This window comes from Ostrinia furnacalis, unplaced genomic scaffold (genome assembly GCF_004193835.3).
Source record: "Ostrinia furnacalis isolate ACB-3 unplaced genomic scaffold, ASM419383v2 OfSCF5553, whole genome shotgun sequence".
NCBI lineage: Eukaryota > Metazoa > Arthropoda > Insecta > Lepidoptera > Crambidae > Ostrinia > Ostrinia furnacalis.
In genome coordinates this window covers 4,811-76,899 of record NW_021135792.1, presented here as the reverse complement: position 1 = coordinate 76,899, position 72,089 = coordinate 4,811, and the positions used below count along the sequence as shown (strand labels likewise).

General features: G+C 39.0%; 5 protein-coding genes across 5 annotated transcripts in view; 4 read left to right on the top strand and 1 right to left on the bottom strand.

Moving 5' to 3' along the window:
• The first annotated feature begins 19,935 nt into the window (after positions 1 to 19,935).
• On the top strand, positions 19,936 to 23,943 carry LOC114361307 (uncharacterized). The gene is made up of 3 exons (XM_028316300.1): positions 19,936 to 19,972; positions 20,179 to 21,115; positions 22,939 to 23,943. The coding sequence occupies exons 1-2, from the start codon at positions 19,936 to 19,938 to the stop codon at positions 21,087 to 21,089; spliced, it is 948 nt and encodes a 315-aa protein (XP_028172101.1). The 3' UTR covers positions 21,090 to 21,115; positions 22,939 to 23,943.
• Positions 23,944 to 24,683: 740 nt separating this feature from the next.
• LOC114361311 (tau-tubulin kinase homolog Asator-like) lies at positions 24,684 to 30,545 on the top strand. Its single transcript, XM_028316305.1, has 6 exons — positions 24,684 to 24,768; positions 26,025 to 26,126; positions 26,522 to 26,552; positions 27,470 to 27,591; positions 28,703 to 28,853; positions 30,235 to 30,545. Exons 1-6 carry the CDS (start codon positions 24,736 to 24,738, stop codon positions 30,411 to 30,413), a joined length of 618 nt encoding a protein of 205 aa, XP_028172106.1. The 5' UTR covers positions 24,684 to 24,735; the 3' UTR covers positions 30,414 to 30,545.
• A 455-nt stretch (positions 30,546 to 31,000) lies between these two features.
• On the top strand, positions 31,001 to 41,593 carry LOC114361306 (serine/arginine repetitive matrix protein 1-like). The gene is made up of 8 exons (XM_028316299.1): positions 31,001 to 31,144; positions 34,470 to 34,602; positions 35,725 to 35,815; positions 36,729 to 36,803; positions 37,176 to 37,245; positions 38,441 to 38,588; positions 40,492 to 40,615; positions 41,434 to 41,593. The coding sequence occupies exons 1-8, from the start codon at positions 31,076 to 31,078 to the stop codon at positions 41,591 to 41,593; spliced, it is 870 nt and encodes a 289-aa protein (XP_028172100.1). The 5' UTR covers positions 31,001 to 31,075.
• Positions 41,594 to 62,591: 20,998 nt separating this feature from the next.
• Positions 62,592 to 66,790, bottom strand: LOC114361312 (zinc finger protein 761). The gene is made up of 4 exons (XM_028316306.1): positions 66,676 to 66,790; positions 65,844 to 66,048; positions 64,015 to 65,434; positions 62,592 to 62,758 (listed from the first exon to the last, which is right to left on the bottom strand). Exons 2-4 carry the CDS (start codon positions 66,041 to 66,043, stop codon positions 62,729 to 62,731), a joined length of 1,650 nt encoding a protein of 549 aa, XP_028172107.1. The 5' UTR covers positions 66,044 to 66,048; positions 66,676 to 66,790; the 3' UTR covers positions 62,592 to 62,728.
• A 389-nt stretch (positions 66,791 to 67,179) lies between these two features.
• Positions 67,180 to 72,089, top strand: part of LOC114361310 (acidic fibroblast growth factor intracellular-binding protein-like) — a 6,536-nt gene continuing 1,626 nt past the window's right edge. The window contains exons 1-5 of the mRNA XM_028316304.1: positions 67,180 to 67,320; positions 67,852 to 67,948; positions 68,850 to 68,951; positions 69,373 to 69,454; positions 71,884 to 72,029. Coding sequence (XP_028172105.1) covers positions 67,236 to 67,320; positions 67,852 to 67,948; positions 68,850 to 68,951; positions 69,373 to 69,454; positions 71,884 to 72,029 — 512 coding nt within the window. The 5' untranslated portion in view covers positions 67,180 to 67,235. The remainder of the gene's footprint in view (positions 67,321 to 67,851; positions 67,949 to 68,849; positions 68,952 to 69,372; positions 69,455 to 71,883; positions 72,030 to 72,089) is intronic.

Here is a 72,089-nt window from a genome sequence, read left to right as displayed (position 1 = left end):
AGCATTGTGATAAGGTCTTCCAACGGTTCTGCCTTAGTACGCAAAACAGACGGACGATGAGGCAGCAAGGTTCTGAAGTGGAGGCCACGTACTGGAAAGCGCAGCGTAGGACTCATAACCACAAGGTGTACCGACGACCTCATAAAGGTAGCAGGAAGGCGCTGGATGCAGGCCGCCACCAACCGGCCTTTGTAAAAATCATTATCGGAGCCTGTGTTCAGCAGTGGACGTCCTATGGCTGACATGATGATGATGATGGCCCGTGGTTTTATAAGTTGTACATCGATAATCAAAAGGGAACAAATTACAAGCATATTCAGGTTTTTTACCACTCTCTACAATTTTTGTAGCACGTGATTTGAATGACTCTAAAATTCGTTCCGCCAACATAAAACAGGGTAATATAATGAAGGAGTAAAAGTTTGTTTGATACCTGTGATTTTACAAAAACATTTTAATTATTTGCTAGTCCATATAAGCTCATTATCAGTAACCATTCATTATCAGGTGATCCGTCTGCTCGTTTGCCTCTAGTCACATAAAAAACCAAATGAAATTTTTATTTTTATTTTATTTTATTGTTAGTAAAACAAACAGCATTCTATAACACATATAGAGTTACCAATTAAACTTCACATTTGCCAAAATAGTTTTCACAAATAGTTTATACATACCGAAATATTACATACAGAAATGGATACCCATGACGTAAAAATGGTTTTAAAACTTCAATTTTATGAAGTGCTGTTTTGTACCAAATTAAAGATTTTGATTACAATCATTATTTTATTGTAAACAATCCAGAATTCTTACGAATATAACCAAATATTAATTTTATAGCACATGAACTCAATTCCGATATTAATATCGGAATTCCGATATTGAGATCTAATATCGGAATTCAATATCGGAATTGAAAACCTTCCGATATTACATGCCCTAGTTATAATGTAATAAAACATAGCGGCATATAATTATGCCTAATATAAATTATAATAATTATTATTATAAAGAGTTTTATTAATATGGATTATTTACATAATTCGTACGCACCATATTCTTTTAAGGCCTTCTTCGTACGCGTTCCCGTTTTACCCCCTTAGGGACGGAGTTTCGTAAAATCCTTTCTTAGCGGATGCCTACGTCATAACATCTACCTGCATGCCTTCAGCCCGATCCGTCCAGTGGTTTGGGCTGTGCGTTGATAGATCACTATGTCAATCAGTCACCTTTGAGTTTTATATATTTAGATCTACATTTACGATACGTTTAATGTATGGGTTAGTAGACTAAATAATGGAAATAAAGTTACACTCGGAAAGTAAAATACAAATACTTCTTTCTTATTCTGATTAATCTTAATCTTCCATTAGATTTCAATCCCTAAAATTCCAGGATTAAGGCACGTCCAGCTTAACCCTGTGGATTCCTCTTCAAAGTGTTATTTTGCTCCACTAATACATCTCCTATAGCCGTATCTTCATCATCCTACTAATAGTATAAATGCGAAAGTTTGGATGTCTGGATGTTTGTTACTCTTTCACGCAAAAACCACTGAACGGATTTTGATAAAACTTTACAGTATTATTGTTTATAACCTAGAATAACATATAGGCTATAATTTATGACGATCTGTGACAAACTAAATTTCACGCGGGTGAAGCCGCGGGCAAAAGCTACAGGATATTACACGCTCAGTTATTAAATACAGCTTCAGCAATTCTCTTTCTTCAAAAAAAAAATAAAACCGACTCCAAAAAACCTACACTAAAACGTCGAAAAATAATTACTAATTACCTACTTATTTATTAGGACGAATTATTAATATTTATGTAGGTATACCATGATTGATACTTTTGGAGTCGGTGCAGGCAAACTTTACATGTTTCATAATCTTGGCACCGACTCCAGAAGTATCAATCATGGTATACCTACATAAATATTAATAATTCGTCCTAATAAATAAGTAGGTAATTAGTAATTATTTTTCTACGTTTTAGTGTAGGTTTTTTGGAGTCGGTTTTATTTTTTTTTATAAAATTTTACTTATTTCTTGCTTTTTAGTTAACTAATTATTACCTTGATGTTACCACTGAAGGTAGGCAGTACACTGAGACCAAAAAAAATTGGTTCATAATCGGCGGAGATATTGCGTATAAAAAAGTTCATCCCCAATTTTCCACCCTTGGGGGTGAAATATTTTCTTCAAATTCGCATGAAACCACCCTTTTGATAATACCTATTCAACAAAAAAATAATCGTTCAAATTGGTTTATAATCGGCGGAGATATTGCGTAAAAAAAAGTACATCCCCAATTTTCCACCCTTGGGGGTTGTTTTTTTTATTATTAAATTTAAATGGGACCACCCTTGAGGTATTACCTATACGCCGAAAAAAGATTTGTTCAAATCGGTTCATAATTGGCGGAGTTATCGCGTAACAAACATAGAAAAAAAAAAAAACATACGGGTCGAATTGAGAACCTCCTCCTTTTTTGAAGTCGGTTGAAAATACCGCCTCGTCGGATTACACCATACATTTTTAAGGAGGCAGTTAGAATAAACACTATAATAATGTATTAAAGGCACATCTTAGCGCGGTGTAGGCAATTTTCGTGGTAAATTATTAATTTCCAAGAGTTAGGAACGGTTAGAGTCGGTTAATTTACGCCCGTATTCACAAACATTACTATGAGGTCGCACAGTGCGCGTGGACGCACAGGGTGACACACGAACCAATCACAGAGCTCTATTCAACGCTGTGCGTTCGATTGGCTGCTTCACTTAAGCAAGCATCGTTTGTGAACACGGGTGGTAATTTCGCAGAGTTGGGAACAATTAGAGCTGTTACAGGATATTCTAAGGACAAGGGACTATTCCCACCTCTCGTTCCCACCGCTGCAACTCCTGTGTAGCCAGGATCTACAGCTTGACCGCCAACAACCCAACCAGTGAAGGCCAAGTTTGTCCCGGGGGAAAGTTAAACTGTCCTTGGACCCGCAACGATATTCCCAAATTTGCAAAGTAGACAGTTACTAAAGTAAGGCTCCGCTTAAGTAGGCTAATGGAAAAGATGTCAAAAAATACGCCGTTGTGGTACTGGTACAGTAGAATAGGACCACCCATTCTGCCCGTGGATGTCGCAAGAGGCGACTAAGGGACGAATACGCGAACATCAGGCCTCCCCAACCCGTCTGGCCAGCGTGGGGAGTGTAGGACAAATCCTCCATTTGCCTCTGGTAAATTAGAGGGTCATGCTCCTGCAATGGAGAGTAAATGACCTGTATAACGTTTTATTCTCATTGAAATCTTTGACTATACCGTTCCTTATTTATATTTTTCAACCGACTTCAAAAAAGGAGGAGGTTCTCAATTCGACCCGTATGTTTTTTTTTTGTCACGACAGGTCATAAGAGTACCTACCTACCTATTAATTAATTATTGTTTACGAGTAAATCGGAATTAGAAGGGATACTTTTACTAATGATATCCTAAGGGTATTTTTCTCGTTATCATCACAAAAACAACGTTATTTTTTACCGATAATGAGCGACTTCGTTTTTGTGATACTGAACTGAAGTAACATTTATTACGAAATAACTTACATGATGTTCTATTAACGTAACAACAAATGATATAATTGGTACCAGATTATAGAACATTATTGGTTTTTTCAGTAAAGATAATCCCATCAAAAACAATACTTGTCAAAAAAACCAAGTCTCGCAACTCAGTTGTTCTACGGTAAAAAGTTGTGAGATCCATGTAATACCAAGTCCAGGCCAGGAAATCTTTAACGTTTAACATAAATTATTGACTTGGCCATCGCATGAAAACACGTGTAAATTAAATTATTTAGTGCGATGGCCAAGTCAATAATTTATGTAAAACGTTAAAGATTTCCTGGCCTGGACTTGGTATTACATGGATCTCACAACTTTTTACCGTAGAACAACTGAGTTGCGAGACTTGGTTTTTTTGACAAGTATTGTTTTTGATGGGATCTCATTTCTTTTTGTATTTTGTAGACAGCAGTTATGTATCTAGAAAACTGGACCGAAATTGAAAAATTTTACTCGACTTGGCGGTTGCACTACCGTGCCCCCAAATATTTTAGTTTTTCCTTGATTCATACACCAAACACTACTTATATTCCAAATTTGAAGCTTCTAGGTCTGCTAGAAGTGCCTTAGAGTTTTGATGATCGGTGAGTCAGTGAGTGAGTCAGTGAGTCAGTGAGTCAGTCAGTGAGTGACAAAATTAAGTAACTTTGACCCGTTATAATTCTTAAACTACTGGTTCAAATTGAATGAAATATTAAATATACCGTGTCTTTACAATGCCTGCATAGCTAATGAAAATTCAGCCTTCTAGTTTTATCCACAACGAAGTTACAGGCGGTCGAAAATGGCCTGAATTGCTTCGAGAAAAGGATGGTACGGCCGTGACGCTTTTTTGCTCGACTTGGTGGGGGCACTGCCGTGCCCCCAGATAGTGTCAAAATGTTTTTAGCTTTTTATTCGTCTCAAAAAATACAAGGTGACGTCTTGCAACGAGTGAACATCCTTGTAAGGGATTTATAGTACAGATCATTTGTTTGCAACCAATTTAATTACGTATACAGTAGAACGCCGATTATCCGAATTAATTGGAACCGGGGTCGATTCGGATAATCGAAAATTCGGATAATCGGACATAGACTGGTAATAAAGAAAAAACGTGTTAAAAACGAACTGACACAAATAGAATAAACTTTATTAACTGTGTTTAGAGTTCTACAATAACGCTTAGTTGAAAAATATCTAGACTCCTGTGAGTTCCAACTTGTTACAATACAATAAAACAAAAATTCCTAGGTTTTAATTTTTTATATTACCCTTAGAACCGATTCGGATAATTGGCGATTCGGTTAATCGGCGTTCGGATAATCGGCGTTCTACTGTACCTAGAAAAAAGTCCACTATTTATGCGATATTTTAATTTTCAACCGACTTCAAAAAAGGAGGAGGTTCTCAATTCGACCCGTATGTTTTTTTTTTTTTTTTTTTCTATGTTTGTTACGCGATAACTCCGCCAATTATGAACCGATTTGAACAAATCTTTTTTCGGCGTATAGGTAATACCTCAAGGGTGGTCCCATTTAAATTTAATAATAGAAAAAACAATCCCCAAGGGTGGAAAATTGGGGATGAACTTTTTTATACGCAATATCTCCGCCGATTATAAACCAATTTGGACGATTATTTTTTTGTTGAATAGGTATGATCAAAAGGGTGGTTTCATGCGAATTTGAAGAAAATATTTCACCCCCAAGGGTGGAAAATTGGGGATGAACTTTTTTATACGCAATATTTTCAATTTTTAGTTTTTTTTTGTGTTCACGCATTTGAAGTCGGTTTTATTTTTTTAAAAAGTTAATTATGTAAAATCATAAGAATTCCTAGAGTATGTTTCGGACCGACTTTAGTTCACCACCGCACCGTCCGAATCGACCCACGAACGTTTTTCAGTAACAAAATTACAGACAAGCGAGACATCTGTCATGACTTGACAATGTATTTTGAGTAAACTTAGCGCTAACTTTGAACTATTGATAACTCTCTATCTGAAGCGGCAACTCCGTAAACCAGTTTGGTCTAGTTAAAACTAGCTGGAGGCAATTAAAACTGGTAACTAACTCGGGTTTGCGACGGTTTGTTGCTGTTTCTCCTACACCTTTTGTTGTTATGGCACTTTGTTTCGGATTTGAATGGCAGTTTTCAGAATTTTCATGAGTGGAGTTAATTTTTGAGCGAAAACAAGCCTTATAATTAGGACAATAAAACAGATAATTACTGGTAACTAGTGGTGACTGAGTTTGTTCCGGCGTTTCTTCTCAGCACTTGCCATTATGTTTGTCTCGAAGCGCTGGTAGGGCCCAAAAGATAAAGAGACGTCATGTTAAGTGCCCCATAAGGGCTACCTTTTTTATTTACTATATTTTGACGTTCATAAGCATCACTGGTGGTCTAAATTGAATAAAATATTTTTGTTTTGAGTCAACAAAAATGAGAAATGTAAAATTTATTAGCAAACGCTTTTCGCTTGGATACATTGAATAACTTTGTCTGTACATTATTCTAATTATTGTAATAAAAAGGTTTATGTTTCAATTAAGGAGTTCATTAAATTCAAATTAGTATATTATCAAAATTAAATTGTCAATGAGTAAAATGATTACCTCAATTTCACTTTTACTGGGAGATTTCAAGAATGATCGTTTCCCTTGTTTTATTAAAGCTGAAGAGTTTGTTTGCTTGAACGCGTTAATATTAGGAACTACACTGGTCCGATTTGAAAAAAATAATTATTGTGTTGGATAGCCCATTTATCGAGGAAGGCTTTGGGCTATACAATATCACCCTACAGTCAATAGGGGCAGAGCAGTAAAGAAAAATGTTGCAAAAACGGGAAATACTATTCAAACTATTTTCACGCGGACGAAGTCGCGGGCATAGCTAGTGTTTATACTATCATAAAATACGTATCCCTTTCTATCGGTTCCGAGCTCTATGGATTTCGTACGTCTTGGTATCTCTTAAAGAATTTTTAATGATTCTCAAATAATACTATGCCTGATAAGTTATTATACCGCTGGTATCTGCACAAAAGATATAGGTAAAGTAAGTTCGTCATTTAGTATTATACTAGCTTTCCGTGGAATTTTGTCTGTCACAGAAAAACTTTAACACAAAAACCGGGATAAAAACTATCATATGTCCTTTCCCGGGACTCAAACTACCTCTATGCCAAATTCCATCAAAATCGCTTCAGTAGTTTAGGCGTGAAAGAGAGACAGATAGAGTTACTTTCATAGATAGTATAGATTTAGTTTTAAGTTATTAAAGAACGAAGCTAAATATATGTAACTCTGTTCAGTTTCATTAGAGCAATATAGATCTATGGGCTTTTGATTGATTGGTTGAATTTCAATATTTAACCCTAGAACAGAAGCTGAGAAGTGTGAATACAAACCTAATGATTTGTACCATGTATTATTTGAATGAGACTTCAAACACTTAATTCCATAAGTCCGTCCTTGAACACAGAATTCTTGAATTTTTGAATGAAATCTATACTAATATTATAAAGCTGAAGAATTTGTTCGTTTGCTTTTTTTCTCCGGAACTACTGGTCCGATTTGAAAAATTATTTCAGTGTTAGATAGCTCATTTATCGAGGAAGGCTATAGGCTATACAACATCACGCTACGATCAATAGGAGCAGAGCAACAATGAAAAATGTTGCGAAAACGGGTTTTCACGCGTATAAAGTCGCGGGCACAGCTAGTGGATACATATTTGATGAGCTGTATGTATTATGCGAAACTCCCAGACGTGACGTCACTTCCATGCTAATTCAATCGATTATTGCTTCCAAGCAACTAAACTTTCAAAAGTAGAAAAGAGAAGTTACATAATTGGCTTATTATTTACTAGTTAAATGTCAACTGCTAAATAGCAAGTCTACTGTTCAAATCATATGTTGTGCCAGTTTCCATGGATTATATCGTCAGAATTGCTTATTAGGGGGAAATGAGCAGGATATCCTGGGATCTTGACGGCATCTATTGGGCTAATAATTTAACGTGTACGGATTAAGACATTGTAACTGTAACACTTGGGTACTGGGTGTTACTTAACGGGACTATTCCCACCTCTCGTTCCCACCGCTGCAACTCCTGTGTAGCCAGGATCTACAGCTTGACCGTCAATAACCCAACCAGTGTTACTTGACCCTACAGAAGGATACGGAATGAAAATCTGAAGGGCTGAAATATAATCTTGACTAAGCGACTCGCCCCGGCTTCGCTCTGGTGCAATGCTGTTACTAAATTTACTACAGAACCTTCCTCTCGAATCACTCAATTTATTAAAAAAAAACCGCATCAAAACCCGTTGCGTAGTTTTGAAGATCTAAGCAATCTTTGGGGGAGGCCTTTGTCCAGCAGTGGACGTCTTTCGGCTGAAACGAACGAAGCATACATAGGGGCAGACAGCGGAAATTACTATGTAGTGATGATTTTACAATACAATCACGAGTGGGGAACGAGTGGCGATTCGCCTCTGAATGCGACTCGCATGAAATACAATATGCAAACTTACTAGCGCTTATACGAGTACACGATAATAGCCTTTTACAAGCCTATTTACTCAAAACAAATGACTTTTACACAAACTGACATCAAAAAAACAATATTGTTTCTGACAGTTCATACTTCTTAAGATACCTAAATGGGTCTTCAAAACGTGATCGCTCAGACATTTTTTACTTGCGGCCCTCCAGATTTATAAGCCAATGGAGTGCCCAAATGCCTAATCGAACGGAACGTATAAAACCTCCAGACTGAAAAATGTTTGACTGGCTGGTAAAAATTGAACAAAATGGCCGCCGCATTAAGAGACGTCAGCGTTCGCGCCAAAATTGACTTTTTTTCAGCGCCTGAGAAATGGGCGAAGGAAAATATGGTCTTACAGCCACAACTGTCCTTTTTTTTTGGTAATTAGCTTCGGAAATTATTTAGATAAATTCATTCAATTGATCTATTTTTCAAAGGAAGTAATATTAAATAAGGCATTTGTATGGCTTTATGAAACGGACTAATTGGTTAAATTTTATCTGAAGACTTATATTAAAGGCAATCAGAGAGCAATACGATTACTCAGAAAACCTTTTTAAGTATGCGAAAGTAATTTGGTATCAGAAGACAGTTTCAAAGAACTGTATTTTGCTCGCTATCTGTAATTTCTAAGATTTCGCTAATGTAAGAGTCCATTTAACCGTTAACATTCATATCTTGTTAATAATAGTTACTCTTAAAGGAAAAGTCCTTAGATTAATAAAACCTAGATAGATAGTCAGTGCACGAAAGGTGAGGCAGATTTTAGTAAGCCAGAATGGCTTACTCGTAAACGTCACATGAACTGTCAAAGTGAAAAATTGGTAAACACGTCCGACGACTTTTAATTAATTAAGACGGTTTGTGCTGTGAAAGGGTGTCTAAATACATCAGAAAAACTAAAGAAAGTGACCAGTGTTACATTTCATAAGTAAGTACTACGATTCGACGCGTATTTTGCCTGAATTTGGCTTTCAAAAATTAAATACGGGAATGATACCAGTAACAAGAAAATTTATTTCTCAATTGTTCGCCGTACAAATAAATACACTTCCTTTTTTATGAAATCGAGACTTTTCAGTCGATTTATCTTATTGTAATTAGGTAGGTACTTTGAATTCAATAAATAAGTAAGTACATGATGCGTTTTGTTTTTGTTAGTTATAAAATAATTAAAAACGTATTAAAAATTTCCCTACTTTCGGGAAAATCGCCTTCACTGTCTACACTCCCCAACAAAATTGACACTAATGACATAAGATTTTTGCCTCACTCTTGACGAAGCGTTTGTATGAAGACTATCCATCTAGGTTTTATTAATCTAAGGAAAAGTCATATAATATTTATTCAAATTTTTTATGCTAAACGGGACTATTCCAAATTTTCGTTTCCACCGCTGCAACTCCTGTGTAGCCAGGATCTACAGCTTGACCGCCAATAAAAACCCAACCAGTGAAGGTCAAGTTTGCCCCGGGGGAAAGTTAAACTGTCCGCTGCAAATTAATCAGAAAAACATAGGAGGAGGAGAAGTTTTTATGCTACTAAAATCAATGAGTCCTTCAAATCACAATCTATGAATTGTATTGTATTTTCTAATTTAAATACTCACATCTAGGCCATCAAAACCGCGATCCCTTCGCGCCGTCTCGTGAAAAAGGAGAAGTGTCATGGCGGCACTTATTTTTGCGCGGTAATTTGCCGAGACGTGAACCGTCATTATTCAGGCCGCATACGCCGATGCAGACGCTCAGGCGTCTTATTTTAGCGTTGTTACGATTTAGATCTAATTTCTACATCGACAGTTGACATTAATTAACGGTTTTGTTTTGACAAATAGCTTAAGTACTTTAGTACATCTTCCCACCGCTGCAACTCCTGTGTAACCAGGATCTACAGCTTGACCGCCAATCAAAACCCAACTATAGTCCGGTCGCCGAGTGCATTGGACGAAATTCTACGTGCTCGGCGACCGGGCTTTTAGTGAAGGTCAAGTAGGTACTTTAGTACTGGTGTACGTACACAGGACGTCCACTGCTGAACATAGGTTTACCCCAATGATTTCTATAATGACCGGTTGGTAGCGGCCTGCATCCAGCGCCATTTGGATCATAAAATGCACTATCTTCTTTATTCATAGGTAAAAAAATACAGAACTTACGCACACATAATCTGGGCCAAGTCACACAACATTAAATATAATAATAAAGAAATCGCAGTAAGGAACCATAGACTTGGCACGACTTTGTCTAGATTTCATTACTTTTTAGAGATAAACAGGCAGCTCCATCGAGACTTGGCTAATTTTTTACAGAATGTTTTTGGTGGGATTGATCTTTTCGCTTACTAAGATGACTGTTTACTGAGTTCTACTGAGCCATATCGACATTATTTGAGTGTTTAATAGTATGAACGTATGTATTAAGTAAGACCTTAATCTCTGCTATAGTTTTAACTGAGACTTAAAGGTAACTTGAAATATTGATAGCGAGTTTTCTTGATATTTAAAAATGTTTCAAACATGAAACTTTTTATAATTTAAAACACTATTCGCAAAGAATAAAATAAACTAAAAAATGTATCGGTCAAACGGTTCTAGTAAATTTAACTGTAACCCCAATTTTCAGACAGTAGCCTGTAGAGGTGGCAGACAAAATAAAAAATTATACAAAATGTGAATTCTTAAAATCTAGGTTATAGTAAAGCCAGCACTAATTTAGAATGCTAAGTGGATTTAAATATTTATAACATCATTAGCATAATGATATTCCAACAATATTCGTTCAGATTATAAATGTTGTTAACGATTATATTATAATTATTTCATGGAATATTGAAAAATTCATGGCTAAGACCGTGTTTGACAACATCGCTAAATACAAGGTTTATTTAAATTATTTAGATTTAACGCCTCCGCAAAATGAACAGAAACTAGCTGACTTCGTACTGTCTATAAAATATGTTCATAATGGCAGATATATTAACTACCTAGCTAGCTCATAAGATAGGTCCCCTTAATTGATGTTTATTATCCGTGGTACAATCTTTTCTTAAAGTTTACTTATACTAAACCTTTGTTTGTCACCTGTCATCCGCTTAGCAATGGAGGGAAGTCGAACCTTAGCTTCGAACTCCTATGTTCTTCTGATTAATTTCGTTGCGGGTCCAAGCTGTAGATCCTGGCTTCACAGGAGTTGTAGCGGTAGGAACGAGAGGTGGGAATAGTTCCGTGCCTATGTTCATCAGAAATAATGTAGGATTCTAATGAAAGAATGTTTTAAATCGGTCCAGTAGTTTCGGAGCCTATTCAAAACAAACAAATCTTTCCTCTTTATAATATTAGTGCAGATGTAGATATCATTGAATGTGTTTGTATCAACAATAAATATCTAGGAAAGTAATATTTTTTCTTTTAATAAGTTTACATGTCAAACTGGGGTTTTAAAAGCAAATACATCAGGCAAATCCTGTAAAAATAAGCAAAGCTAATCTCTTCGGGAACTCCACGTATAAATCAAGGGTAAGCTAAGTTATTAAGTTCAAGTTATTTACCTTAAGCTGTCTCCGTAAGGAAGTGACGTAGTTAAAATAGAACGGCCAGAGCGCGTCAAAAATGACATTAAATGTATGACGGATTGTACAACGCCCCTAGCGGGAAACGTTCAAAAACTAAAATTTTCATACATTTTTTAAACGCGCTCACTATAGAACACGTTTGATGTAAACTCACACTCAGCCCACTGTTTTCTTGTGTAACCTTTGACTTTAAAAGTTTATTTGGGAACTGTACAAAAGGGAAAATTTCTATTGAAGTCACTATAATCAGGCCATTTAGCCTCTGCTACAAGAGGACAATACGATTTACCAGAGAAAAAATCATTTTCCTGCGAACCCTGACGGCTGTTATACATTTATTACATATTTGACATTGAGGGAAACACTCATTAACTCATTTTGGCCTTCTTGTTAATTAACCTTTGTCATTCATCTCCTCTTCAAAGTTTTTATTTGCAACCCTTTTACCCCCTTAAGGGTGGAGTTTCATAAAATCCGTTCTTAGCGGTTGTCTACACTCTATAAAGAACCTACCTGCCAAATTTTAAGTTTGTAGGTTTTATAGTTTCTGAGATTTCGTGATAAATATTTAAGAAAATTATCTGTTCTATTTGTGCTATGCCAAGGGCTCCCGATTGTCATAAATTCGACGGAACCACGCCCTCAGTAATGTATCAATGGAACAAGAACGTCTTAAGAGTTGTCTGAAATTATTTTATATTTAAATTGTTTTAAACTGCTGCTCCACCTTTTTAAAAAGTTGTTAAAATGTTGTATGAAATTTTGGTAGCGTCAATCAAAAAAAAATCCCAAATTCATGATGTGGAATGAACAAATTCAGACAAAATTACATGTATTAATTGCTACCATGTCTAGTTTATTGTGCTATTCTATTCTATTGAGCTCGAAAATCCAGCAAAAATAACACCCACTAGTGCTGCTTCGGCGAACTTCGTACCGCCTATATTCAATAATATTCAGTCAGAAATAATATAGGTTTGTGATGGAGAAAGAATTTTTCAAATCGTTCCAGTAGTTTCTGACCCTATTCAATACAAACATACAAATCTTTCTTCTTCATAACATTAGTGAGCGACTCTATACCTTTTTCGTCCCTTAAACTGCATTTTAACTCCATAGGATTTATTTTAAACTTATTTCCATAAACGTAGGGCCCCATCATTAATGGATGCACATAATTCACTCGATTTCACAACTTAATTCATCGGGATAAAGTTTTAAATGCAATGTAGAGGTTCTGCATAGCAATTTAAGTTCGCGTTTTTTGGAATCGTGGATATTTTAAAAGTTAAAAGCATTAGTTTTAGAAACATTTTAACTTTTTGTTTTAATAGGCTCGAGTAAGTAGTGTAAGTTGGCAAACTATTAAATTATTTTGTAGTTTGAAAATTGAAACATAGTATCGATTCTAGGAATATTTGGTTTTTACGGCTCTTTGTAATAATAAATAATAGGTAACTAGGTACTTCTGGCCAAAGGTTCTTTTAGCAAAAACCCAAAAATACAGAAATGTAACGCGTAATTGCCTACTCGTTTTTTTTAAGCATTTTTAAGAAACTAATAAAAATACTACTTTTTGCGACTACCGCCGGCTTTCGATGTTTTTTTTTTATATTTTTATTACATTGTGTAAAAGTGCATCGAAAATTATGGATATTTGATCGAAAACAGATTGAAATTAACGGTTGAAGCTCTTCTTCTTCTTCTCTGGATTGGGATTAATTATAGTTAAACAACACCATTTTGTGGCCATTAACATAATCTAAAATAGTTTTTAGTAGAAGCAATTTATTACAACTTAAATCCATGGACCTATAAAAAAAGTCGGACGGATTCTCATCAACAAAATACTGTGACATTAGGATACACCAGCTTGCCTGTACGTACAGGCCGGCACGCACACATTCACACCCTGTTACACCACTTCGAGTGCAAACTTCACACAGTTGACACATTTAAGCAGCGAAAAAACAACACGAATACGACATGTCTTGTGTGAAGAAATTGTGTAAAAACCGTTCTGTTCGAACAAACAAAAATTAAGGAATCACATTTCACAGGCAAAATAATAATCCAATCACTTATTTCCCGACATTAAAATATTGAAATTAATTGAAATCAAACGTCATTCACTCGAAAAAATAATACGTCAAAGACCAGTGTTCTCAGTTATTTACGTGGGAAAATTACCCGAAATATGGGAAATTAATAATGATTTTAGGACTTTTTAGTTATGTATTACGCATACTATGGAAATAAAATAATTTATCATAATAATTGTGTTTTAATGGGATATATTTTCATAGGCAAATTTGATCCTTCCCAAAAATGTGGAACTGCGAAATTCAAATTTTCTTACATTGATTGCAAGTCAGTGTCAGGTTGTATGTTAAAAAAAATCTATCAGAGATAATAATAATATATTGATGATGCATAAGATTATGATTATAATGTACACAAGATTCGTAATTTGTAACTGCGTGAATCATTTTTGATCAACATTATGTACATACCCTGACACACTGACTTGCAAACAATGTAAGAAAATTTGAACATTGAAAATTTCGCGCCTACCTCAACGCATACACCTTTCATCCTTTTAAAATGGCACGGAATAATTCTGTCTACATTTCCAAGTAACATCTGCCGATCTATGTTTTTCTTAAAATAAATGGGTAAAATGTTTTGGCTAACATGGCATCCCTAAATTCACTCACACAATAGACAAACGCCAAAATTGTGCGTCACAGTTTTGTTGTAGCGCGAGTTCCGTCCGCCTTTTTTTATAGGTCCATGCTTAAATCACGACGCCTATCCATCCATTGACATAATAAAGGTAACATCAGAGGAAAGGCCAGTGCCACTGCCTTATTTGATGTATTGACATTTTGAGTTTTCAAAGGAAACTCAATATCGTAACTTCTTATTCAGTATTCCCCTTTTCCATTTACGAGTGTATCGTTTGATTTTTGATGTTTTTTCTGTTCTATGCATCTACAGAATAGGTGTTTAAAAAATATCGTTTTTTTTAGTTGGCACCAATAAAAAATAAGGGCTGGGTTGCACCATCTTACTTTAATTTTAACAAACGTCTAAAATCTGTCAAACTCCATACAAAAAGCATCGGTTATCGTTATAGTTACGGTCAAAGTTAGGTGGTGCAACTCAGCCTAAAGTTAGAATAAATCCGTAACAAAAACAAAATACGATTTTAAAATAATAACAGTTAAAAAACAAACAAACGGTCGTGTTCCACGTTTAAAATTGTAACACTTCCCGGTTAATAGCCGAAACGTGCCTCCTTACTCGATTTCGAATATAGAACCGGCCAAAATGGCGGCTTTTTCACAAATCCCGCCTTATCCCGCGGCTTGCAGTTAGCGCCATCTGTCATCGAGTTTGACAGTTGACAGTGAAACGCGTCAAAAATAGATTTCAGATGAACAGGGTCGATTTACTTTTAAATGGATATAAAACTATTTTTGGAAATTGAATGTTAGTTCATTCAGATTGGTTACTTTTGCCTCAATTTAATTTGTTGCACTTAGGGCGCTTTTTCCCATGAAGCATCCCGTTTAGTAGATACGTGGTATAATATTAACGTTCACACAAACATCCGGTCTGCAGTGTCCCGTAAAAAACCGACCCGTTAGAATTTGTCATTCGAATTTCAAACACATAATGTGACACGACAGTCCAGTTTTGCGGGATCCTGCAATACTGGACGGTCATTCCAAATTGGAACGCGATATTCGTTATTAACGCCCGTATTAACAAACGATGCTTGCTTAAGTGAAGCAGCAAATCGAACGCACAGCGTTGAATAGAGCTCTGTGATTGGTTCTTGTGTCACCCTGTGCGACCACGCGCACTGTGAGACCTCATAGTAATGTTTGTGAATACGGGCGGTAAACTAAATGGGTCCCTGCAAAAAACGGGTTGGTCCGGGGAAAGAGCCCCAACTTGGCAACCTAGAAGCAATTTCTAAACGGATGGCCCTTTAGTACGATTCTTCTTATTCAAATGTTCATTGAATTTACAATCCAAAACACATGACCATCTTCTGTGCCTAAATTGTTCATCTAATTAAAATCCAGACTAGTGTTGTCACGTTCTATGAACAATTATTGTCCCGGATTATCTGGGACAGCCTCGTTTTCTTCTTCTGTGATGTATAACAAGTAACAACAGACTTTCTATTGGGTGGGAGACGATTGCTTTTTGGCGGTCAAGCTGTAGATCCTGGCTACACAGGAGAACGAGAGATGTGAATAGTTTGGTATTCTTAAAAACCTAACATTATCTATTTGCAATTTTCTTTAATTGTCCAACCAGTGACACTGTAACGTGTAATAACAATCAATCGTTAGTAGGACATCTGTTTACTTATCTTCCGAACCGGTCACATTGTAACCGGTATTTTTTAACCAGAAGTATTTGATTAGTTTTGATTTTTAACTATTTTGTATAATTGTTTATTTTTAACGAAGAGCAGATAATACCCATGCATTCTACACATTTAGATTTTTGAGCTATCATGTCCCGCACAATAATAATAAACTCTTATCAATCCGGGACTTCCCCGCACCGGGACGCGACACTAATCAATCAAAAAATCAAAATCAAAAATATTTTATCATTTTATCATTCTACACATTTTGATTTTTGAGCTATCATGTCCCGCACAATAATAATAAACTCTTATCAATCCGGGACTTCCCCGCACCGGGACGCGACACTAATCCCAACCCTATCTACCGCAGTTATCTGTAATTAACCCGTGGTGGGCCGAGCCAAATTTCGCGGGTCGCTTAGACCCGTGGAACGCGTGGAATGCACGTACGATTGATTGCTAATGTTATGTTGGTAGCATTGATTTGCGTTGACCAACTTGGTTGTTGTCTGAGGTATTATTTTTGAAAAACAAACAAGGTAAATTGTATATTTGTCGTACACTGAACCATCCCAGCTATGACATTGTCAGGAGGGCGTTACTATCATCATCATCATCATCATTATCATCATCTCAGCCATAGGACGTCCACTGCTGAGTCTGCTGAACATAGGCCTCCATGCTTTCCATGCTGCCCGGTTGTTAGCGGCCTGCGTCCAGCGCCTTCCTGCTACCTTAAAGATGTTGTCGGTCCACCTTGTAGGTGGACATCCCACGCTGCGTTTTCCGGTACTTGGTCTCCACTCCAGAACCTTGCTGCCCGGCCGTCAGTTCTGCATACTATGTGCCCTGCCCATTGCCACTTCAGCTTGCTAATCCGTCGGGCTATGTCAGCGGCTTTCGTTCGTTTACGTTACTATCAATACTGGATTATTAGTTGCGATTTTTGTCACGTTGGACAATCATTAAATTAATTATGTACAGGAGGGCGCTACTTCAATACTGAGTCACATCCGATTTTTGCCACTTGTCGTTTCAGAATCGTTTGACACTAAGTACTGACCTAGCTTTAGGAAACAAAACCTACTAGTTTATGCAGTCTTCATTTCAAAAGCTAGGTCTGTTAATTTTGAAGAATTTGTAACATTTTTCTTTGCGGTCCATTGTAAATTGCTATTTCGTGCTTCAGAATTTTAAGTCTCAATTATAAACACAAATAAATTAATTATCATAATGAGATGAGACTAGCTAATTTATCACCTAATGCAGCCATTGACAAAAGTGCCAAATAAAACATGGCGTCGTTTACAAATTTAAATTTGGAACGTAACGACCGACGGGCTAATAAATTAACCGTTCAAACGCTTGCCGGCTATTCCCGGGCCTAAAGACCGGCCGACTCACGCTTGTCTGGGGTAGGGTTGACTAAATAATTACCCGACTGTGCCAGAAGAAGACTTATGTTTAGATAAGCCTTTAAAAACAGTGCAACCACCAACTTCTCTCGGTAGAGCAGTTTTGCAAGGAAAATATAATGTATACACCTAGAAGTATCAGCGAATGAATCGAGACACCATAGAAATCAATTGAAGGAGTGAGTGGACAAATGTGTTATCTGACAAAACTGAAGAATCGACTTTTTTGCATGAACATAGGTTTTATGTGACAAGCATTCATACATTTCAGGATTCAAATGTAGTATTATGAGCATATTAACATTTTCAAACACTCATAACTCATTTTGTTAGTTCTGCCATCTTCGGCCTGATCATCACTTTCCATCAGGCGAGATGCAGGCCAAGAACTTATTCATTGCGGATAAAAAAGTAACTTTTTTTAAATAAAAAAATAACATTAACCAAAACTATTTCCCGCCCTTTTCCCTAACGCTCATTACGAAACGGATGGAACGATTCAAAATTTCAAATGTGACACCGTCAAACTAAATCCGACATCCCTATATCCTAACCCTTCTATTTTCGAATTCCGAACCCGCGCGATGACAGATGGCGTTCGCGTGGCACGTCGCCGCCTTTGTCGCGTCGAATTTAAAAAGTTTGTTGACATTGACGTTTCGTTTTTTTTTCTGACGAAGATGAAGTTGCGAGGGAGGTGATTAGGGTTCTTTTTGGGGTAATTAATTGTCTGTGGCTACTTTAGGGCAGGGTAGATTATGTAGTAAAGTACATGTAGCAAAATTAGATACTTACTCGTAGTAGAGTTTTTCAGTGTTACCTACCTTAGATAAATAATATCACTACAATCTTTTACTTCAAACTTTCGCGGTTTTCTTAGAGAGAAAAAACCACATAACAGGTCTAATGCGTTCTTTTGAAAAAAAAAAACGAACCTACTCATTTAAAACGCATTATCAAGTGACCATAGAGTTGTGACAGCACCTTACCATATACCTTACTCTACAGTGGTAACCACTGGCACAGTGGTGGCCAACTGGTGACCACTTAAACGACATTCCTCATTGCCCTAAATAGCTTGAAAATGTGTCACTGCGCTTAAATTATTGGCAACAATAAATCAAGATTGAAACAGTTTTTATATTACTTTGCAAAACACGCGAGGTTGCGATTTGTACCTAATAGTTAATAACTACATGAATAATAAATAATAATGAGAGAAACATAGTGTGCAAAATGTGGTCGTAATTGAAAAGCAAGACTTTGTTTACTAAATACCTCAATAGAACTATAGGTCTAGTCTAGGCATAGAGATATAAAGAGATAACATCTAATACGCTGAGTTCGAAACTCAGTGTCGCATTAGAAATTCACACGCACAAAGTAATCAAAATATGTGCTCATTATCCACTGCGGTATCAGTACTCAACGTTCGAATAATCTTTAGTACTACGCAAGCAATATAAACTGTTTAGATTATGACGTCGCTGCTGTCATCATTGCTGTCGCGAGCAATGTGTTCTGCTTTTGGGCATATTGCTGCGATACCGGCCACGCCCCCTTGTCACATCTCCCTTTAGTTTCTGTGATCTGTGAGTCTAGGGCATTACTCAGTGATCAGTCAGTGCCTGAGGTATGGGAGCTGCTTGACTTACTTGACTTATGGTCCTATGTCCCCTAGATGGGGTAGAGGGCGTCCACAACAGTCCTCCATCTCGTTCGGTCTTAACCCATTTAGACCGATAATTATTTTTGTAAATAAATATCGTTTTTTCAGCAAAAACTTACAAAGGGAAGCCTAAAAATCATGAAAAAAATATAAAAAAAAATAATCCATAAATAGGGGGCCGTGGGGAGCCCGTACCATATAGGGTACAGTAGGTCTATAAGCAAGCAAAACATAGTCGTTGTTCAAAGAAGATTTTTATTTATTTTTGTATGATATAAAATTAAAATAAAATCACATGATCACTAGTATCACACTTGGCATATCTTGTAAGACGTTCTCTGTGATACTAACCACATTTGGTTCTTTTTTCCTACCTTCTCCTAAGTTAGTGAGGATAGCTGAAGAAGACCTGGCTTCTTCTGATTTGTTACGTTTAGTGCTATCCATAATCGCATTTAGCAACACGATGATGGAAATTTAGCAAATCCATCGAAGAAAACTCTGAGGGTTATTATTTATATTGACACTATCTTTATCGCCTAAATCTTCGTAAATCTGATCATCATTAGCGGTCATCTGATAAGACAGCAGTAGAAAAATAGTGAGACGCGATAAAGCGATTGAAGCTCGACAGACGGAGATCGCTGCCGCTATTTCGTGTCTAAGTCAAGCGATATCGAATCAACTCGCCGAAAAACATACAAATCATGAATTGTTAAAACGACTCATGGATTCGGCGCGCCTCATGTGTGACATCCAGTACAGTGAATCTATATCAAGAAGAAACTTCACTTTGTACTCTCTAAAAAGAGATATTAAGGAACAATTGACGAACGCCAAAATTGATACGTTATTGTTTGGCGAAGATCTACCCGAGACAATAAAAACGGCGAAGGCTGTCACAAAATCCAGCTCCGACCTCAAAATGGACGTTCCTAAGAAAACGAACACTCAAAAATATCCTTCGAAGACTTTAAACTGGAAGACGGGGTCCGGCAACCGCAAGGCGGCGGCGGCGGGCCCCAGTCGCCGCCANCTGCTCCTGTTGCACCAGCGACGCCACACATCGCCACTGCCGACGTCGTGCCGCCACCTGTGCTGGCTACGGAGCAAGCAGATCCGCCGTTAGATCCTGAGATTCTGGACATCTTGGGCGATGACCCGACCGCTGTGCAAAAGTTTGGTGCTAACATTAACAAAGACCTGGCCAACCGGTTTAATCATATAACCACTGCGGGTTTGGACAAGGAAGGTCGGAAATTACTGATCGAAAAATATCTTATCCCGGCGAATTGTTCAAAGATAGCCGCTCCTCGGCTCAACCCGGAGATAAAAGCGGCGGTCCCAGACAGCGTTGTGAGACGCGATAAAGCGATTGAAGCTCGACAGACGGAGATCGCTGCCGCTATTTCGTGTCTAAGTCAAGCGATATCGAATCAACTCGCCGAAAAACATACAAATCATGAATTGTTAAAACGACTCATGGATTCGGCGCGCCTCATGTGTGACATCCAGTACAGTGAATCTATATCAAGAAGAAACTTCACTTTGTACTCTCTGAAAAGAGATATTAAGGAACAATTGACGAACGCCAAAATTGATACGTTATTGTTCGGCGAAGATCTACCCGAGACTATAAAAACGGCGAAGGCCGTCACAAAATCCAGCTCCGACCTCAAAATGGACGTTCCTAAGAAAACGAACACTCAAAAATATCCTTCGAAGACTTTAAACTGGAAGACGGGGTCCGGCAACCGCAAGGCGGCGGCGGCGGGCCCCAGTCGCCGCCAGCCGCCGGCAGCAGCGAGCAGCCGGCCGCCCGCCAGCTCGTCGCGCAGCTCGTCGCAGCCGCAGCGGAGCCGGCCGCCGCGCCGCCACTAGCAGCGCCGCACGCCTCACAACAACCGGTACGCCTTGCTGGCAGACTTAGCCTTTTTTACGACCAATGGTCGCTCATCACCCGTGACCAAACGTTATTATCGTGGATAAAGGGTTACGTTATAAAATTTAATAGTCCTGTACACCAGTCTGCTTCTCCTGTCACAAAAATATACACGGAATCTGAAAGAGCCCATTATAATGATGCTATTAGTCAGTTATTGTCTATAGGCGCAATTTCTGAGTGTGAACCTGTCCCTGGACAGTTTGTGTCACGTGTATTTTTGATCCCAAAACCGACTGGCGATATGCGATTTATATTAAATCTAAAAGCCTTAAACAAGTTTATAGACACGCAACACTTTAAATTAGAGGATCTTCGTACTGCTCTTAAGCTTATAAGTAAAGATTGCTTCACTGCCACTATAGATTTGAAAGATGCGTATTTTTTGGTTAACATACACCCGGATTGTAGAAAATACCTGAGGTTTATTTTAATGTATAATGATGACCCAAATACCAGTAAAATGTTTGAATTCAACGTTCTTCCATTTGGACTGTGTACAGCTCCCTTTATTTTCACAAAAATAATGAAACCTGTCATTAAACTGTTACGCTCATGTGGCTTCTTATCATCTATTTATTTAGACGATCTATATTTAGTAGGTACATCCTACTATGAATGTCAAGAAAATATTGAAGTTACTCAGGCATTATTAAGAGCTCTCGGTTTTATTATTAATGAACAAAAAAGTAGCATGATTCCTTCTCAATGTTGCAAGTACCTCGGCTATATGATAGATACCCATGAGTGGCATGTACGGTTACCTTCAGTAAAACGAGACCGAATAAAAAAGGAACTTCAGTCTTTTCAACTTTTGAAACGTTGCACTATTAGGAAATTTGCGCAGCTGGTAGGACTTCTTGTATCGGCCTGTCCCGCTGTAGAGTACGGGTGGTTGTACGTAAAGGAATTAGAGAGGTGCAAGTACCTTAACCTGCTAGGTAACGATGACTATGACCGAATCATGACCATCCCAGATAATCTATTAGGGGACTTAGCTTGGTGGGTTAACGCCATTGATGATTCTGTACACAGAATCAGAAACGATGAATTTGTCCTGGAAATTTTTTCTGACGCTTCAACTACGGGATGGGGGGCTGTGTGTGAAGGGCAGACAGCTAACGGCCAGTGGTCTCCTGCCGAAATGACTTTGCATATAAATCATCTCGAACTCTTAGCAGCTTATTTTGCTATTAAAATTTTTGCAAAAGATTACCGTAACTGCTGTATACTTGTAAGAGTAGATAACACCACCGCAGTAAGCTACATAAACCGCATGGGCGGGGTTCAATTTCCTCACCTTAATAAGGTTACTAAGCAAATTTGGCAGTGGTGTGAGTCTCGTAGAATACTCGTCTCAGCATCTTATATTAAGTCATCTGAAAATATCATCGCGGACAAAGAATCGAGACGTTCTCATCCAGACGTGGAATGGGAATTGTCTGAGACCGGCTTTAGACACGTTACAAAGGTGTTTGGTTACCCACAAATCGACCTTTTTGCTAGCCGTATAAATAACAAATGTGCTAAGTATGCTTCATGGCACCGAGACCCTAACGCATTCGTGATAGATGCGTTTACGATAAACTGGTCGAATTTTTATTTCTACGCCTTTCCCCCTGTAGCAGTCATTTTAAAGGCGCTAAGAAAAATTATTTCAGAACAAGCAGAAGGCATCATGATTGTGCCAGCCTGGCCATCTCAGCCATGGTACCCTCTGTTTAGCCGCCTAGTCTCATCTACTGTGATTACATTCAGCCCAAGTGATGTCATGTTTCCCCATTCCAGCAACCGGAACCTCAACATTACCCTGGTGGGCGCAGTATTGTCCGGACGGCGTTATTGCGAAGAGACACACCCGCATCAGCCATCGACATAACGTTGGCCTCCTTGTCCGACAACACTATGAAACAATACGATGGTTGTTTCAAGAAATGGTTCACATACTGCACCAATAACAAAATTGACATGTTTCAACCGTCTATTCCTGTCATAATAGAGTTCCTTGCCGAGGTGTTTAATAGCGGTAGCCAGTACGGCACAGTAAACTGCTACAGATCCGCTATATCGTTGCTAGTAGGCCCGATAGCTCAGGATGAACGACTCACGCGATTCTTTAAGGGCGTGTTTAGGTTACGACCACCCCTACCTCGCTATAATATAACATGGGACACCAGCTTACTCCTAGACTATTTAGCAACGCTGTATCCCAATGAAACGTTGACTTTTGAGCAACTGTCAAAAAAGTGCAGTACCTTACTCGCTATTGTAACAGCTCATCGGGTACAGACCCTCTCTAAGATCAGTATCCTTAACATAAATGTTTCTGCTGATCAAATCGTAATAAAAATTCCCGAATTAATAAAAACTTCAAAATTAGGCCGTCCCCAACCAGTTTTATACTTACCATATTTCACCGATAGACCAGAAATATGTCCCGCTAACACCTTGAATTCTTATATGGAGAAATCTAAAGAATTTCGCAAGAGTGAGCAACTGTTTATTGGAGTTAGAAAACCCTATAATCGTGTAACATCCCAAACGATAAGTCGATGGATAAAATCAACGCTCAAAGATAGTAGAATTGACGTTTCAGTATTTTCTGCCCATAGCACCCGGCACGCCGCTACATCCAAGGCGTTCAAGCAGGGTGTCAGCTTAGACCTGATATTTAAAACCGCAGGCTGGAGCGGCAATTCCTCTACCTTTGCCCGTTTTTATAATAGACCCATCGCTAATAGCAATGATGACTTGTCTGTCCTGGCTAGAACTATATGTTCATCTGCAAATTAATGTCAAAGCTTGTGTAATTTCACAATTAATTTAGAATTTAATTTTGTTTAAATTATAATAAGAATACAAAAAGTGATTGATTATTCATTTCTTTTGTAATCCCAACTAATATTATAAATGCGAAAGTAAATTAATAAAACATTGATACACAATAGTTGAAATTTAATTGTTCAAACAATTGCTCTATGATATTTCCTGATCTCTCAACATCTACATTGTGTTATATAATCTATGTTATACTAATCTCGAGGACGAAGCACGAGTATAATTAATGATTAAACGAACTTACCTGTACGTGAAGTTCAATCATAATTATACGAAGTGCTTCGTCCGAAGAGATTAGTATGTATCACCCTCCCACCCATGATCTATTTCTTTGGTAGAAATAATCCCTAAAGACTACGGAAATATCATACACCTACTCATCTAGCTCTAAACTAAATGACGCCAGTGGAGTGAGCCCGCCATAGGAAATATCGGCGGTAGAGGAGAGAAAAACATTTTCAGGCTTACCCTCAAAATGTTTTATTTTTTATTTTTTTCTTTAAACAACAGTGCAAAAGTGGAGTGACTATGCGAAACTACATTGTGTTATATAATCTATGTTATACTAATCTCTTCGGACGAAGCACTTCGTATAATTATGATTGAACTTCACGTACAGGTAAGTTCGTTTAATCATTAATTAATGAGTTTAGTTGGTGTCATTTCTAAGTCTTGTTTTTCTGGCCAATAGGCGGGCGGCGCGGCGGTCGCGCGAGAGCCGATCAGAGCTACACACAATTCGCAGTCATGGACGATGAGAACGTGTCAGCTTTGCAACAGGTGAATATGTTATTATTATTATTTGTTTTTGGAGTAATAGCGGGTGTCGTAAGAGATGACTTAGGGACTACACATCAAACAGAACGGGCAGCAGCGCTCTCTGAAAAACATCAATCTTAAACTGCGATCTCCAACCCGCCTGCCAAGCGTGAGGATTATGACAAAACCCTCCACTATAGTGGAGGAGGCTCATAGTCCAGCAGTGGACTGTAAAGGGCTGTTGATGATGATGTTGGAGTAAACGTACAATGGGCCGCAATTCCACTTCACTTTTCGATAAAACGAGACGACATGACCGGAAATGGGTAGCTGGAACTGTGGCCCATAGTACTTACGATTGTCAGTTGGCGCCACTATCGAAAAATGCCCTGGTTCATCATCACTAGATAACACATAAATAATAATAATAATAAAGAAGAGAAGAACGTGTTGTTGACATTTCCCGACTTTGACGTACTGGTTGTCTGTCCGCCATGTTTGCTAGTGCTGTTCTGTTTAGCCGGTTTTTTCTGCCATTTCGCTGCTAATGCCGAGCTACGTTCCGTTTCACTTAGATCCACTTCCATATCAAGTAATTTCGACTTGATCGAGTCCGCGGTTATAAGCTCTCGCTAGATGGTTGGCTCAAGGGTCAGATTCAAAAGGCGGTGATCCTCAGCACGGCACGCATTGTCCGGAGGTTCCTCAGCCTGTGACCCTGACCACCGGTAGCTTGGGCCCTGCTCCGCTGCCAGCGGGTTAACTATTTTTAAGATTTTTGTTTTTATAATGTATTTTTATTTTTTGATAATTACATTGTAAAAAGAAAAAAATAAAAATAAGAAAGAAAAATGAATAAAGAAATAATAATAATAAATCTTTGGACAATTTTATATAATATAGCCGTGATAGCGGCGTCAATTAGTGAGTAATACAGCCCTATTCACCAAAGGCGCCAACTCGTATGTCATTTGTCCTTATTCGATGGCGGCGCCAACTGGCGAATGATATCACTCGCCTGACTTGTCAGTGGTGCCAACTCGTAATTCTTTTTCGATAACGGCGCCAACTGATGAGTGATAAGGCCCTACTGAATGGTTCTCACTTGTCTATACCACCAAACAAAGGGTGAAAGGATGTTACTTACCAGAGGCGCCAACTGGTCTTGTCGCCCGTGGTGCCACTGATATAACCACTAGCGTTTGAACTATATTCATTCGTATATTAAATTAAAACTAATATAAGAAAATTTAGTAAACCATTTTTCTTTGCAACAGGTGACAAAAGGAGGCGCGCTCACTCTGGTTTCTCTATGGAAGTCGCAGTTCGACGATTCGGAGGAAACCACAGACAATGAATGGAAGCAAGAACAATTACAGGTCGGTTCTAAAACATATTTTTAACCTTTTCACCGCCCATTTTGAGTTTTTTTTTTCTAGGACCTCTCTACCTTCCTGTAGAAGTCCTATACCTTATCACGTATCTATAATCGGGCCAAAAGCATTACACATCACCAGCCGGCCTAGAATACACACCACTTTATAATCGTCGTTTATGGACGACTAAAGCCCATAGCTTATCGTCTAAAATCGAGGCGTTACGAGTATATCATTTTGTCGTGTCGTGTACATGCATTCTAGGACAGCAGGGGAGTTTAAAGTAACATGTTTTATCACGTATCACCAGATAATTTTACAAATTCTTTGATTAAAAATGTCACCCTATAGAGTGAAAGCCACATTATCGAAAATAATTGACTTCTTCATCATTTCAGTCGCCAGAACACCGCTGCGGGCGCGGCCAAAGTGCTGTATCCAGTTGTTCTAACGCAGCGCGCACGCAATTAGGAAGGACTCACTCTACTACGCAGCATCAGACGCAGCTGACACAACCGGTGGCGAACCCTGCACCGCCCAGTGCACCACAGGTAATTTACATTCACTGGGGGCGCCAAAACTAGTTGCCAGTGGCGCTAACTACTCGGCAGTGGCGCCAAAACTACTTGCCAGTGGCGCTAACTACTCGTCAGCGGTGCCAAATATTCGCCAGTGGCGCTAAATATTTGCTAGTGGCGCTAACTACTCGCCAGTGGCGCCAAATACTAGCCAGTGGCGCCAACTGCTCGCCAGTGGAGCCAACTACTCGCCAGTGGCGCCAAATACTCGCCAGGGGTGCCACCAACTCTTCGCCAGGGGTGCCATCTACTCGCCAAAGACGCCAATTACTCGCTAGTGGTGGCATCTACTCGCCAGGGACGACAACTCGTTATGGCGCTAACTGCTCGTCTGAGCGCTAACATTTCGCCAGTAGCGCCACCTAGGTGTTCACAAGTGGCGCTAATATTACTAACTAGTCGTACCAACTACTGACCAGTGGCGCTAACTGATGATGAGTGACTTGGCTTTGGCCGCTTTGGCAAGGACTCATTCTACCACACAACATCAAACGCAGTTGACACAAACCAGTGGCGAATCCTGCACCGCCTAGCGCTCCACAGGTACTTTTGTTACTAGTTTCTAAGACCAGCTTCGTCTGTGATAGTTGGCGCCAACTGTTATAGGAACTTAGTTGCCATTGGCGCCAACTGAGCTTTTGATAGGTGGCGCAAACTTTAGTTTGATAGTGTATAGTCTTACTCACTAGTGGCGCCAAATACTGACCCGTGGCGCCAACTACAGACCAGTGGCGCCAACTGATGATGAGTGACTTGGCTTTAGTCAAAGCGCTGTATCCAGCTGTTCTAACGCTGCGCGCACGCAATTAGGAAGGACTCACTCTACTACGCAGCATCAGACGCAGTTGACACAACCGGTGGCGAACCCTGCACCGCCCAGCGCACCACAGGTAATTATTATGGACTTTCGCCTATGAAATATGGCGTCAACTACTCGCCAGTGGCGCCTAAGCTACTTGCTAGTGGATCCAACTACTTGCAACTGTCGCCCAACTACTTGTCAGTGACACTAACTACTCGTAATTAGCGCCACCTCCTAGCCTGACAGATTGACAGGTTGCGCCAGCTGAAATGTAGTACCTTAGGTACCCACTTGTGGCGCCATTTACTAACCTGTGGCGCCAACTACTTGCCATTGGCGCCAACTGAGGTTTGGCAGGATTTTATTCGCCAATAGTAGTAGTGATGGGATCTTTTTTGATAGTGGCGCTCGCCAACGGCGCCAACTGGAGAATATCAGGATTTCGAGGCGAGTAATAAGTATCAATATTACATTAACGATTAATACCCTAAGCGAGTCGTAATCGATTATAATTATATAATTAGTTATCAAGATAATACTTGTTAGGGTCCTAGCGAATATTAGTAGAAAATTAAATAGCGGACTGTATAAAAATAGGTGCTAGTAATTCTCGCCAGTCTAATTACAACAAATTATCTAGGATACGCGGTAATCGTGCGTCGATGGTGGTTTCCCAAGGCGAGTGTGATTTATTCATAACTGGTATTCTCAATATTTGCATGCTATGACTTATGGCTGAACAGGCACTGACACTTCGAAACATGAAAATGTAAAAGACCATTGTAACCCTGTTTTATGCAAATAAATAAATTTGAATTTGAGCGCAGCCGATGATGACGCTGTCGGCCCGAGGTGACGTTAGTCATCGTAAGCCGCCCGCACGTCTCCCACGCGTTGTTGGCTTCCCAACATTACTATTGCATTTCCAACTTTAACCTACTCCCCTTTACACATTTTTTGGGCTAAGTCATCAAAATGACAACTTCTCAAAATGCCAACCGGGACGCAAAATGTCCACAAATAATCGAAATATCCGAAATAGACAATATTATTATGAGAAGTTGTCTTTTAGCGAAGTTGACATTTTAAGACGTTGTAATTTCGAGAAGTGGACATTTTGCATCCCGGTTGTCATTTTGACGACTAAGCCATTTTTTGTTAAATTTAAATATCCATATTCCATAAACATTATATTCCAGGTGTCCCCCCTCCAAGCTACCACAGCGGAGCCGCCGCCCGCCCGGCCCAGCGAGCCCGCCCGCGCGGCCCGCTGCTTGAACATCCCTGGAATTGAAGCCTATCCCGCGCTTCAACCTGCCCTGCCTAGGGCCTGGACGCTGCCGGCTATTGGTGAGACAAATACGTCACTGATTTTCAGCAAATAGGCTTTTAAAAAGTGGTTTTATGTTTTAACCCTACCACAAAGTTATGAGCCAGTGCTTGCAGCGTAAGAAGAAACATTTATTGCCAAGGACATCACAAAAGACAAAAGAGGTAAATAAAAAGAAGCAAACAAGACTGAGGCACACAAAACATACAATGGAAGAAAGTAAACTGAGCAGTGTCACCCTGTCGCACAGCGATGCCCATCGCAATGGGACCCCACTCGGCATATGCCGTGGCCGACGGTGAGGAAGGTCACGACGCTGGTTTTCAGTGTGCCCCATGCCGAGAATATACTTTTATCTTTGTATTTATCATCATCATCATCATCGTCTGGGCTAGGATGCGTCATCATCAGATCATTTAGTATCCACTGCATTAGCACGACCCTCTCCAATTTACCAGAGGCAAATGGAGGACATTAGCAAGCTGAAATGGCAATGAGGCAAGCACATAGTAAGTAGAACTGACGATCGATAGGGCAGCAAGGTTCTGAAGTTACTTCAACGTAAGAACTTTTGAGACAGGCTAAATTACACCATGTTGTTAATGACATTGAGCATAATTTTTTTTAAATACCTTCGCGAAGTTAAACTTCTGTACGTAGTGCTTATTATTATTCTGTGCTACTGGTCTTAAGGTGATGCCTTGCGAATATTGGGCGTTTAATAGAAGCGCAGAATTAGTTTTAATCGTACTTTTCTTATTACTTATGTTCTTACTAGCTTTCCGCCCGCGGCTTCGCCCGCGTGGAATTTTGTCTGTCACAGAAAAACTTTATCGCGCGCGTCCCTGTTTCAAAAACCGGGATAAAAACTATCCTATGTTCTTTCCCGGGACTCAAACTATCTCTATGCCAAATTTCATCAAAATCGGTTGCGAAGTTTAAGCGGGAAAGCGTAACAGACAGACAGACAGACAAACAGAGTTACTTTCGCATTTATAATATTAGTTGGGACTAATAAATCTAGTGTCTGGTCGAAGCCGAAACATGAATGGAAACAATTTTCTCGATAGAAAAAAAATCCAAAGATGACCCTTCTATTACTCGGTTTTTCGTTTTATAAGCAGATAGAATATGTTATTACCTTACCAATATACAAAATTTGGTATTGAAATATTAGCCTAAGTACTGGTCGAGTTGTTTTCTTTAAATAGTGTTTGGTTTTTCAATAAATACATGATTTCCGATTTTTGTCGCTTACGTTATTTTATTCCGCGCCGCGCGCGCTATTGCTGTCCCTTTCCTCGCACTGAGAAATCATATTTCTATCCCTCTGTGTGCGAGGCGTTCAGTCGGCCGAAAACTTTTACGAGGTAGCGCCTTAACTTGTACACATTATTGCAGGTTCCCACGTGCGCTCTCTCCGCGCGCCGTTGCTACAACAAGCGTCGTTCGACGGGCCGTGGGCGGGCGGCGGCGTGCGCTACAAGCTGGACGTCATGCGGGGCGTGGCCTCGCGGCACCGCGCGCCCAGCCCGCCGCCCGCCCAGCACGCCAGGAGCGCGCCGGTCAGTGGAGTATAAGCTAGTAGTTAGTAATTTCAGCGGAGTACAGTATAGGCCGGTTGGTGTATTGGTGCGGACGGCGCTCGCCATGCAAGGAACCATGGTTCAAATCTCAGGGTCACAAAAATTTGTGGAATTTTAAAAATTGTCTAATTTAGGTTTCTAATGAAAAATTGCAACAAAAAATGCAAAAAGAAAAATATCTGAAAAATAGTAAATTCCTGAATATGAGAAGAAAAATACTGCAGTAAAAAAACAAATGAACGGCAAGCGCCATCTGTGTGAGGAGTGATACTAGATTCTTCCATCTAGTGTCTCTTTCATCCTAGTAATGAGGAAAAGAGACAAAGTATCTAGAATATGTCGCTTAGTGCCATCATATGCGCAAAGGCAAAGTGTGCTTAGTACTTAGGGGTAAGAGAAGTAGCATGAGATGTGCTGCTTCTAGAGATTTCCATCAGGGGAGCCCTAGGATCTCTGTAATGACGATAGGAGCTGTAAAACAGTGTTCTTAAAGACTTCCATCAGTGTTTCGACTTCCATCTAGTGTTTCTGCCATCCTTGCAACGAAGGAAAGAGACAAAAGCAGCAGCCTACCGTAGTCTCTCGCGCCGCTGCTCCAGCAAGCGTCGTTCGACGGGCCGTGGGCGGGCGGCGGCGTGCGCTACAAGCTGGACGTCATGCGGGGCGTGGCCTCGCGGCACCGCGCGCCCAGCCCGCCGCCCGCCCAGCACGCCAGGAGCGCGCCGGTCAGTGTACTAGTGGCTCTTTCAGCCTTGCTACGAGGGACAGAGACGAAAGCAGCCCTGAGTTCGCAAGGAGCGCGCCTACTGTATCTTAGATTCGACAGGTTGGAGTGAGAGCGAGTTGGCGCATTGGCGCGGACGGCGCTCTCCATGCAAGGAACCATGGTTCAAACCTCAGGGTCACAAAAATTTGTGTAATTTATAAAAATTGTTCAAACTAATACAAAAAGTAAAAATATGCTAAAAAAGCAAAAAAAAAAAAAAGATTTTCAGAAAAAAATAATTTAGGGTTTCATACATGCGCGAGCGCATGGAAAACAGTGTTCTAGGAACTTCCATCTAGTGTCTCTGTCATCCTTGCTAGGAAGAAAAGAGACAAAACACCTGTGGCTAATGTCCAGCCCCGAGCCCGAGCCCGCCCAGCACGCCAGGAGCGCGCCGGTCAGTGTACTAGCGTCTCTTTCAGCCTTGCTACGAGGGACAGAGACAAAAGTAGAGACCAAGCGAGGAGCGCGCCGGTCAGTGGAGTAAGCTTAGTGTAGCTTAGATTCGACAGGTTGGAGTGAGAGCGAGTTGGCGCAATGGCGCGGACGGCGCTCGACATGCGAGGAACCCCTGGATCAAATCTCGGGGTCGACAAAATTTGTGTAATTTGTAAAGTGGTTTAATATGGGTTTCTTACATGAAAATGTGCAAAAAAAAATGCAAAAAGAAAAAAATATTATGTGACAAGGGAGAAATGGTTCTTCTCCTGAATACGAGAAGAAAAATTACTACGATAAAAAAAATGCGCGGGCCGGGGGTGCATCTTCTGAGTGATTCTAGATTCTTCCATCTAGTGTCTCTCACATCCTAGTAATGAGGAAAAGAGACAAAGAAAGCATGACGCTGAGTAAACCATGCGCAAACCAGGTTATAGAGACTTCCATCAGGCGAGCCCTAGGGTCTCTGTAATGAAGATAGGAGCTGGAAAAGAGTCTTCTAGGAACTTCCGTCTAGTGTCTCTGTCATCCTTGCTAGGAAGAAAAGAGACAAAACACTTGTGACTTATGGTAGGTAGGCAGAGTAGTCTAGCATAGTCTCTTTGCGTGCGCTACAAGCTGGACGTCATGCGGGGCGTGGCCTCGCGGCACCGCGCGCCCAGCCCCCAGCCCGCCCAGCACGCCAGGAGCGCGCCGGTCAGTGTACTAGTGGCTCTTTCAGCCTTGCTACGAGGGACAGAGACAAAAGTAGCCACGAGCGCGCCGGTCAGTGTACTAGCGTGTCTTCCAGCCTTGCTACGAGGTCAGTGGAGTAGATAGACTAGTGTAATTTCAGCGGGGTGAAGTAAGGGACAGTTGGTGCAACGGCGCGGACGGCGCTCGACATGCGAGGAATCATGGTTCAAACCTCAGGGTCGACAAAATTTGTGTAATTTGTAAAAATTGTTTAGCAAGTTTCTTAGATAAAAATATGCATAAAATGTTTCTTAAAAAAATCTAGTGAAAAAAAAAAACAAAAAGTGATATTTGTGAAAACACGAGGAGCGCGCCGCACACAGGTGAAATTTCCTCAAAAGTTGGCCAAAATTACGTTAAGTGTGTTTATGCCTATATGTTGCTATAGTCTGTCTAAAATAATAGTTTAAAGGTGATTTAAAAAGAAAAACTAACAAATGTTTTCATTGATGTATTTAGTCTTACTAATAATTTGTTAAAAATTTGATAAATTTTAAAAAATACAATTACGATGCAGAAGTTATTTTTGGTTCTTTTAAAAGTTTTATTACATCTTAAGGATAGGGAATACTAATGGAATGCTATTCTGGGAACTGCCTGAAAACATATTATGAGTAGTTAACTATGTAAAAGAGCTGTTTCANCAGTTTTGCAATATTTTGTTTAGGTGACGCAGTTTGACGCAGCTAATTTTGGTGTCATATGAAAGCCATAGATATGTTCTTTCGAAATATGTAAAAGAAACGGGTTGATCGCGCTTGATCATGAACTTTTTCACCGTTTCAAAAAAATAAACTGTTAAAATATAGACTTCTATTCAAACCTATATATCTATAACATAGTAAGTAATGTAGACTGTTTAGTAATACAGAAATAATAAACTAACCTGGAAGTATAGAATCCATATGTTTTTTACCAAATATTAACTAAATAAAAGTTAAACGTTGTTGTTAAACAAGAGCTAAAATTATAATAAATTACTCAACAAGAAAAACTGTTTAAATCAAATGTTGTGGGTATCTGGATAAAAAGTGTTAAACTTTTTAAATATCATTTATAGATGGCTCCATATGTCTTGTTCCTATATTAGGTTACTAATTTAGAATCGGAGTAACTTTGCTTTTTTTAATTTTGGCCACAAATAACGTACATTTCACCTGTGTGCGCCGGTTAGTGTAGTTAAAAGAATAGATTCTAGACTTCCATCTAGTGTCTCTTTCATCCTTGCAACGAGTGATAGAGACAAAAGTAGCCACGAGCGCGCACTCCACGCGAGGAGCGCGCCGGTCAGTGGAGTAGATAGACTAGTGTAGTTTCAGCGGGGTGAAGTAAGGGACAGTTGGTGCAACGGCGCGGACGGCGCTCGCTATGCAAGGAACCATGGTTCAAATCTCAGGGCCAATGTGTGTAACACGCAAAAAACGTGTCAAAAATCGTTAATCATATAAAATAGGTTTCATGGGGAAAAAGTATACTGTAAATAAAAATTACGTGCGCGAGAGAAATTCTATGTATGTTTGGTTCTAGATTTTACCATGTTAGTGACTCTTTCTTTTATGTGATTGCCTCGTGCCAATCCGATGATCTGGGCGCATCATAATAATATTATGTAATAAACGAGAAACTTGAAATCTGTAATCTACAGGAACTTCCATCTAGTGTCTCTTCCATCCTTGCAACTAGAAAAAGAGACACAAGGGTTTTATCTTTCTTCCACCATGCAAATTGTATTAATGCTTCTAAAAAATCAAAATCAAAAATATTTATTCAGCTTAGACCACAAGTGGCACTTATGAACGTCAAAATAATTAGTAAATAATAAAAAAGAAAAGGTAGCCCTTATGGGGCACTTTAGAATAGAATAGAATAACGTTTATTTTGCTGCCACATGAATACACACATACATAAAACAAACGGTCAATATTACAGAACCAGTCAAAAGAATGACAGTTAAAATTAAAATTAATCAGGACTTAACATATCTCCTTATCTTTTGGGCCCTACCAGCGCTTCGAGACAATCATATCGCAAGTTCTGAGAAGAAACGCTGGAACCAACTCATCTCTCTACCCGCAGAATACTAATGTTAATTATACCCCTTTCTCTCACAGAGCCTGTCAAGTACCTCTGGTAACAGCCCGCCGCGCGCGGCCCCCAAGCCGGCCGAGACCGAAGGCCCGACGGTGTCGTCCCGGCTCGAGATACGCGTGCGTCCGCCCGACTCGGCCAGCCCGGGGCATGAGGGTGAGTTACATCACAATCCGTACTTCCATAACCCATTCATCATCATCATCATCATCATCATCATCTCAGCCATAGGACGTCCACTGCTGAACAAAGGCCTCACAAACGTTCACAATACATACCTTTACTATTTCATGTGTGTTAAGTGTATGCAGATAAATGATTTATCTATCTATCTACCTTCAAATATACTTCCATGCTTTCGTCCTTGCACGCTACCATCTATACTAAAGTTCGGTCGCCGAGCACGTAAAATTTCGTCCAATGACCCGTAGCTGGGTAGCTTGGGGTCATTGGACGAAATTCTATCTGCTCGGTGACCGGACTTAATACCTCGTTTGTCTCAGCCGAATGACGTACATTATTGGACAAAGGCCTCCCCCAAGTATTTCCACAACGACCGGTCCTGCGCTGCCCGCATCCAGGTACTTCCCGCGACCTTCACCAGATCGTCGGTCCACCTAGTGAGGAGTCGCCACTCGAGAACTTTTATGCACCAGCGGCCATCAGCTCTACGAGCTATGTGCCCCGCCCATTGCCACTTGATTTTGGCAATAGGGTATTTTCCATCACCAATCAATTGACATACTAAAAATGTCAAAACGAGACTCCCATAGATTATGTATGGCAATACTAGCCAGTGACGTCACTATTTTTTCAACTCGAAACTACTTTTTTCAATTACAATGCAAAAAAAATCTTTATTTACCGGTAATTTAATATTAATTAATTTTTTAAGACCAGAATGAAGTGCCTCTTTAAAAAAAGTTGTGATTTCGAATTATCGGGGAATGGTGTCAAATAGTCTATTATTGTATTTTAGACAGTAAGGCCCAGAACAGACGGTGAAACGCAACTGCAACGAAACTGCAACTTGCTGATGATTCTGATGAATTAAACTGAAACTGAAAGTTTCAAACTGGTCGCGTCATGTGTGGTCTCTCAACGGACGCTATAGCAGAAACTTAGATGCAACTCAAAGTAACTAGCAGTTGCAGTTTCGTTGCAGTTGCGTTTCACCGTCTGTTCTTAGCCTAAGCTAACTCGTTACCAATGACTACTAACCGTACCATCTCGCGGACAATGCGCGATGTAAGACTGTAGTGTTGTGACGCGTTGCAGTCAAGATACACTCCGTCGTGAGCGGTGAGCCGACGCGGCCCGACGACGCGTCTGTCTACTACGACGCGACGGAACATCAGCGGGACAAACGGTGAGTGACCAACAAATGGTTAAAAGTGGACAGTCCTCACCATTATTAACCCTTCATAACCATCTTACCTAAGTCTGTCGCCATAACAACAATGTTAACAGCATTGTTGTGTTCCGGCAGTTAGAGGTAAGATAGCCAGTTCCTCCGTGGTTGAGGATTCCGGGTGAAGCTCGCTTCCACCTTCGGCCTGATCGTCACTTACCATCAGGTGAGATACAGGCCAAGAGCTTCCTCGTTGTGGATAAAAAGAAAGGCAGAGGAAATATGGTTTCAGCAAAAAAAATCCTTAGTTATTTAAGGCTTAGAACTTAGATCATCACTCATATATGTGTTTATTATTTGACAACTCTAATGTCAAACCTAATGAACCGTCATAGACGTGTGACTGACATGGCTGAACTAGATCGGCTGACGTGACCTGTCATATCTTACCAAAATGGGATGGACACAAATCTCAATGTCTCTTTTGGTCTAACATTTGTCATCTAACGGCCGGTTCACACATGTCTCCGTTTTACTGTTCCGTTTTATCGTGTACGTTTTTTTTCGTCGATTGCGTATGTAGTTGTATGAGCTACTTCACACATGGACACAGTTCGTTCGTTCGTTTCAGCCAAATGACGTCCACTGCTGGACAAAGGCCTCCTCCAAAGTTTTCCACAATGCACGGTCCTGCGCTGCCCGCATCCAGGCTCTTCAGTACATGGACACAGTATTCTGTATTTATTTATTTATATGTATACAGTAATATCATAATAGTAACATCGACGAAAAAAAAACGTACTCCATAAAAATGAACAGTAAAACGGAGACATGTGTGAACCTGCCGTACGTCAGAATTCAAATTTGGCTTCAGAACAAAACAAGATTGTATGATTCGTTTTATTATAACAACTATTCTAATATACCATAGGTCGTCGACACGCAGCGGAGACAAGAGCCAAAGCCCAGCAGTGGAGAAGACTCGGTTAGACGCGATACCTGACAGGTACGAACCAGTCAAAACTAGAAACAATCATTTTTTCACAGAAATTTAAAAAAAATACTGTGTTTAAGTTGATACTGCTAGATATATGTCTTGGGCTCGATTCGACCAAACTTTTATCCGAGAATAACTCTTGGTATAACTGGCACATTGACAGTTTCAGTGTGGGAAATATGTCAAAATGACAAGTTTATTCTGAGATTAATATTTACTCTTGTTTGGTCAAACCCACCCTTATTCAAAGGAAGCTTTTGATGCCAATCCTTAGCTGTTGTGTGCCAAGTCTTTAAAATACATCCATTGTTAATTTATTTATTATTAATTTACTGTGGACTAACTAACAGTTATTTGTTATTAATTTGATATTTCTTTCAGTAACAGTCCGCCAGCGAATAAAAAGGAAACTACAAGCGGTTCCGGCGACGGATCTCAAAGCATGAAAGACGTGAGTGATTGCTGTTCAAAATCATTGTTTGTTTATTAACATAAAACTTGCAATATTATTGAGAAATGAACGCACTTTAAAAGTAAAAAAAAAATTACCTGTCAACGTGGCTGACAGTATACCTAAATAGTCGTGTTGACAACACCAATCGAATGACGTACTTTTTAAAACTGTCAAAACGAGACTCCCATAGATTTTTTATGGCAATACAAGCAAGTGACGTCGCCATTTTGTCAATTCAATTGATACCACTACTTTTTTCAATTCCATCGTTCCATGAAGTGTCGTTTTAAAAATGTTGTGATTTCGAATTATTGGGGAATGGTGTCAAATAGGATTATGTTAGTTTTCATTACTAACAGCTTTTCTTTTTCTATTCTCTGAGCGAATGCTAAATAATATTATTCCAACCTTAGTAAAAACAGTAAGTTGTTCAAGATAAGCGAAAAATGCAGCGTTCTTTTTGAGAGAGAAATAAATTCATTATATCTAACATTTTTAAAGCAATATTCGGGCCCCTTCATTCCACATTTTTTAGCCGGCCACATTTGAAATTAATTGAATTTGATTGGTGGCCCGTGGGGACCAAGCGCCCACAAACTGTTTTGTAAGATGTCTCAGCGCTTAGTTGAGTGAGACATGTTACGATACAAAGGCTGGCCTTTACTTTGGCCAACGCATCAGCCTTGCCATCCAGCGTGGCAATGTGGCCAGCCTTTTACGCATCTTCCCCCAAGGGAGCGACTTAAATGAAATCTATAATATATATTTTTTTATTTATAAAGCTTGTACATATTTTAATTTTTACCCTTTTTTATTTAGTTATAGTTTAGTTAAGTAGTTATTTATTAATACTTAGTTTTATATTTGTTACGTTCAATAAAGTTATATTTTAGTCAGTAATCAACCATAACTTATTACAATTTACTGCTGTAATTTTCTTACATACCAAAGTAAATGCTTACTTAGTGAACTAATACTCCTAGAATTAATTAGAGATATCCTAATGGGAAGTAGCGAGTTATTCCCAATACAAGTGTCTCTGACTACTTACCGGGAAGACTCGGTAATAACTCTGTATACAAGTATTTTTGGAAATAAATGTTTTTTTTTATTTTTTTATATTTGATTGATATGAACAATACGCAATCGCTGTCACAGCAAACGGTGACATAATTTATTTGTCCTTCTCCAGCGATGGTGGTGCGGCACGGCTTCCCGTATCCCGGTAGCGATGGGCGAGGCGCGTCTCGCCAAGTGTCTCTCGTGGAGCGGCGACGGGCCTCTGGCGCCGCCCGCCGCGCCTCCGCCGCCGCCGCTCGATAACAAGGATCTAACACCAGGTAACTCAATAGTTCGTTTACGGATCTCCTCATTTCTAAATAGGCTAGTTTCCTAAAAAAATTTTTTTAGTCCGTCATGTTTAATATCAAAAAATATTGGACACATATATTTTTATTTGTCAATCTAACAAATAATTGCATAGTTATGGTGCGTTGAAGTTCCGCACGACGTCACAACGTGCGGCACTTTTATGCAAGCATTGACGTCACGGGCCTCTTCTTATGAACTTTGGCGCGCTTTATCTCTTTAAATTTTCATTAGTTTGAAAAAGTGAAAAATACGTGTAGAGTATTTTTGGATAAGTTAACTGACGGACTAATTAAAACTCTTGCTTTTTGACCCAGGAAACATCCCTATTATAAATAAACAACTTGAAAAAATAGAACTTCCTAAGGCGGGAATCGAACCCACGACCTTTCGCTTGCCAGGCGACTGCTCTTCCATCTGAGTTACTTAGACACTGGATGAACCAGTCGTAATTTTCAAGTGTAATACGCTGTTGCAGAAGCGTTTATTTTATCAATGTTGTCTCATACTTCATCACTATGTTTCGCTCAATGAGCATACTTATTGACAGTTTCTTTATGGAAAATATGTCAAAATGCCAATTTTGTTATTGAGATAATTAAGATGTCCGACGATTGATAAATCAGCGCATTTGTGTATGTGTATTTATTATTATTTTCATTTTAGTTGGCTTAATAGAGCTGTCCTTAGCTTTTCACCACATATATGTTTGTTAATAAAACCATAATCTTTTAGCAATGAAGTCTTCTGGTAGGCAAATTGGGAACGGAATCGGTGTCTTTCGGAATATTTAGTGCTGTTCTGATATGTGTCATACTTAAATGCGCTTTCATATGCCTTTAAAGACTGGTCAATGACCTATCTAGATGATTGCTTTATACTGCACTATGATTAGCAGGATCATCTTCATATTGAAGCTTAACCGAGTTTTAGAAATCTAGTTCTGTTCTAACTTCTAAGTGTCTCTCGTTAAGTGGCATCGGGCCCTACGCGCTCCTTGCCGTGTGACCACGTGACTACAAGGACTTAACACCAGGTAGGCGTAACAGTTAACTTATGGAGATGTCGCTGGCTTTTCACCACATAAGTATGACTGTATATGCCTGGAAATAACTATTTTGGATGATATTTCGTAACTGAGTAGGAGTTATGTAGATACTTTTTGTTTTTCTAATACCTATAAACAAAATTAGACACTAAATCACTGAGTTATAGACCATTTTGTCTCATACCACTGCTGTACACTTATCTTGTAATTGTAACCTGTTTTGAGACAAATAAAATACTGAAGCTTAGTAATTTTATCTATTTTAATATCTAAATAAATACTTTCTATCTACCTCTCTAAATCTTGTAAGCCTTTATCAGGTTAATATTGACACTCCTATATGTAACTAGAATATCATAGCATGGTGAAGCAATAGAATCATATTTTTCTAACTCTTATCAAAGTACAAACATTGTGGCTTTAGCTTTAAAGTAAAGCTCGGTTTCCACCGAAGCGGAGCGGTGTGGAGACAAGATATGTGCAAGATATAGCTGTCTGTCTATTGCTATCTATGAAACACCGCATCGTTTCGCACATCTTCGCTCTTTCCAAATGGAATTTGAATGGTTATTAAAAAAACTTCTTTGCTCCGCTCCGCCTTGGTGGAAACCGGGCGTGACGCGAAGTGACCGTAGTATTAGACTTAGCTTGCATACAACCGCGCACGCTGCGGGCGCAAACCGCGTCGTGAGTTGTTAAGTTTTTACATAAGCATCTGCATTCTACAGAAGCTGCGGGCCCGCAACCGTCGCGGACGCGGGTGTAAATGCCATGAGTTCTTTCTTAGCCTAACAGGATATACCGCTAACCAGCCCGTTTGTCCGCAGGGCTGAGACGGCGGCGAGCGAACCCCAACGACAAATACGCGGTGGACCCGGCGCGGGAACTCAACTTGCGCTTCGCACGTCTCCGCCATCGCTGCCCGCAGCATTCGCGCTCGCCGCCCACCAGGTTTGTTCGTTCGTTCCTTTCAGCCGAATGACGTCCACTGCTGGACAAAGGCCTCCTCCAAGGTTTTCCACAATGAACGGTCCTGCGCTGCCCGCATCCAGGCTCTTCCCGCGACCTTCACCAGATCGTCGGTCCACCTAGTAGGAGGCCTGCCCACGCTACGTCTTCCAGCCGGTGGTCGCCACTCGAGAACTTTCCTACTCCAACGGCCATCGTCTCTACGAGCTATGTGCCCCGCCCACTGCCACTTGATTTTAGCAATTCTGCGAGCTATGTCGGTCATATTCATATTCATTTATTCACTTCGCAATGTCACTTTGGTTCTCCTGCGGTTATCCTCATTTCTGATTCGATCGCTTGTCTTATGGTTTAAAAACAATGAAAGCCGCTGCTCACTAAAAGCCGACGGTGTCCACGGTGTCCACTGTGACGCCGCGACAGAGCGACAAAATATAGATGTTCTATGCAAATGTATGGAATTCTAGGGAACGTAATTCGAACGCAGCGACACTGTCGCGGCGTTAGTGACGCGGCGTTGGTGGCACTAGAGACTAAGCCTGAGCTAAAGACGCTGCGTTTGTGACGCTTAGTTCGAAACCTTAGTACCTTTAAGACCAAAGCTAAAGACGCTGCGTCTGTGACGCTTAGTTCGAAAGGCTACCTTAAGTCATCATCTGCAGACGAATGTCCGAGCTAGGATTTGGGTCCCAGTGGACACCGCCGGCTTTTAGTGAGCAGCGGCTTTTATTCTTTTTGAACCTTAAGCGAATAAGGTTGATTGATGGATGATTCTTACTGACCAATTTGTTCGCATCCAGAAGCGAGTCCCGCGGCGTGCCGTCGCTCCTCATGTCGTCGCCGCCCGCGTCGGGCTCGTCGTCGTCGGGCTCGCCGCCGCCCGCGCCGCGCGCGCCCGCCGCGCCGCATCACAACGCAGCGCGCGCGCGACGCTTCCGACCGCTCTCCATCGCGCCATAGGTAGGTCGGAAATTCAGCGAGTATGTTAGGAGGACGGTTGGTGTAGCGGTCGCGGTGCGCGCTCACCACGCAAGAAGACCCGGACTTCAAATCTCGGGATGTCCATACAAAAAATGCAAAAAGAGGTTTGTGAATTTGTTTCTTTCTTAGAAATTGTGTTTAGAGAAGATTCTTGATAAAAAAAATGTGTGGAAGAAAAATTGTGAAAAAATATTCTGTAGCGAATCACAGGGTGTGTGTGTCATATTGGATTTAGGAAAAATAGTAGGGCGACTCCAACGGATTATAGACACTAATGTACTCAGAAATAAAGCTGCAAATCGCCTGGTTTCCTGTACTAATCTCTTGTAGCTTAGGCTACTCCCATCCTAATATCAGCTGTCTTGGTAGAAGATTACACTATAGAAGGTTCTGAAGCATTAGGGGAGTGACGCAAACAACTATAGCACTAAAGTAACTAAGCAAACAAGCACCGGTGTCAGTATAGAAGCTTCTAGAGTAGGTTACAGCATAAAAGGTGATTCAAGCTACTATAGCCCTAAATCACAAGTAGTAAGACTTAGTATGCCATGCCCTGCGCGCCGTCCGCGCCGCACCACAACGCAGCGCGCGCGCGACGCTTCCGACCGCTCTCCATCGCGCCATAGGTAGGTTACATTCGTCAGTAGGGAGTAAGGAAGCGCTGGTGTAATGGTCAAAGGAGGCGCTCGCCATGCGACAAGACACGGACTTCAAATCTCGCGGCCGCCGGAGAAAAATGCAAAAAGAGGTTTGTGAAAATTTGTTTCTTTCTTGGAAATTGTGTATAATAGAAAATTCTTTCTAGAAAATTCTGGAAAACTGGAAAATTCTAGAAAAACCCAAAAAGCTTTAGAGCAAATTAATCATAGTGTACACAGGACTTAGGGAAACAGTGTGGGCGGATCCAACCGATTTATAGTCCTAAAGAACTGAAAAATAAAGTTGAAAATTGCGTGCATTCCTCTACTCTAAGGCACCATAAATGAATGTAGAAGATTTTCTGTGACACAGAAGGAGGCGTTGTAGAAGAAGAGAGGGCCAGACTTCTAGGGCATTAGGAGAGCGACGGAAGCGACTATAGCTCTAAAGTAGGGCAACAAAGGATCCGGTGGTCAATATAGAAGGTTCCAGAGTAGGTTTACAGCATTGGGACAAGTGATTTAAGCGATGATAGCCCTAAAGCACTAAGCAATAAGACCAAGACTCAGTCCGCATCACAACGCCGCGCGCGCGCGCCGCTTCCGCCCGCTCTCCATCGCGCCATAGGTAGGTCGGAGTTTCGTAGGGAGGTGTAGGAAGACGGTTGGCGCAATGGTTGTGAACGCGCTCACCATGCGACAAGACACGGACTTCAAATCACGGAGAAAAATACAAAAAGAGGTTTGTGAATTTGTTTCTTTCTTAGAAATGGTGTTTAGAATAGAAAATTCTTTCTAAGTAAATTAAAAAAATCTAAAAAATAGAAAATTCTACAAAAAAATAAAGTGTCTAAATACAGGATCTAGGGAAACAGTTGGGGGTGTATTCTCAACGGATTATAATACTAAAGTGCTGAGAAACAAAGTTGCAAATCGTGTGGTATCCTCTACTCTAGCGCCAAAAATGAATGTAAGAAGAGTTTAATAACATAGAAGGAGAGCGTAGTATGTCCTTGGTAGAAGAAGAAAGAGACTTGAGACAATGGAAACTCAATCGACAGCTCTAAGCAGGAAGGACTGGTGTCAGTATACAAGTTTCTAGGGCATTAGGAGAGTGAACTTAAGCGACTATAGCACTAAAGTACTAAGCAAACAAGCACCGGTGGCAGTATAGAAAGTTCTATAGTAGATTACAGCATTGGGAAAGGTGACTCAAGCGACTATAGCCCTAAAACACTAAGCAGCAAGACTCAGTCCGCATCACAACGCAGCGCGCGCGCGACACTTCCGCCCGCTCTCCATCGCGCCATAGGTAGGTTAGATTCGCAGGGAGGTGTAGGAAGACGGTTGGCGCAATGGTTGAGGAACGCGCTCGCCATGCGAGAAGACCCGGACTTCAAATCACGGAGAAAAATATAAAAAGAGGTTTGTGAATTTGTTTCTTTCTTAGAAATTGTAAAGAAGAAAATTCTTAGAAAAAATTGTAAAAAATAAAAATTGTGTTAAAAATATTCTGTAGCGAATTACAGTGTGTCATATTGGATTTAGGAAAAATAGTAGGGCGACTCCAACGGATTATAGGTACTAAAATACTGAGAAATAAAGTTGAAAATGACGTGGTATCCTCTACTCTAGTGTCATAAGAGGAAGCTTGTAGTATGTCCTTGGTAAAAGAACAAGTGACTTCAAAAGCAAGGACTGGGTAAGATGTGAACTCAAGCGACTATAATAGCACTAAAGTACTAGGCAACAAAGGAACAAAGGGGTTGTAGTATAGAATGTTCTAGAGTAGATTACAGCATTGGGAATGGTGACTCAAGCGACTATAGACCTTGAGGTCTAAGCAGCAAGACTTAGTCCGCACCACAACGCAGCGCGCGCGCGACGCTTCCGCCCGCTCTCCATCGCGCCATAGGTAGGTTCTAGTGTACGCTAGATTCGTCAAAGGCATGTAGGGCAGCGGTGGCGTAATGGTCAAAGGAGGCGCTCGCCATGCGAGAAGATCCGGACTTCAAATCACAGAGGAAAATGCAAAAAGAGGTTTGTGAATTTGTTTCTTTCTTAGAAATTGTGTTTAGAGAAGATTCTTGATAGAAAATTCCAGAAAATAAAAATTAAAATTCTAGAAAAAAGCTTTAGAGCAAATCATAGTGTCTAAATACGGGTTTTAGGGAACAGTGGGGGCGGGGGATACAACCCAATATAAGTACTAAAGTACTGAGGAATATAGCTGAAAATTGCGTGGGTCCCTCTACTCTAGCACAGAAGGGGACGTTGTAATTTGTGCTTGGTAGAAGAAGAAGAAAGAGACTTGAGACAATGGTGACTCAACCGACTATAGCTCTAAGCAGGAAGGGGACTGGTGTCAGTATACAAGTTTCTAGGGCATTTAGACTATAGCACTAAAGTACTAGGCAACAAGGACCGGTGGTCAGTATAGAAGGCGCTAGATTAGGTTACTGCATTGGGAAGGTGACTCAAGCGATTATAGCCCTTTAGCTCTAAGCAGCAAGTCTCAGTATGCCCTCTACCCGGGCTCGCCGCCGCCCGCTCTCCATCGCGCCATAGGTAGGTTCTAGTGTACGCTACATTCGTCAGTGGCATGTAGGGCAGTGTTGGCGTAACTGTTCTGGCTGCCCTCAACATGCAAGAAGACCTGGACTCCTTCTGGCCTGGATCTTAAAACTGATCCATTTGTGAATTTATACTGATGACCCTTCGCCCCACTCCATCGCGCCGATAGGTAAGGATTAAAGATTGCAAACTGGGCCCGGCCACTCTTACCGTTAGTTCACTTTAAAGAGCACGTGAAGCACTTTCAGAATCGGTAACCAGTTTTTCGATATCTTGTATAGTTTACAAATAATCGAGTAAGATCACTTATCGTTTTCACCCCTGTATACAGCCTGTATACAGGGGTGGAAACGATAAGTGATCTTACTCCTATCTCCTGTATAATACAGGATGCTTAATACTGCTAGATCGAAGATAGAAACCTATTGATTACCCCATTGGCGCCACTTTTTCAACTACCAGTTGGCGCCACTAGCAATTAACAGAACTTTACTTGACAGTAGCGCCAACTTGTGATCGCAAATACGAATTACAATGCATTGATATTATTAGAGGTGAAAAAACTTTATAAAATGTTTTTTTTTTCTTTCCAGGACCTGACAATTCACGGTGACAGGACGTCAAAGGAACCCTTCTGACAGATAGCCACGTATATAATTATATATCAAGCCTTATATGCGAATATGTATAATCTATATAAAATATGACACGATAAATTTTATATATTACGTACATATACAAGAGTCGAAAACTTGTCAAACATATCTAAAAAGGTGTTTTAAGTGGATGGTAAATGTTGTGTATAAGCAATAATTGACGCGCAACATGTTATTCAACGTTGCTCAACATCGCACGTTGACAGATAATATACACAAGATGTTTCTCGTATGTATACAAAATATTGCGTGGCAATTTATGCCAGATACACAGCTTAAATTGTAGACAAAGAGCCAATATGCATATTAATTGGGATACTTGGTACAAAATATTTATAAGAAATAGTCAATTGTATGTTATTGAATTTTTGAAAAGGCCCTTGATAGGTCCATATCGGTCCAGGCGGCTTCGAGTAATCGGGCGTATTACTTCTCCTTTTTTTGAAGTCTGTAAAAAGGTATTGCAATCTGAAAAACATCACAATCCTACCACTAGGAGAGCTAGTGTCGACAAAGTATTGATAATTCAATTTATTGAATTTAAAAAGACCAATGAGGCTAACCCAATTTAGTATTAGTATTTTTATTTACCTTGAAATATTTATAAAATGTTTGCATATTAGCTCTTAGTCTCAAAATACAGCTAGGCATTGAAAATAAAGAAAGACGAAATGTATATACAAAATTATTTAATATTTAAAGTATACATAGCTTTGAGGCACGCTTGTTCATAAAATTAAGGTATACAAGTACATGTAATTCATATTTTATATAGATTATTATATGTATAAGTCTATGTAAACCAGAAATATACATTTTATTTTTAAAATTCTGTTGAAAGTTTTAAAAAATCTTAAAATTTCAATTCGATTTCTGGTTTACGAAGATATTGGCAAATTGTGATTTTGACTTTAAAAGTAATTAGGCTATTTTATACCTTATTTTGTTGTTAATAAGGATGCTAATAGCGTGTTACGATGAGACGATGTGCTATATTAGAATCAGTTACAACTAGGAGTGTGGGAATGTCACAAATTGATTTGAACCTAATATCGAAGGCATAAGCTCCAAATTACACTGGGAAATTTTGTGGGAATATTTGCTGAGTGCATGATTCTTCCAAAGATTGATTTACAACATTATAGTAAAGACATAAAACTCAAAATCCAATTGCCAATTCGTGATTTTGTGTAATTAATCCTTTATAAGACATTGGAAATATAGTTCCCACCATATTCTAAACCTTATTATCTTGCCTTAAGGTCCAAAAACAATGAAAAAATTGATTATATTATGATTCTTGAATGGTTAACTGTACAAGTATGTATATTTTATCGCTCCTAGATGTAACTGAATTTATATACACGCTGTTTTCGAATGATAAACAGATATTGATAAAATCTATAAGTTATTAGATCTCTTAGATAGGACTTGCCTTTGAGCTAAACTAGCTTTTAGAAGAGCTTGCGTGAGCAGAACTAATGCTAAATGTTTATAATAATGTGACAATTCAAATTCTATACTACTACTATACGGCAGGTAGTTGCTAATTGCTCATAAGATAGGCCCCNTAATCCGGCACTGTCGTCGAGCCACAACGCAGCGCGCGCGCGCCGCTTCCGACCGCTCTCCATCGCGCCATAGGTAGGTTGGAGTTTCGTAGGGAATCAGTAGAGCGGCCGTGGCGCAATGGTTGTGAACGCGCTCGCCATGCGAGGAGACCCGGACTTCAAATCACGGAGAAAAATGCAAAAAGAGGTTTGTGAATTTGTTTCTTTCTAAGAAATTGTGTATAATAGAAAATTCTACAAAAAAGTATGTAGGAAAATTTAAATCTAAATCAGTGCCTCCTACAGGATTTAGGGAAACAGTGGGGGTGTATTCTCAACGGATTATAATACTAAAGTATTAAGGAATAAAGTTGAAAATCGCGTGGTTTCTTCTACTCTAGCGCCACAAATAAATGTAGAAGAGTTTAATGACATAGAAGGAGAGCGTTAGAGTATGTCCTTGGTAGAAGAAGAAAGAGACTTGAGACAATGGAGACTCAACCGACTATAGCTCTATAGCTCTAAGCAGGAAGGACTGGTGTCAGTATACAAGTTTCTAGGGCATTAGGAAAGTGAACTTAAGCGACTATAGCACTAAAGTACTAAGCAAACAAGCACCGGTGGCAGTATAGGAAGTTCCTAGAGTAGATTACAGCATTGGGAAAGGTGATTCAAGCGACTATAGCCCTTAAGCTCTAAGCAGCAAGACTCAGTCCGCACCACAACGCAGCGCGCGCGCGACGCTTCCGCCCGCTCTCCATCGCGCCATAGGTAGGTCGGAGTTTCGTAGGGAATCAGTAGAGCGGTCGTGGCGCAATGGTCAAAAGAGGCGCTCGCCATGCGACAAGACACGGACTTCAAATCTCGCGGCCGCCGAAGAAAAATGCAAAAAGGAGGTTTGTGAAAATTTGTTTCTTTCTTAGAAATTGTGTTTATAGTCCAGTAGAATTAGCTTTTAAATCGGAAATAATTCCTACAAAAGATTTTATTGTTTTAATGGCTTCATTGGTTGCCCATTAAGACTCTCCTAAGTTTTCGACTTCGACGGAGTTGTGCTTAAGTGGTGGGGGCCCCCGAAAGGGGCGTTTTTTCGGTTTTCCGGTTATACCGCGTAAAGGACTTACCCTATCGAAAAGTGGTCTTCATGACGGTTAAAGGGCACTTAATCCTGCATTGAATAAGACCAAATTCATATGTTTTGGACAAACCGTTCTCGCGCTAAAGTTCGGCAAAGTAGAAAATATACGTATAATTAATGACCCTCTCCACGTCCAATGGTTTGTTACCCACAGGCTTCCAAGTCTTGAAAAGGGCCACCTCAACCAGTGTAACCCTATCAAGGCTTACGAGCTTGATGCGCCTATCCTTGTTCGTCCCAGCCGTTCCTTAACTGCGGTTGCTGCACCTCTTCCTGGCACTCACCTGAACGACTCTGTGTTACCTACTGTGGCTGCCCCTCTTCCTTGTATCCTCCTGCATGACTACGTTGCCTAGCCGTATGCCTGGTCTAAGGTTCGACGCCAAAAATCAACAACAACAAGTTCATATTAAAACGCTGAAGAGTTTTTTGTTTGTTTGTTTGAACGCGCTAATCTTAAGAATTACTAGTTTGATTGAAATCATTATTTTTGTGTTGAATAGCTCATACATTGAGGAAGGCTATAGGATATATACAATCACTCTACGACTAATAGAGGCGAAGCAGTAAAGAAAAATGTTGCAAGCACGGGAAATAGTATTTAAACTATTTTCACTCGTACGAAGTTGATTTTGTGGCGTCGAACCTTGGACCAGGCATATGGCTAAGCAATGAAATCGTACAGGAGGGTACAAGGAAGAGGGGCAGCCACATTAGGTAACACAGAGTCGTTCAGGAGAGTGCCAGGAAGAGGTGCAGCAACCGCAGTTAAGGAACGGCTGGGACGAACAAGGATAAGCGAATCAAACTCGTGAGCCTTGTTAGGGTTACACTGGTTAAGGCGACCCTTTACAAGGCTTGGAAGCATGTGGGTAACAAGCCATTGGACGTGGAGAGGGTCATTAATTATACGTATATTTTCTACTTTGCCGAACTTTAGCGCGAGAACGGTTTGTCCAAAACATATGAATTTGGTCTTATTCAATGCAGGATTAAGTGCCCTTTAACCGTCATGAAGACCACTTTTCGATAGGGTAAGTCCTTTACGCGGTATAACCGGAAAACCGAAAAAACGCCCCTTTCGGGGGCCCCCACCACTTAAGCACAACTTCGTCGAAGTCGAAAACTTAGGAGAATCTTAATGGGCAACCAATGAAGCCATTAAAGCAAAAAAATCTTTTGTAGGAATTATTTCCGATTTAATCAATTTTTGTGTTTAATTCTACTGGCCTATTAGTGAAGATTCTTGATAGAAAATTCCAGAAAATAAAAAAATCCAAAAAAATTAAAATTCTAGAAAAAAGCTTTAGAGCAAATCATAGTGTCTAAATACTGGATTTAGGGAAACAGTGGGGGTGCATTCAACGAATTAGTACTAAAGTACTGATGAATAAAGCCGAAAATCGCGTTGTTTCCTCTATTCTAGCGCAGCGCCACAAATGAATGTAGAATATTTTCGTGACACAGAAGGGGGGAGGATGTTGTAGTATGACCTTGGTAGAAGAAGAAAGAGACAATGGAGACTCAACCGACTATAGCTCTATAGCTCTAAGCAGGAAGGACTGGTGTCAGTATACAAGTTTCTAGGGCATTAGGAGAGTGAACTCAAGCGACTAAATAGCACTAAAGTACTAAGCAAACAAGCACCGGTGGCAGCATAGAAAGTTCTAGAGTAGATTACAGCATTGGGAAAGGTGACTCAAGCGACTATAGCCCTTAAGCTCTAAGCAGCAAGACTCAGTCCGCATAACAACGCCGCGCGCGCGCGACGCTTCCGCCCGCTCTCCATCGCGCCATAGGTAGGTCGGAGTTTCGTAGGGTTGCTTGGGAAGACGGTTGGCGCAATGGTCAAAGGAGGCGCTCGCCACGCAAGAAGACCCGGACTTCAAATCTCAGGACCACTCGAGCAAAAATACAGGATTTAGGAAAAACAGTATGGGTGGCTCAAGTTGATTCAACCGATTAGAGTACCTATTAAAGTGTTAAGGACCAAAAACATTATTGGTATAAACTATCTGCCAGCTTATAGATGGAGCTAGGTGGTTATGGAGTTGCTTGGCATGCGAGGGTGTTATCCACGCTGCGAATTTTTGTCGCCAAGTTTCGATTTAGTTAATAATACAATTACACAGTTCTTCTTGGTTATTTCTCACTGACTGCGTATGGAACCCCACTGGCGCCACTTTTTCAACCACCAGTTGGCGCCACTGACGAATAATAAAGCTTTACGCGATAACGGCGCTAACTGGTGATCGCAAATACGAATTACAATGCTTAGTTGTTTCGAGGTGAAAAATCTTGTTAAAATAATGTTTTTTCTTTCCAGGACCTGACTATTCACGGTGACAGGACGTCAAAGGAACCCTTCTGACAGATAGCCACGTATATAATTATATATCAAGCCTTATATGCGAATATGTATAATCTATATAAAATATGACGCGATAAATTTTATATATTACGTACATATACAAGAGTCGAAAACTTGTCAAACATATCTAAAAAGGTGTTTTAAGTGGATGGTAAATGTTGTGTATAGGCAATAATTGATGCGCAACATGTTATTCAACGTTGCTCAACATCGCACGTTGACAGATGATAATTATATACAAGATGTTTCTCGTATGTATACAAAATATTTACATAAGTCCTATGGCTGAAATGATGATGATGATGATACAAAATATTGCGTGGCAATTGTTGCCAGATACACAGCTTAAATTGTAGACAAAGAGCCAATATGCATAATAATTGGGATACTTGGTACAAAATATTTATAAGAAATAGTCAATTGTATGTTATTGAAATTTTGAAAAGGCCCTTGATAGGTCCATATCGGTCCAGGCGGCTTCGAGTAATCGGGCGTATTACTTCTCCTTTTTTGAAGTTGGTAAAAAGGTATTGCAGTCTGGAAAACTTCACAATCCTACCACTAGGAGCGCTAGTGTCGACAAAGTATTGATAATTCAATTTATTGAATTTAAAACGACCAATGAGGCTAACCCAATTTAGTATTGGTATTTTTATTTACCTTGAAATATCTATAAAATGTTTGCATATTAGCTCTTAGTCTAAAAATACAGCTAGACATTGAAAATAAAGAAAGACGAAATGTATATACAAAAGTATATAATATTTAAAGTATACATAGCTTTGAGGCACGCTTGTTCATAAAATTAAGGTATACAAGTACATGTAATTCATATTTTATATAGATTATTATACAAGTCTTTGTAAACCAGAAATATACATGTTATTTCTAAAATTCTGTTATTTTTTTTTTTAATCTTAAAATTTCAATCGATTTCTGGTTTACGAAGATTGGCAAATTGTGATTTTGACTTTAAAAGTAATTAGGCTATTTTATACCTTATTTTGGTGTTAATAAGGATGCTAATAGCGTGTTACGATGAGGCGATGTGCTATATTAGAATCAGTTACAACTAGGAGTGTGGAAATGTCACAAATTGATTTGAACCTAATATCGAAGGCATAAGCTCTAAAATTACACTGGGAAATTTTGTGGGAATATTTGCTGAGTGCATGATTTTTCCAAAGATTGATTTACAACCTTATAGTAAAGGCATAAATCTCAAAATCTAATCGTCAATTCCTGATTTTGTGTACTTAATCCTTTATAAGACAGTGGGAATATAGTTCCCACCATATTCTAAACCTCATTCCCTTGTCTTTAGGTCCAAAAACAACAACAAATATTATGATTATTGAATGGTTAACTGTACAAGTATGTATATTTTATCGCTCCTAGATGTAACTGAATTTATATACACGCTGTTTTCGAATGATAAACAGATATTGATAAAATCTATAAGTTATTAGATCTCTTAGATAGGACTTGCCTTTGAGCTAAACTAGCTTTTAGAAGAGCTTGCGTGAGCAGAACTAATGCATAATGTTTATAATGTGACAAATCTAATTCTATACTACTACTATACGGTAGGTAGTTGCTAATTGCTCATAAGATAGGCCCCCTTAATTGATATTTATTGTCCGTGGCGCATAATCTTTTCTTAAAGGTTTTAAACCTTTGTTTGTCACCTGTCATCCGCTTTGCAATGAGAAGTCGAACCTTGATTTCGAACTCCTATGTTCTTCTGATTAATTTCGTTGCGGGTCCAATGACAGTGTAACTTTCCCCCGGAACAAACTTGACCTTCACTGGTTGGGTTATTGGCGGTCAAGCTGTAGATCCTGGCTACACAGAAGTTGCAGCGGTGGGAACGAGAGGTGGGAATAGTCTATACGCTCATATGGATCTAGAGAGATGCCAACCAATGTGCTGAGTTCGAAAGCAATGTGTTCTGTTTTTGGGCATATTGCTGCGACACTGGCCACGCCCCCTTGTTATATCTCCCTTTAGTTTCTGTGATCTGTGGGTACGCCCTTTTCAGGGCACCTATACACGTCCCAATATAGCTTGCCCTACCACCACTTCGGGAGAACATATGGGCTGGTGCTGAGAAGTGGCGGAAGATTACTAGCTACCACCATCTTACCTTAGTCTTAAGTCTGTCGCCATAACAACAATGTTAACAGCATTTTTGTGTTCCGGCAGTTAGAGGTAAGATAGCCAGTTCCTCCGTGGTTGAGGATTCCGGGTGAAGCTCGCTTCCACCTTCGGCCTGATCATCACTTACCATCAGGTGAGATACAGGCCAAGAGCTTCCTCGCTGTGGATAATTTATTTTTTTCCTAAGGTAGTGGCACCTTGTGGCACTTTTATGTACTACTAGCGGCCGCCCGCGACTTCGTACGCGTGGATCCCATTTTACCTCCTTAGGGGTTGCATTTTGTAAAATCCCGTCTTAGTGAGCACCTACGTTCTAAAAGGAACCCCCATGCAAAATTTGAGACTCCTAGCACTTGCAGTTTCTGAGATTTCGTGATGAGTGAGTGAGTCAGTCAGTCATTCAGTGACTTTTCGCTTTTATAGACTATTTCAGGTGCTTTGTAACAATTTATATTCTGATGTGCTGTCGATATTACATACTATGTATGTATTTTTTTTTATTGAAAACAATCTTAGGTTGATTCGAAATATTTTTGACACAAAATTTCAATTGAAATCACATTGCAGTTTGCATGGATACCATCCACGTTTCATACAAACTTACGCAATAGTTCTGCTCATACACAGCTGATCGCTGCGTCCTATCAAATATGGCGCTTGGTACAGTCAGCGTCAAATACTTCGCGACACCCAAAGTAGCCAAAGAGTTCGCAACACGTCTTTGTTACAATGAGGGCTATCGTTTTTATACTTAACAGTTGGCACCCCTGGCGATTGACAGGACATTACTCTACAGTGGCGCCATCTTGATGAGTGCAAATGCGATAGTCCTCCTACCACTTTAGCGCTCACCAGTTGGTGCCACTGTCTTCGCTACTAGCAAGTGACAGGACCTTACTCTACAGTGGCGCCAACTGGTGAGCGCTAAAACGATAGCCCTCATTGGAATAAGGTTGTGTTGTCAACTTTTTGGCCACTTTGGGTGTCACGGACTATTTGACGCTGACTGTTTGGTGGAAATCGTATGGAAATGGATAGTTCAGAGGATAGGATTTCGCTTGTTAAATGGCCATTGACTTTATACACTAGCTGACCCGGCGAACTTTGTACCGCCTATGTTCATCATGAATGTAGAATTCGAATGATGAAAGAATCTTTCAAAACGGTCCAATAGTTTCGGAGCGTATTCAAAACAAACAAATCTTTCCTCTTTATACACATGATAAAGTTTCAAATAGCTATCTGACAGATAAGTTCCTATAAGGCTTATTTTTGCAATGGGAATATGTTTCACTGCACATTGGACCTTATTGCTTTGTGCTAAGGTCGAAAATAAGGTTTATTGGTTGGATATGCTAAAGGTACAGCAATGACAGTATAGTAATATAGTTGTCACTACATTTTGAACTCTATCACCTCGTTTTAAGGGCCATAAGCAATGTCAAATTGGTGAAAGATTTTTTTGACTTCCCTCCATTGGGTTTTGTACTTTGTCATCCTTATTATAAGGTCTGAAATCGATTCAATGGTCATTTAATAAGTGAGAAATAATAATAAGACTTCGCAAAGCTCACTATTTTACCTTATTCGTTTTTATAAGAAACTTTTGTTTAATCTATGGTGCATGTCTTACTTATAATGTACNCCCGGGACAAACTTGACCTTCACTGGTTGGGTCATTGGCGGTCAAGCTGTAGATCCTGGCTACACAGGAGTTGCAGCGGTGGGAACGAGAGGTGGGAATAGTCCCGTCTCTATACGCTCATAAAGATCTAGAGAGATGCCAACCAATGCGCTGAGTTCCAAAGCAATGTGTTCTGTTTTTGGGCATATTGCTGCGACATAGGCCACGCCCCTTTGTCACATGTCCCTTTAGTTTTTGTGATTTGTGGGTACGCCCTTTTCAGGGCACCTATACACGTCCCAATATAGCTTGCCCTACCACCACTTCGGGAGAACATATGGGCTGGTGCTGATAAGTGGCGGAAGATTACTAGTTACCACCATCTTACCTAAGTCTGTCGCCATAACAACCATGTTAACAGCATTGTTGTGTTCCGGCAGTTAGAGGTAAGATAGCCAGTTCCTCCGTGGTTGAGGATTCCGGGTGAAGCTCGCTTTCACCTTCGGCCTGATCATCACTTACCATCAGGTGAGATACAGGCCAAGAGCTTCCTCGCTGTGGATAAATTTTTTTTCCTAAGGTAGTGGCACCTTGTGGCACTTTTATGTACTACTAGCGGCCGCCCGCGACTTCGTACGCGTGGATCCCATTTTACCCCCTTAGGGGTTGCATTTTGTAAAATCCCGTCTTAGTGAGCACCGACGTTCTAAAAGGAACCCCCATGCAAAATTTGAGACTCCTAGCACTTGTAGTTTCTGAGATTTCGTGATGAGTGAGTGAGTCAGTCAGTTATTCAGTGACCTTTCGCGCTTATAGACTATTTTAGGTGCTTTGTAACAATTTATATTCTGATGTGCTGTCGAAATTTACTCTGTATGTATTTTTTTATTGAAAACAATCTTAGTTCGATTCGAAATATTTTTAACACAAAATTTCAATTGAAATCACATTGCAGTTTGCATGGATACCATCCACGTTTCATACAAACTTACGCAATAGTTCTGCTCATACACAGCTGATCGCTGCGTCCTATCAAATATGGCGCTAGGTACAGTCGGTGTCAAATACTTCGTGACACCCAAAGTAGCCAAAGAGTTCGCAACACGTCTTTGTTGTAATGAGGACTATCGTTTTAGCGCTCACCAGTTAGCGCCACTGTAGAGTAAGGTCCTGTCACTTGCTAGTAGCGAAGACAGTGGCGCCAACTGGTGAGCGCTAAAGTGGTAGGAGGACTATCGCATTTGCATTCATCAAGATGGCGCCACTGTAGAGTAAGGTCCTGTCAATCGCCAGGGGTGCCAACTGTTAAGTATAAAAACGATAGCCCTCATTGGAATAAGGTTGTGTTGTCAACTTTTTGGCCACTTTGGGTGTCACGAACTATTTGACGCTGACTGTTTGATGGAAATTGTATGGAAATGGATAGTTCAAAGGATAGGATTCCGCTTGTTAAATGACCATTGATTTTATACACTAGCTGACCCGGTGAACTTCGAACCGCTTAAATTCATCAGAAATAATGTAGGATTCGAATGGTGAAAGATTTTTTTTTAATTGGTTCATTACTTTCAGAGCTTGCAGAGCAATACAAACAATCAAATCTTTCCTCTTTGTACACCTGATAAAGTTTCAGATAGCTATCTGACAGACAAGTTATGGAATATGTTTCACTGAACATTGGACCTTATCTAAAGGTCAAGGCCTTGTTCTAAAGTCGAAAATAAGGTGTATTGATTTGATATGCTGAAGGTACAGCAATGGCAGTATATTAATGTAGTTGTCACTACATTTTGAACCCTATCACCTTGTTTTAAGGGCCATAAGCAATGTCAAATTAGATAAAGATTTTTTTGACTTCCCTCCATTGGGTTTTGTACTTTATCATCCTTATTATAAGGTCTGAAATCAATTCAATGGTCATTTAATAAGTGAAAAATAATGATAAGACTTCGCAAAGCTCACTATTTTAATTTATTCGTTTTTATAAAACATTTTTGTTTAATCTATGGTGCATGTCTTACTTATAATGTAAAGAATTTAATTTATTATTATTATATTTTATTTGGTGCTTCCAAAGTATTTATTGAACAAAATTTTATTTAAAAGACAAAATAAAATACAGATTATGAAAATCACACATAGACAAATCCTCTATTTTGTCTATGGACAACGATTGGCTCGATTTATGTATCTGTGGCTGTCTCTAAAACCGAATATCAGTGTATTCCTTCGCTACATATTAAATGGGACAGTATACATAAATAGTTTCTGCTTTCAGTTATAGAGATAGCAAAAAAATTACATTGGAGTGAATTAAAATTATTTTGATTTTATTATATCTATTTGTGTACAGTCAGCGCCAAATAGTTCGTAACACCCAAAGTAGCCAAAAATTCGCAACACGTCTTTGTTACAATTGGAATAAGGTTGTGTTGTCAACATTTTGGCCACTTTGGGTGTCACGAAGTATTTGACGTCGACTGTACTATCTTAGTGGATTTTGCACTACGCATTTGTCAATAACTTAAATACTTTTATTTGTATTTTTTTTCTCTAAATACAAGAGCGATATTGCATTTTAGCGTATTTCGTAACATGACAATTAGTTTCAGTTGAAATTATAGTTATAAAGCATACTTAATATAATCGAATAACAAAATATCAAATCTTTTAATTATTTAAAAGCATTTGATTATTTTTACTACTAAATTAGCTATAATTTTGACAGATAGCCACACTGACTTGTAATTTATGGAAGTGTGTACAGATATCTTATTTATTTAAAAAAATAACGTTAAATATTTATGTTTATTTATACGTTACAATCGGTGAAGTGGAAAATTTGTATAATTTTATTATATTTACTTTCGTTTCAATTAAGATATATTATTATAATGTTATTTTTTTGTTGGTGGAGATACTTTTAAGTTAACTGTTTCTTTTATTTTTATTTAAAATGGGGCTTGAAATGTTGGCTCTGGAAGGATGTTAAAGATTTTAGGGTACGCGCACACATTTTCGTGTGTCTTCGCTTAGATATTATTGTCATTCGTAAAAATATAGCGAGTTCGTTCGAATATGAACATTAAAACGTCTCAGAGGCACCTGGTAATGTAACTAAATATATAACATTTATATATAAGGTATAAATAAATATATAACTTGCTTTCGAATGTTGAAACGGCCGTTTGAAGGTTAAAGTTTTTAATAATGACAATGTCACACGCATGGTACAAAATTCTGTTATTTTTGTCTTTTAAAATTTTAATGTTTAGACACTCGTCTTCTGGCCGTTGGATTACCGGCTTTGGTCTATAGGGTTTGGCCAAAAGTGTTGCCATGTGATACATGTAGCCGGATACTGGAGTATATAAATAATTCGATTTTAGATGTTGTTGATTTCGGATGATAGTAATGATGATATTTTTGAATCAAGGGATGATGTTCGAGCGAGTACGGGACTGCAGTAGAAATATGTACAATTTTGAGCTAATAATAATTAATTATTAATAAAAATTGACAGCATTTCGTTTTTTGCATATGAATGTTTGCACACTAGGTTTCGAATATTACAATTACAGGTTTTGAAATGTTGTGATTGTATAAAATGACGAGTTGCCTCAATTGATTTTGAATCTTACATTATGAAATAAGATTCAGAATCCATTGGGAAAATTCGACGACTTGGGAAGGTTGATTTGCTGCCAAATCTGTTTAAAAACCGTCAAGCAACTTCTCTAGTAGTTTAGATTTGAAAATTGTAAAAGGAGGAGCTAANGAAGAAGCTAATATTATGCATATCGATCATTATTCGATAAAAAATACATAAATATATGCAAATGCAACACTTCAAAAACGCCACAAAATGTATAAATACTATTATTAATATACATATATAAATACGTTTCTTAGAAGCCATGAATTCTAGTCTTGCAGCTTAGAGCATAGTAAAATTGTACGTAATAATTATTTGTTTAAATAATATAATATTTAGATTAAGTTATATAATTATTGATATTAATATTGTAACGGTATGGGCGGGCACGATTCTGGCAGTGTTGCCAGTGTAAAATAGCGCGGTAAAAGGATACTGAAGAATCATTGATGCGACCAAAAAAGACCTTAAAAATCTATTACTTTAAAAGTTACAATGGTTTTAAATCGGAGGAAAAAAATATTTCTTTTCTTATTGAATAAAACTGTAGAGATATTCAATAACTACGCACTAATTCACTTCGAAAGAGTGACCACTGTTTCTCAACATTTATGTCACGCACCTTTCTGGGCCTTCTTAAATTTATCAGAGGCAAAAAAAGAACGCTACGCTCCCCACACTACAAGACAAGATGGGTTGAGGAGGCATATTATCATAATCAATATTATTTAATAAATTATTATTTATCTTGACATTCTGAAAAAGGAATTCTGATCGATTTTCCTCCATCCATTGAAACGAACTCACAAAAATCTACTCTTTCTCTCTCTCTGTCTTAATATTGGTTGTAGTACATCATTTTTGGTCGCATCACATTTAATATTATCAGATGGTTTCGTGCGCGGTTCTCTAAGCTTATTATCATTGGTTTCACACTCGGCAACCGCTCACGAAAGTAATATCTAGTCTACGAACGTTTTCCGTCTGTATTTGGCGAAATAACAGTTATTTTTGTCAATATATTAACTAAAAGATGTATGTATAAAATTGTTAAATACTATTATGTACTTATAGGCCCTTTTGTAAATGCGATTCTTACGTGCTCAGTGGACGAGTGGGCTCAGTTTAGTTTATATTACAAATGTCCTTGATAACATCCATCAGAATGTATAATTTGCTTATTTTTAAGTTATATCGGGTGTATTTTCATAGAAAGATATAGTCGGAAATCTTAAAAAAAGCATTTCGAAGTCTTAATAAAATAATGTGGGATGAATCTGCTGCCAATGTGTGGGGGACTGTATTTGACAGTTTGAGAACCAGTGTCTTTCTGTAGGTATGTTTATAAAAGGTTTTAAATATGAATGTAAATTGTTTCGTGATTATTTTCACCGCTCGTCCACTGGGCCGCTTCAAGCGATGCGCTGTTTCGTTTAAAGGTATGCACGCTCGTTTTTCAGTTTATTTTGCCATATTTTTTATATTTACCGAAATATGCACAATGAAATTTAAATAAAAGGTATTTGTCCTTGACAGTGTGGTTTTATTTTAGTTCGCCAATAACAATTGATTGAATTTTCTGTGTTTGTATTCAAGCGGGTACAAGGTATTATTGGTTATTGAAAAAATCATTGTTTTCTAAGAAGTAAATATTTATTAACCCATTTAGCCCTACCGTACCCTATGTGGTACAGTATCTTTTTGAAAATATTTCGAAGTACCAAACTGTTATTAATTTGTAAAAATGATTGTGACAGTAAGCTTAAAGTGATTATTTTACATAAAAACATTTAATAATATGTTTTAACAAGTGGTTTCGGAAATATTTATGAAATTCCTCGACAGAAAACAAAAACAATATTTACAATGTATTTAAGAAGGTATAATTTCTTATTATTCATGGTAAATTATATTATTTATCAATTTTTTTTTTAAAATAGAGTACAATAGATATCATGACTACAAAAAAATATTATTGAGATAATTTTTATACAGTTTATTCCCGTCTAAAATAGGTGTACCGTATAAGGTACAGTAGGTCTATGCATGAGCAAATCGTGCGAAAAATAAAATTTAATTTTTATTATTTTTATTGTTTCAGGCAATTGATGCTTCACTTTATTGCCACAAATCATGAAATATTTAATAATTTCAGCAAACATAAAGCAATTTTGGTATTTTTCTACTACTGTCTTGTCAGATGACCGCTAATGATGATCAGACTGACGAAGATTTAGGCGATAAAGATAGTGTCAATGTAAATAATAACCCTCAGAGTTTTCTCCGATGGATTTGCTAAATTTCCATCGTCGTGTTGCTAAATGCGATTATAGATAGCAATAAACGTAATAAATCAGAAGAAGCCAGATCTTCTTCAGCTATCCTCACTAACTTCTGAGAAGGTAGGAAAAAAGAACCAACATGTGGTTAGTATCACAGAAAACGTCTTACAAGATATGCCAAGTGTGATACTAGTGATTATATGATTTTATTTTTATTTTATATCATACAAAAATAAATAAAAATCTTCTTTGAACAACAACTATGTTTTGCTTGCTTATAGACCTACTGTACCCTATATGGGACGGGCTCCCCACGGCCCCCTATTTATGGATTATTTTTTTAAATATTTTTTTCATGATTTTTGGGCTTCCCTTTGTAAGTTTTTGCTGAAAAATCAATTTTTATTTACAAAAATAATTATCGGTCTAAATGGGTTAAACCAGCGAAAAAAAGGAAATACTAATATAACTCCACTAAACAAATAAATGCTTTCTTGCATTAATAATACATTTTCAGCTGCTTTATATTACAGTTATGCTCGTTACAATAACGAGTAAAAGAGACACAACATAAAAAGTTACATAATTATAAAATAATGTTTTCTTTATTATTTCCATTACAAGTAAATAAAATAAAATCAAACCCAATTGCACAAATATTGATAATAATAATAAATAACACAATGAATGATTAACAAACATAGTATACGATTAGTAGGCGGTTATAAAGGTGAAATAAATTTCATCTTAAGTCCGGTCGCCGAGCGGATAGTATTTCGTACAATGACCCCAAGCTACCCATCCTTATCGCTCGCGGCTCTACGGCCGTCCGTCGCACAGTGAGTGTGCGAGCGCGACAGCAATATAATTACGCGCGAGCGATAAGGATGGGTAGCTTGGGGTCATTGTACGAAATTCATGCTCGGCGACCGGACTTTAGGCAGTGCAAAAACAGTAAAGACCATTCCAAGTCGAGTTCAAAAGCCTGTGATGTTATTGGTAACTAGTTTTCATCTTCACATTTTTCAAATTCTGAGCTTGAGTACTAACTCAGTCAGTGCCTGAGAAATGTTAGCGGCACTGGATGCTCTGTCATGTTATACACCATTACATTTTTATCACCGAAAAAATTTTAACAGGTTATGTAGAAACGTGTGAAAAATTTATAGCAGAAGAAAAATAAATGTTTTTCATAAAGTTAATTTTTTAATTAAATTTTCTTTAGTCCGTATTTTTCGTGTCACAGCTGGGTCACTCCGCTGCTCGCTAGAGTAGTCGTACGCGCTCGCATATTGCCCCGATCTGTTTGTCTCGCTCACGCCTCGACCACGCTTCCAGTGTTATTATTACATACTTAGCTAACTTAGACCATGTTGAGTTCTAATAAGTGTTACATTATCTTACGTAAATAGTGCTAACGACGCGTGTGTCTATAAATTACCAATTTTAGGATGAAATTTTGAGTAACTTTATTTAACTTTTTTTTTGCATAAATAGGATCAGTATCAATAACTCATTACCCAGATTTTTTTTTCGGTGATAAAAATTTTGTGGTGTATACCTCAGGCACTGGAGTTAAGCACTATACCTTATAATACATATTGTGATTCTTTAACAGTGTGATGAATAAACATATTTTGAATAATACAACAAGGTAAAAATCAATCTAATATTACTATCCTAAGAATAATGTTTGAAAACTGCGTAGCGTAGGTAAAGATACTACAAGACTTTTTCATTAAACTTTTACATCATTGTAACGTTATTATAGGCTATTTGAATAGAGCTATTAAGCACTGTCTTATGTAGTTTTTATAGGTACTATTTTTCAATAAAAACGTGTAGTCTGATTGGCTAGCAACGACATACATTTATACTAAAGTCCGGTCGCTGAGCAGATGGAATTTCGTACAATGACCCCAATGAGTAGCTTGGGGTTATTGTACGAATTTCTATCTGCTCGGCGACCGGACTTTACCCGTAGACAACAGACTTTCAGTCGGCCTATAGTTTTGTCGGCTCTAATTTGTTTATGGAATCGGAAGATACCAAATCGGCCGTTTTGTGTAGTGGTTCAGAACGGACTACTATGCCGAGAGGTCCCGGGTTCGATTCCCGGCCGGGCAGAAATTGAAGTGATGAATTTTAATTTCTGTGACGGGTCTGGGTGTTACTATGTATAATATGTATGTATTTAAAAAAAAAGTATATAAGTAGTATATCCGTTAAGCTAGCACCCATAACACAAGCATTAAGTTGCTTACTTTGGGGCTAGCTGGCGATGTGTGAAATTGTCCAAAGATTTATTATTATTATTAAATCAGTGTAGTGTGCGTACTTCCATACATGTTCATACTGACTGATTAACAGCCCGACCGACCCAACTATCGGCCGACAAAAAGTGTAGACAGCAGGGTATCTATGTTAATACTAGACAGTATCAATGTTAATAAACACAAAAACTTATTATAAATGTTCGATATGCAATTTTAGTGCCTGAATCNGTCAGTCAGTTTCTCCTTTTATATATTTATAAGAAGATACTTAGCTAACTTAGACCATGTCGAGTTCTAATAAGTGTTACATTATCTTACGTAAATAGTGCTAACGACGCGTGTGTCTATAAATTACCAATTTTAGGATGAAATTTTGAGTAACTTTATTTAACTTTTTTTTTGCATAAATAGGATCAGTATCAATAACTCATTACCCAGATTTTTTTTTCGGTGATAAAAATTTTGTGGTGTATACCTCAGGCACTGGAGTTAAGCACTATACCTTATCCCAACTAATATTATAAATGCGAAAGTAACTCTGTCTGTCTGTCTGTCTGTCTGTTACGCTTTCCCACTTAAACCTCTCAACCGATTTTGATGAAATTTGGCATAGAGATAGTTTGAGTCCCGGGAAAGAACATAGGATAGTTTTTATCCCGATTTTTGAAACAGGGACGCGCGCGATAAAGTTTTTCTGTGACAGACAAAATTCCACGCGGGCGAAGCCGCGGGCGGAAAGCTAGTAATACATAAATTGTGATTCTTTAACAGTGTAATGAATAAAAATATTTTGAATAATAATACAACAAGGTGAAAATCAATCTAATATTACTATCCTAAGAATAATGTTTGAAAACTGCGTAGCGTAGGTAAAGATACTACAAGACTTTTTTATTAAACTTTTACATCATTGTAACGTTATTATAGGCTATTTGAATAGAGCTAAACACTGAGTCTTATGTAGTTTTTATAGGTACTATTTTTCAACAAAATCGTTTAATCTGATTGGCTAAAGCCTGGTCCGTGAGCACGTAGAATCCCGTCCAATGACCCCAAGCTGCCCATCCTTGTCGCTCGCACGTAATTATGTTGCTGTCGCGCTCGCACACTCACTGCGGGCGCGCGTCGCACAGTCGCGACAGCAATATAATTACGCGCGAGCGATAAGGATGGGTAGCTTGGGGTCATTGTACGAAATTCCATCTGCTCAGTGACCGGACTTTACCCATAGATAACAGACTTTCAGTCGGCCGATAGTTTTGTCGGCTCTAATTTGTTTATGGAATCGGCCGATACCAAATCTGTGTACTGTGCATACTTCCATACATGTTCATACTGACTGATTAACAGCCCGACCGACCCAACTATCGGCCGACAAAAAGTGTAGACAACAGGGTATCTATGTTAATACTAGACAGTATGAATGTTAATAAACACAAAAACTTATTATAAATGTTCGATATGCAATTTTAGTGCCTGAATCTTGTTATCGCTGACAATCTTAACATCGTCTTTTATATCTCCATGAAAACGGGCCATGTGGTTACGAAGCAACGTCTTCCTTATAGATCTATACCCACACTGAGGCACCGTACAATGGAACGGTTTGACCCCAGTGTGGGTTGTCTCATGAGAGAGCAAATTCTCTTTCCTTGTAGCTAAATAACCGCAATACTGACATTTGAAACCGTCACCGAGGTGTACCGCTGTAACATGTTTCTGCATCTCATATTTATGCTTACAAATATACTCACACTTCGTACACTTGTACTCGTAGTGAGACTTCTGATGCATAACGTATTGACACTTGTAGTTTGTTGTGAACTGGCATAAATTACAGCTCATAGGGACTTTAGATTCGCTTCGTTTATTGTGCAACGCTATCTGATCTTTAGTTTTCGTTGCAAAGTCACAATTAACACATTTGTACGGACGAATCTGGGAGCTTGTGTGGTGTCTCTGAAAGTGTCTTTGGACTGACGCTTTGAAACGCGATGTGTAGTTACACATATGGCATAGAAACGGTCGATCCTTGTTCTCAGATTCTAAAACTTGAATGTTCTTCCATTCTACGAACCCATCTAGCATATAATTATGTGTTGCATGATCTTTTTCTTTTGCTTTTTCATTTTCTTCCTTCAGGAANTTCAGGAACTGAAATTCTTTATTTGTGGTAGTTATTGAATCGGTTGGTTGGTCTTCCATTTCTAGAGGTATTTGGTTCTTTTTATACACTTTTGTGTGAGTCCTTTTATGTTTTTTGTTTTCGCACATGAAATAAGTTTCGAAATCGCATGACTCGCATTTCAACATCTCTTTTTGTTTACTTCTAACCTTATGAGCGGTCAACCTCCAATTTACCTTAGTTGAAAAATCGCAATATTCACACTTGTTTGCTTTGTCCGAAACCTCATTGTGTATTTTGGCCATATGCCTAGTGATGTGGCCATCATATTTCGTCACAAATGGACACTTATCGCATTTATAAACCATATTATCGTTGTGCGTTTTACTGTGTTTAAGAAAGTTATGCCTGTACGCTGTAGTATAATCACATTCACTGCATTGAAACTGTTTGTTATCTTTATGCTTTCGCATATGAGCGTTCAGGTTCCATTTGTAATAAGTAGTATAGTCACAGGTGCCACATTTATAATTTGGTGACGACCTCATTTTGCTCAACTGCTCTTCCGATTGGTGTTTTATAGCCATATGCCTGTTCAACGCTGTAGGATATTTTGTGCTGTAGTCGCAGAGTTCGCAAGAGTTTGGCTTCACTCCTCCGTGACCCAGTTTGTGGAGCTTCAAGCAGTTTTTGTACGTTGTAGTATAATCACACACGTCACATTTCAATAGTGGTTTTTGTTTCTTTCTTGTTGATTCTCTGAAGTGGGTGCTGTGAAAATATAATAATAAAAATAGTAAATTTGAGAGTAAATTGAAATAAATGATTACTGCTTTAAATATAATTTAATGTTAAACATATTTGACATAATTTGAAGTAATTATAAACTAACTTGTCAAAACCCTGGACACACAACACACAACTGCTTTCTCATAGAAATTAAAGTTACTTTTGGTTTCTTTGTGAGTCAGTCTTTATACAAATGTTTAAAAAGCTATTATGGTTAAAATAATATGTTGTCAATGATCAATCAAATACATAAGTAAATATTTAATGTTCAACAAAAATATTCAAGAAGCGCAGTGTAAATGTCCAAGGATAGTTATATTTATTCAAGACGTAAAAAATAAATTTAACATCTCATCTGCATCAGTTGTTTTTACGAGTAGAAAATACTTACATATCAGGTTCAACGACGATATTGCTCGGGGCTTCTTCTTCCATCTCGACCTTCACCCAGACACTCGTGAACATGTTCATGACGTTCTCTTTCAACATCGGGTCTTGGTTATCAGAATCTATGGGTTCTTCTATGGCAGGCACTTGGAGGATCATACAATCCTGTGCATCGGTTTCTTGGGATGTGTCCGGTTGATCCATAGTTACTGAAAATTTAAATTTCATGAGTAAAAAAACTGATGTAAGTGCATTTTATTTATTTAAACTACAAGCACATAAAACAGTGTACATAAGGCGGACTCAATGTCTTTCGGCATTTTCCTCCAGTCAACCATTTGTGATGTCATTTTGTGGTTGAGTAAAATGAATAGGCACTTTTGGATATGGAAGAACTGTAAATAATGCATACTTTATTATTTAAAGAGCGCAATTAAGAATTATTATTTCATGTTTTTTGGAAAACAGAAATGTGTATTTAAAAAATAAAAGTAGCTCCTCTTTTAAAGCGAGGGTGTTCTGCGAGTAAATTCAGCCCACATACTTTTTAGTAGGTTGGTTTGAAATGCAACAAAATAATGTAAAATGTATTTCTGTCTTTAAATTGACTATTTACAAGTAAGTTTTACCTAAGGTTGACCAAATGGTTCGATGAGATAGTAAATTCGTACTAAAACGAATAAATTTAACAGCAAATGAGGACATCTATTTCAATTATAAGACAAGACATGAAGACATAAACATCTGCAATCACTTCCACTTTTTACTAAGAAAATAATCATTTTGGGTCCGTTTTACAGGTTTCTAGTCATAAAAAAGATAAGAACTTAACTTACATGGTTAAATTTGTTACTTTATCGGCATTGAAAGTGTAGTTTCACAATAAAAAGAACAAAAAGGCCAAAAATCAATCGACTCGCACAAGCCTCAAATTGTATTTTTTTTGTAGCCGATGACAGATTTGACGGAAAGGATTACGTTCAAAAACCTAAAGATTTAAAAAAAAAATTGGATTTTTTCTGATTACAAAATACTTATAGATAGTTTTACAAAAGTATTTCGCAACTATAATGAACTATAAATCTTGCCCATTTCGGGCATTCTTGCCATATTCTTGCCGACCTTGCCGTACTATTTTCGTGAACTTCGTGAATTTCGTTTTGAAATTCGTAATTCTTAGAAACTAAAATAAAAAATCGATTGGAAAAATAAATCGTAAAGATTCGTAACAAAAGTGTTCTTAGCTTTTTTTTTGTATGGCAAGAGTCTCTTGTCACCAGTGTCATTTGTGGTCATTTGTGATCAGCTGTCAAAATAAATCTGCCCAGTGCCAGTGCCCGATTTCTATCAAAACATTTTCGTATTGGAACTCTAAAACAGCAAAAAAATATTAAAAATGTACACAGAAGTAGACGTATTTGTCGGTAATTATACTTTAATTGATCCCGAGATATATCAGCTGTGGATTGACGGTTGTTCCTGTAAGTAGGTATTTCATTAATTTGATAACCACATTCTTGGTAATATTATACCACAAGATAAAATCATATTAGATAACTATTTTTGGCTGTGCTCGAATGTTATGAATGCCAGCATTACGATTAGCATTCATGAAGATATGTAGCATAAAATAAACATAATTTTTAATCCTGTTGTTGATATGTTTGTTGATATTGTATACTATGTACTAGGTTCACGTCCCGTGAAGTACAATAAAATTGTGTTTAATGTACCTAATAGTTAAGGAAATTTACAGCCTCTTATTCCTATTAAATGGTTCCATAATGTTGGTACACACAACAGCACATCAGTTTGTCTGTCGTCTGTACATAAGTAGATGTACACAACACAAGACAAGAAAAGAAAGAAATACTCAAAAGAGCACTATTTAGGCAGCCTTATCCATATAAAGCACAGGTTTATTTTACAGTTGGAAAATATCATAAGACCCATTATTCAATACTGATAGAATGTAGGAATAGGTACGTCAAATAACCAAATAAATATTTCAGCCAGTGAAGCCGTGTCTACGTTGCATCAGAGAAACATCGCTAAACAGACCGGAGCGTCGGTGGAACTGATTGCCAGCGATGTGTTGGATCATTACCGGTAAATAATCACCTGTCTTTGTCAATTTGGTACGCTGTATAGTTGTTTCACACTGAACTGTCCCAGCTATGACATTGACAGGAGGGGACCACCATTAATACTAATAATATGGAGTTACTAGCGGCCGCCCGCGACTTCGTACGCGTGGAATTTTGTCTGTCACAGAAAAACTTTATCGCGCGCGTCCCTGTTTCAAAAACCGGGATAAAAACTATCCTATGTTCTTTCCCGGGACTCAAACTATCTCTATGCCAAATTTCATCAAAATCGGTTGCGAGGTTTAAGCGGGAAAGCGTAACAGACAGACAGACAGAGTTACTTTCGCATTTATAATATTAGTTGGGATTAGTCCCATTTTTTGTCAATTAATATTTCAGAACCGTTTGACTTTACACTGGATCCCTAAGGCTACGGTCTCCTATAAAAGCTATACGCGGCGACTAACGTCAACGTCAAACGTTCCTACTTCTAAACGCCGACATAAACGTCTGAAAGACACCACAACACAACAGCCCCCTTAGACAAAACGCACTTTTTGATCGAATCGAAAATCGAATCCGTCAAAACTCCATACAAAAAAGGGGCTTTTTGACCACTTTTCGACTGGTTTGCGATTATAATTTGCACTTTGTCTAGACCCACTGTACATTTCTACAATCAGCATTGTGACGTGGCCTACGGCTTTTACAGGAGACGAGGAGACCACGACCTAATATGAGCCCTATAAGTGTGATTTACCAGCAATCTGAGGGCTGGCCTAGGGCGGCAAATCTGTAAATCCGCCACTGCCGCATTGTCTTTCAGACGTCGACGTCGGCGTATGGACGTCGACAGGAACGTTTGAAGCTGACGTCGTAAACCCGTATAGCGTTTAGTAGGATACGTATGTTTTGTTTTTCAGCACATTTGCCCTGTTGGAGCGACTCCTCACAGTCCCATCGAAGTTATCCGAGCAGATGATCTTCCAAATTGACGAGCAGACAAAGCAGATGCTTATTGAAAAGTAAGTTACATGGTAAAAGAAACATCTGATTGTTTCCTGGATAGGCCAGGACTTTAAAGGTCATAGCAGACTTATCAACTCTGAAAGGGATCAACACCGTATCGCCTATCCTAAAATGCAGTGCCCGACAGGGTCCATAATTGTATCTTACCTTACCAATAACACCTTTTGTAAACATTATGGAAGCAATAAACTATTGAGTATTGAGTATCGCGAGCTGTCATAACCTTTCGCACGCTGTCAAACTCGAAGCGAGGCGTTGGCGTTACGGTGCCGATAAGTGTGCGTTGCAGTATGAGTTTTATTACAAAGAATATTGACCGCCTCGAGTTGATACGGCTACGATCCCTTTCCGGGTTGATAAACGTCCTTAAAGCGGTTGTCCCCTGATCGGACTAAGTTGAGAAAATGTTTGTTTTAGGTATTACGATTTGGACGATGCAGTCATCAGAGAGTTGTTGGGAAGAAAATTGTCGTCGCGGCATCGGAAGGATCTTGATGAGGTTGGTAATCATCATCAGGTCATTTAGTCTCCACTGCAGGAGAACAACCCTCTCTAATTTACCAGAGGCAAGATTTCCTGCTACCTTTATCAGGTCGTCGGTCCACCTTGTGGATGGACGTCTAGGGTTTCTGATTTCTCGACTTATTTTTTTTCTCGAGTTTCGGGAATTCTCGAGGCCGAAGTCTCGAGTTTTCTCGGGTCTCGAGTTTTTTTATTAAAACTGTTGAAATCGGCTGAAATTTAATAAAAACACAGGTTTTTTTTTCATCTAATATACCTACTTTTATTGCACAAAACTCAACATTAGAATTTAGTACCACTTATTTGGGTAAGGAAAGAAAGAAAAAATAAAATATTTCATAATTAATATTAACTAATAATCATTAATTAGTAATTAATGAAAGGAACAAAAGTCATAAAGTCGCGTGTAATTTATGGATAAATATCAATAAAAATCTGAAGCTACAATTGAATCACTTGTTTTCCAAAGAACACTAGTCCAAATTAACAGCAAAATTACGATAATAAACCTACATTTATAAACAAAAAAAAACCTAACCTAACAGACAGTTAACATATTTTTCAATCTTTAAATCAGTCAGTTACACAGACATAATAAACATAGCATACCTATTACCTACTCGTTGGTGAACATTATTAGTTTCGATTGAGATCATTACTTGCAAATCAAATAAGTTAAAAAAGGAAAGACGGGCCAGTCTAAAAGCACTGTTAACCTATAAAATAATTAAAAAAAAACTTATTTTTGTCTAAGAAAATAGGTTTTCAAGAATATTAAATCTTCAAAATCGAAACTCGAGAATTCTCGAGCTCCGGTAAATTTTTCTCGTCTCGAATGAAGCCAAATTTCTCGAGTTTTCTCGAGTTCGAGAAAGCTCGAGCAGAAACCCTATGGACGTCCCACGCTGCGTATTCCGAAGTACGAAGGCGCTGGATGCAGGCCGCTACCAACCGTGCAATGTGGAAGTCATTGGGGGAGGCCTATGTTCAGCAGTGGACGTACTATGGCTGAAATTATGATGATGATGATAAAGAGGATTTTTTTTAATGATTTTTGTCTTCAAGTCGCCTTTTATGATATCAATGTTTGTTTTGTTTCCTCTTCCCGTGGATGTCGTAAGAGGCGACTAAGGGACAAATGCGAGCATCAGGCCTCCCCAACCCGTCTGGCCAGCGTGGGGAGTGTAGGACAAATCCTCTTGCCTCTGGTCAATTAGAGGCATGCTCCTGCAGTGGAGACTAAAGAACGAAATTAATATAATCACGAAGTAACTGAGGCGGTCAGTATTCTTTGTATGAAACTCCATACTGCAACGCACAGTACGCACACTTATCCGCACCGTAACGTAAACGCCTCGCCTCGCGACGAAAGGCGATACGAATTACGATGTTGATCCCTTTCTGGGTTGATTAGTGTGCTTACCTTAAATGACCTGACGATATAATTGAAATAAAGTTAGGTCACCGAGCAAATCGAATTTCGTCCAGTGACCCCAAGCTCGCCATCCTTATCGCTCGCGCGTAATTATATTGCTGTCGCGCTCGCACACTCACTGCGGCCGCCCGTCGCACAGTCGCGACAGCAATATAATTACGCGCGAGCGATAAGGATAAGCTTGGGGTCACTGGACAAAATTCTACGTGCTCACGCACCAGGCTTTAGTTTATGTTGTTGAGTGTTATCGGTACACGCTAAATGATCCATGAGTGCACACGCACACTACAATAATGCCTTACGGATTGCTCGGACCACACTCCCCGTACCCCGCGCGACCGAGACCAAACATTGGTGGGGCGCGTCCGAGTGGATGACACGATCTATAATTAGCAATAAGAGTAGATGCCATTCAAATGGCAATGCCAGATTTTGTATGGAAGGTGGCGTCTTTTTTTTTTCGCGCGGCCATCGACCAAACTTTGTTTTTTGATTACAAAATAGTGTAATAAACCAAACTCACTATGGAATGTATACCTCTAAACTCAGTCTGAACTGAGTTACGAGCATTAGAAGTTTGATGATTTTCATACTAGATTTGCTTTTTCCGCGCAAGTTTTGTAAGAAATTGCAACAAAATTTTGCGCTATTTTTTATTGCGCTGATTCTGCTGCATACTGATGTCTGGAGCCTTTAATGGATGGTATTGTTTGTTTACACATACAATGTCACTATTTTGTTGCAATTTCTTACAAAACTTGCGGGCAAAAAGAAAATCTAGTATGTAAAATCATCAAACTTCTAATGCTCGTAACTCAGTTCAGACTGAGTTTAGGGGTATACATGTCATAGTAAGTTTGGTTTATTACACTATTTTGTAATGAAAAAACAAGGTTTGGTCGATGGCCGCGCGAAAAAAAAAGACGCCAATTTCCGGCATTGTCTTTTGACTCCTATTCTAATCACAATAGGTGTCAGAACGTTCTGGCGCGCCGCTGCGTTGTTGTCGCCGTCAGTTTGACAACGTGCGTCGCGTGTTCAAGGCGGTCGAAGAGATACCAGGCAACGTGGTGTCAAATATCCGCACCACGTTCTTACTGTCAGAACCGCTAGCTAAGTGAGTAAAAATATAGGCATAATGTGTGATATGATTTTATTCTGACTCAATCACAATCAT

Excerpts from the sequence above, each read along its gene's own strand:
- LOC114361311 (XM_028316305.1), top strand. The coding sequence starts at position 24,736 with ATGGACGATGAGAACGTGTCAGCTTTGCAACAG. Across the intron at positions 24,769-26,024 it reads ACGTGTCAGCTTTGCAACAG|GTGACAAAAGGAGGCGCGCT; the intron begins GTGAATATGTTA and ends TCTTTGCAACAG. Across the intron at positions 26,127-26,521 it reads GGAAGCAAGAACAATTACAG|TCGCCAGAACACCGCTGCGG; the intron begins GTCGGTTCTAAA and ends TCATCATTTCAG.
- LOC114361306 (XM_028316299.1), top strand. The coding sequence starts at position 31,076 with ATGCGGGGCGTGGCCTCGCGGCACCGCGCGCCCAGCCCGCCGCCCGCC. Across the intron at positions 36,804-37,175 it reads TTAGACGCGATACCTGACAG|TAACAGTCCGCCAGCGAATA; the intron begins GTACGAACCAGT and ends TATTTCTTTCAG. Across the intron at positions 38,589-40,491 it reads TAACAAGGATCTAACACCAG|GGCTGAGACGGCGGCGAGCG; the intron begins GTAACTCAATAG and ends GTTTGTCCGCAG.